The sequence below is a fragment of the Medicago sativa genome, chromosome 3 (assembly GCF_051527215.1).
Source record: "Medicago sativa cultivar Bolivia chromosome 3, Bolivia_mono, whole genome shotgun sequence".
In the NCBI taxonomy this organism is placed as follows: domain Eukaryota; kingdom Viridiplantae; phylum Streptophyta; class Magnoliopsida; order Fabales; family Fabaceae; genus Medicago; species Medicago sativa.
Window position 1 is genome coordinate 101949005 of NC_140751.1, and position 71653 is coordinate 102020657.

The 71653-nt window shown below is 33.5% G+C and overlaps 6 protein-coding genes and 1 pseudogene across 16 annotated transcripts; 5 read left to right on the forward strand and 2 right to left on the reverse strand.

Moving 5' to 3' along the window:
- The first annotated feature begins 5381 nt into the window (after positions 1–5381).
- Positions 5382–11030, forward strand: LOC146943062 (uncharacterized). The gene is made up of 2 exons (XM_085757148.1): positions 5382–5626; positions 10276–11030. The coding sequence occupies exons 1-2, from the start codon at positions 5508–5510 to the stop codon at positions 10481–10483; spliced, it is 327 nt and encodes a 108-aa protein (XP_085613274.1). The 5' UTR covers positions 5382–5507; the 3' UTR covers positions 10484–11030.
- A 72-nt stretch (positions 11031–11102) lies between these two features.
- LOC146943063 (lysine histidine transporter-like 8) lies at positions 11103–21117 on the reverse strand. The gene is made up of 5 exons (XM_085757147.1): positions 19267–21117; positions 18925–19058; positions 12243–12673; positions 12024–12155; positions 11103–11725 (listed from the first exon to the last, which is right to left on the reverse strand). The coding sequence occupies exons 1-5, from the start codon at positions 19614–19616 to the stop codon at positions 11240–11242; spliced, it is 1533 nt and encodes a 510-aa protein (XP_085613273.1). The 5' UTR covers positions 19617–21117; the 3' UTR covers positions 11103–11239.
- Positions 14382–17259, forward strand: LOC146943064 (DNA mismatch repair protein MLH1-like). 6 transcript variants are annotated; one of them, XM_085757142.1, is made up of 5 exons: positions 14382–14682; positions 15040–15396; positions 16231–16365; positions 16495–16705; positions 16953–17259. In XM_085757142.1, the coding sequence occupies exons 3-5, from the start codon at positions 16252–16254 to the stop codon at positions 17006–17008; spliced, it is 381 nt and encodes a 126-aa protein (XP_085613268.1). In that variant the 5' UTR covers positions 14382–14682; positions 15040–15396; positions 16231–16251; the 3' UTR covers positions 17009–17259. The 6 variants fall into 6 exon arrangements, 4 of the variants coding, with proteins under 4 accessions (XP_085613268.1, XP_085613269.1, XP_085613271.1 ...); XM_085757143.1 differs by having other exon boundaries at positions 14388–14547; XR_015032951.1 differs by having other exon boundaries at positions 14420–14682; positions 16495–16847.
- A 3933-nt stretch (positions 21118–25050) lies between the features above and the next one.
- LOC146943065 (uncharacterized) lies at positions 25051–30498 on the forward strand. Of its 6 annotated transcripts, none has more exons than XM_085757154.1 (5): positions 25051–25363; positions 25560–25661; positions 27291–27588; positions 28527–28623; positions 30067–30498. In XM_085757154.1, the coding sequence occupies exons 3-5, from the start codon at positions 27409–27411 to the stop codon at positions 30321–30323; spliced, it is 534 nt and encodes a 177-aa protein (XP_085613280.1). In that variant the 5' UTR covers positions 25051–25363; positions 25560–25661; positions 27291–27408; the 3' UTR covers positions 30324–30498. The 6 variants fall into 6 exon arrangements, with proteins under 6 accessions (XP_085613280.1, XP_085613282.1, XP_085613281.1 ...); XM_085757156.1 differs by having other exon boundaries at positions 27354–27588; XM_085757155.1 differs by having other exon boundaries at positions 25564–25661.
- Positions 30499–32696: 2198 nt separating this feature from the next.
- On the forward strand, positions 32697–38353 carry LOC146943066 (ATP-dependent zinc metalloprotease FTSH, chloroplastic). Its single transcript, XM_085757150.1, has 5 exons — positions 32697–34056; positions 34858–35104; positions 36596–36779; positions 37462–37633; positions 38023–38353. The coding sequence occupies exons 1-5, from the start codon at positions 32758–32760 to the stop codon at positions 38242–38244; spliced, it is 2124 nt and encodes a 707-aa protein (XP_085613276.1). The 5' UTR covers positions 32697–32757; the 3' UTR covers positions 38245–38353.
- Positions 38354–39486: 1133 nt separating this feature from the next.
- Positions 39487–43007, reverse strand: LOC146943067 (girdin (DUF630 and DUF632)). Its single transcript, XM_085757151.1, has 4 exons — positions 41883–43007; positions 41607–41794; positions 40727–40950; positions 39487–40283 (listed from the first exon to the last, which is right to left on the reverse strand). Exons 1-4 carry the CDS (start codon positions 42811–42813, stop codon positions 39557–39559), a joined length of 2070 nt encoding a protein of 689 aa, XP_085613277.1. The 5' UTR covers positions 42814–43007; the 3' UTR covers positions 39487–39556.
- Positions 43008–67610: 24603 nt separating this feature from the next.
- On the forward strand, positions 67611–68929 carry LOC146943068 (uncharacterized; annotated as a pseudogene).
- The last annotated feature ends 2724 nt before the right edge of the window (positions 68930–71653 follow it).

Consider the following 71653-nt stretch of genomic DNA (forward strand, 5'->3'; position numbering starts at 1 on the left):
ACTTCTGTCTTAGACAATCTTGCTCTCCACTACTCAGGTGAATTACCCATAGACAAAACTTCAGAAAAGGCCTCTGAAACAACTCCAGAAGCAGCTGCTTCTGAAAATGTTGTTTCAAAAAACCCCCATCAACAAACACCTGAACCACAAAAACCCACAACACCCCCACAATCACCAATAGCCATCATTGACCACCAACTCAACAATCAAACAACAACTTCACTACAACAACCACCAACTGAAACTGAATTTCAACCTTTACCTGAACACTCTCCAGAACCAACTCCCATGGATGTTGACATCTCTCAAGTCAATGTTCAAGACTCAACCTCCACCACACACATTGATTCTGACCAGCCTTCGTCTTCAAACACACAAACACACCTTACCTTTCCAATTCCTAACCCCATTCAAGATTTAGAAATCAGTGATTCTGATCTTGAAACCCTTGATCATCCACCCACAAACATCCTGGAATCTGGATATATTAATTCTGAGCTTCTCACAATCTTGAGTCAGATGCATAATCTGGTGGATCAAAGAAGGACAATTGATCTCACAGGTGCATATGAAGACTCCTGGGCATCTCTTCAAAACCGGGCAGCTGGGGTTATTGAAGAAATCAAGGCCAAATGCATCAGAGTCAAGCAAGCTTCAGTCAGAAGGCTAATGGAGCAAGTGAATCAGAGTCTTAGAGTAAGAAGTTCTACACTGCTCCTGGCAAACCAGCCTTTCTTCTTTGAAACGGATTACTTGACCAGAGAAGCAAGGCTGTGTAAGCTTCTGAAGAAACAGATGGCACAGCAGCAGCAAGAAGCTAGAGAAAGGGAACAAGCTCTTCTTCAGAGGCAACAACAACTTGAAGAACTGTTGAAGAAGAAGATTGAAGAAATGGAAGAGATGAAGAAACAACAACAAACCAACCCTTAGTTGCACACCCTTGTGTTTTTCTTTGTTTGTTGTCTGTTTTAAAATTTCTTAGTCCTTGCTTCTGAAACCATCTTGTCTTATTTCTCTTGCTTCTGAATGCTTACTGATTTTGACTGTTTAGCTGCTTCTGACAATTGATATACATGTTCATATATTTTGCTCTGACTTATTTAGTTCACTTTCTTTTATACTCTCTCCTGTTTGAGTTTTTCTCATATCTTTTTGTCTTTTATGCTTAAATTTATTTTAATTTTTTTTTTGATAATGACAAAAGGGGGAGTATATGTGACAAGTATTTAAAGGCTCTGAGCCCCATTAATGACATTTGAAATTTTTGAAAACCTTCTATCATTTTTTTTACATTATTGGTATAAGCTATGAACGAACGAAGGAGTATCAAAATTCAAGTAAAATTAATTGAACCATTCTTCTTATCTATAAGTTAATTCTTTCAATGATTCAATTTTGTTTTTAAGCTCTGATAATATTATTGCGCGAAAAATGAATTTAATTAACCTGGATAGAACTTAGGGGGAGCTTACAAACCTCACCTTAAGACTATCAGACTCAGGGGGAGTTTGAGCTTACAAACCTCAGATTCTGAGCTTACAAACCTCAGAACCCCAAAGTCAACTTGTTAATTAGATTAACAACAATTGATCAATTTTAAATACTTTTGTTTGTCATCATCAAAAAGGGGGAGATTGTTGGAACAAAATGTGTTTAACAATGAACCTTAAAGGGTTTTGATGATAACAAGGTATTAAAAATTGTAAATTGGACTAGCTAATATTTGTTCAAGTGTACAGGACCATAATTATAAAGTTACATCATCATTGGTTCTGAATGAGCAAATAAAGAGCTATGGAAACAACAAAAATTTGAAGCTTGGACGCTCCTGAAGGCAACTTGCTACTGAAGAGAAAAAGCGCTCCTGAAGTCAAGCTGCTCCTGAAGAAATAGCGCTCCTGAAGTAAGCTGCTCCTGAAGAATAGTGCTTCTGAAGACAAGAGGTCCAGAAGCCACATCATCAGAAGCTGCGTCATCAGAAGCTGCAGAAGTCATATCATCAGAAGCTGCATCATCAGAAGCTGCCTCATCAGAAGCCATTTCACCAGAAGCTGAATATCAACTGGATTTGCAAAGAATCAAGAATTGAAGAATTATCAATGCAAAAGCTGTCTATTGGATTCGAAAACACAAACAAAGGATTAGTGGAGTTTGCAACGGTCATTTCAAAGGTGTTTGAAGGCGTGTGTTTGCAATTTGGACGAAAGCGTTGACATTGTACTTTGTACGAATTGTACAACCACGTTCTCCACTACTCTGTTTTGTGTCCGCGCTACAGGACAAGAAAACAGCTCCAGAATACGGTTTCGCCTGCATAGATGTTCCTTTGGATAAGGAATGGATTTCAAATTTGTTCTTCATAGGACAACAGCCAAATCAGGCAAAAGATTATTGGTGAAAGATCAAGCTTCAACAACGACTCTTTGGTGTGCTGGCAATTTCACAACGTCTCTCTCACACCTCTATATAAAGGAGTGAAGACCTAGAGAATTGGTAATGCAAGAACGCTGAACGAAAGACTCACAAGATTTTCACAAGTACCAAACCTCTGCTGAAATTGTTCTGCATTCACTTAGAATTTCTGTGTCTCAAAGTCATATCTTAGAAATTCTTAAGTCCATTGAGTCTGTGTCTGATTTGTATTGTGAGCACCTCTGATTGTATATCAAGTGTTCAACCTTAAACAATTTTCTGTGTAATTTTGTTTAGTTAGGAAGTCTCTTGCAGTTGTGCTTGAGCAGGAAGTCTCTTGATTGTGTTCTTGAGCAAAGGAAGTCTCTTGCTTGTGTGCTTGAGCATTGGAAGTCTCTTGCTTGTGTGCTTGAGCATTTGTAATCAGATATTACTCATAGTGAAATCTCCTTGGAAGTGCAAGGGGGACTGGACTACTTCCGGATTGTGGAAGGAACCAGTATAATTGCTTTGTGTCGTTCTTCTTCTCTCTCTCTCTGTTTTATTCCGCTGCATTTAGATTCTGATTATCACTTCAGAAGCTGTCTCGCTTAGCTTCTGATCAGTGTGTTCAGTTTTTAGGAGAAACGAAGAATTTTTCTAAAACACAATTCAACCCCCCTTCTTGTGTTTTTCTCACCTTCAGATAATTCATGGATGGTTAGAGAGACAGACAAGTGGCTAAGTCGTTTTAATTTAGCGACGAAAACTCTTAGTGCTAGGAGAAAGATTCAATCCCCTCGTGAAAAGTAATCGAATGTAGTAAATTTTACCTCTTAATTCTCCAAAACCTTGTGATTTTGGGGTGATGAGATGTAGAACCAACAAGTAACTTGATTAGGCGATTTTTGGGTTTTATTTTTGTATCACAGTCATTCCAACAAATAGGGTCAATCTTCACTCTGTTGCAGTCAAATAGGAGGTAAAGCTTACTACCTTCGTTACATTTCGTTTATGCTAATTTATTTTCTTTATCATTGTAACATCAGAGAGTTATCTCCATAACCATCTTGGAGATATCAACCGGACATATTGTTTAGGGTTAAAAAAGGGATTTTAGAGGACATAAGAGATGTTGATGGAGTCTAAAAAAAATTATCCAGTATTTTTCGACACGTGGGATTTGAAAAATAAACCTGGGTCCAAATTGTAATACCAAAAACAAACAGGGGTGAGTCCTAAATCATTTTTTGTATTTTCTTTTGAGGAGACCAATTATCTCTTGTTTATTTTATACACTTATGTGGATGATTTTTTTTTAATAAATAATAATATTATAATAAAAATGACGAATTGTTCAAGATGGTTCAAGTTTAAATCTTAACGATAACAATCATGAGACGTGTTAGAAACACTCTGTTTCTAATATCACTCCAACACTCACTCTTTACTTCACGGCTGAACTCTGAATTATGAGACTCTCTTTTCCTATAAACAAAAAGGTTAAAAAAAGAAAACAATCTATATCTCTAAATAGGTGTTGAATTCATATTATTTAATAAAATTTTCCATAAAAATTCAAAATATTATAAGAATCACTCCAAAAAAAATTCAAAATTTTTTAACAAAACATTAATTTAATATAAATTTTTATATTTTTTACGGTTAAAAATTCATATTTAATTTGTGTTTTGTTAAAAAATTCTAATTTTTTTTAGGAATTTTTTTTAGAATATTTTACATATTTCTGCACAATTTCATTAAAAAATACAAAAATTAAATAAAAATAAGGACCAGAAGTAGTGATTGAAAATTTTACAGAGACTAAAAGTTGAAGGAAAATTTTAGAGGGACTAAAACGAAAATTTGACATATTTATAGAGAACAAAAACATATTTAACCCAAAATAAATATACTAATTAAACTCTGGCAAATTATAGTTTGGACCACCAAATACATTGCTCTAACTTACACCACCTCAATATAAGCCATTAATATATTATAAATTTATTCTAACGGTTTGGATCTTATGATGAAAAAGCTGTTACAAGGTGTTGTTTTAGTGGTGTAAGTTGGGGCATTCTATTTGGTGGTGTAAACTAAATGACACCTTAAACTCTTTTTGAAGAAACTAATTAAACTCTTTTGAAATTATATGATGATTTTTAAAAACTACGGGGTTGAGGAAATTTTACCATATACCCCTACGCATATACTTTCACCCCTACAAATTTTTGAAAATTCCAATTTTATCCTTTTAGTCACTTAACCTTTTACACATTAATTTTTCACCCTTCTTTAAGCATTTCTCAAAGTATGAGTTCACCCCACATTTTATAATTTAAACAATTCTGATTTGTATTTGTTTTCTTCCAGTTTTCGAATTCAACAAATTGATGTAACACTCATGTTTGCGTTTCCGGTAACAGAAAATTCAATCGCAAAAGTTCAATCGGCAAAAAAAAATAGTAGAATCAATAGCAGCCCAAAGATTGGGATGTATGGAAGCAATCACCTGGAATTCTTTGCATTCATTTTCCGAAAATTATAATTTTCTATAATTGAGCGGTTCTAATTTTCCAAATCCGAGTAGTTGTAAACCTTTTCCGGGAAACTAAGTAACCCATAACGATGCAGAGGAACAAAATCTAGAAAGATCAGTGTCAAATCCCTAAATCCTCAATCAATGATTCACGGAACAAAATCAATCGATTATGATAAAAGGAAAACAAAATCGAAAGGTTTAACGGCATAAAGGATTTCCAGCAATGCATTTGTTTTGTTGAGAACTTGTGAAAGTGACCGCTGAGTTTTTTCTTATATAAAAGGGTAATTTAGGTAGTTTGGATTAAATGTTGGGGTCAAAGAATAAATGTAGGGGTGTGGGGTAAAACTTCCCGGGGTTAAAGATTGTTTGGGTCATTGAATATCACAAGTTTTTTTGGGCTTAATATGGAGCAAAACACATTGATCGAACGCTGATTGGTTGATCTTTCTAACTAACCACATTCGTTTCTAGGTTTGAAAAAGTCGCCATAGTCGTCGTTTTGATTTTAGAGAGAGAAAATCATCAAAGAGTTCGTGCTTATAGAGAGAGAGGACCCAGGAGCAATACCATGATAACGCGATCGAATCTTGCAGAACAGCTGCAAGATTATCAGATTCGATCCAAACATGACTGGGCCTCTGTCTCCTTCTTCTCTTCTACTTCTTCCAATATCACCAACACTTCCAAGTATGCCAATTCAAACTCTATTCATTTTAATTTTAATCACCCAATTATGAATATTTCTCTTGTTTATTATGCCAAATCAAAATCTAACCCATGTATATATTTCTCTTGTTTATTATGCCAAATCAAAATCTAACCTATGTATTTTATTTTTTTATTTCCATTTTTCATTAACCTATCTGAATCACAAATTTGACATGGACTGAATTTGATTTTGATTTTGATCGCAAAGTTTTATTCTTCCTCTGAAATAATTCTTATGATGGAAATTGTCGTTAATACAATTGTTATGTAGAAAGTATTTCATAGAATAAATTTGTAGGCAGCTTGGTTGTTTGGATTGGTATTTCAACATGGGTTTTGACTTTTGATTCATGTTATTTCATATTTATCTCCTTTTGTTAGAATGTTAGTCATAATCTTGGATGTGAAAATTGGCTTCAATTATAAGATTAATTGGTTACAAAAACAACAAAGTTTTTTAGCACAATTGTTTAGAATGTTTGAATGAGAGGTATTTGTTACAAACCAAAAGTTTCCTTGGTATCACTAAATATTTTTGTTTAAGGAGGGGCCTCTATAAAAATATCTCAGACTTCATACCCGTGACTCTTTTCTATTCAATTGACAACATGTGTATTTGTTAGTATTGTTTTATTAGGCCTCTGAATCATCTTATAATCATCAATTGATAATTTTTTTTTGGTTGAACTCATATGGGGTAAGGAGGGTGAAGGATTGTTAACTGCTCACCTTATTAAGCTTTTTCTTGTCGATGTTGGATGTTTTAACTGATTTCAGTTTTGTCAATTGAGTTATTTGTCGGTGACGGTACAATTGTAGAAACTTAGGGCAAATTACACTCACCTCCACGAGGTATTCTTAAATGACACTAACACTCCCTCTATTTGCATTATGATTTATGTGACAACAACTTTGACTCTATGGCTCAGGGAGAAAATAAAGAAACTCTCCAATATTCTCAAAGAAAGTTGTTATTATAGAATGCTTTTATGCTTGACTATCCCAAAACACTAGGTGGTGAGCCTTATTTATACTACTCTAGGAAGGCTCTCCATTACAAACTCGAAATATCTAGAAACAAAGAAAAGTCTATGGCTACTCTAGTACATAAGACTAGAAGGATCTAGAAAAGTTAAGACTTCCCTAGTGCTTATTTAGTAATGTCTAGTAACTTCCTTATTATTCCCTAGTATCCTAGAGACTTCTATATTATACTTTGGTGTTATAGAGACTTCCACATTATTCTTTATTATTCTAGAGACTTCCATATTATTCTTCATCATTCTCTATCATTCTCCCCGGGTTGGAAGAGACTCGTCCTCGAGTCAAGATTTTCTTGTTCATCCTCGAGTCAAGATTTCAGAATACTTCTGCTGCAGAGTCCAAAGTATTCCAAGCCCCAAGGACAAAATCAGTTCCAACATTTTCCCGAGGTGGCTTAGGAATTGGACGAAGAAGACATAACTTTGTTTTATCCTTGAATGGTTCCTTTGCGAGTGAAAGTCCAAGTAGATTGAATTCCGCTTTTCCATCATTGAGTGGTAGAAGTGCCAACTTGATTTTAATCACATCCTTCACGAAAGTGTAGGTTTTGGCGTAACCCTCGAATAATGCATGACGATCATATTGCCAAGGCCTCCCAAGATGAATGTGACAAGTATCCATTGGAATAACATCACACCATACATTTTCTTACATCACACCATACATTTTCTTTATAATTCTTGTCAATGAAAAATGAGATAATTGAGTGTTGAGATACTTTTACCTCATTATCCTTATCGAGCCATTGTAGACTACATGGATGCGGGTGCTCCTTTGTCGGCAACTTTAATTTTTCTACCATATAGTTTGATACAACATTTTCAACACTTCTGTTATCGACGATGACATTACAAACCATGTCTCTGGCGATTGTTGTTTGCAAGCTTCTTTCAACCTCCAAAGATTCACCATATTCACCAGGAAGATAGTCTTCGTCATATATTGGTTCTTCATTCTCATCTTTTTCAATCACTTCATGAATGTTAGCGGAACCGTATTCATCATCATCACTTCACAAATGTCAGCACCAACATATTCTTCATCGTAAATTGGTTCTCCCATCGACTCTCCTTCAAATGATTCATGAATTTCTTCTTTTTCTTCGTCAAAAATATTGTTTATCTCCCCATTGACGATGGTGAATACTATACGATTCACACAATCTAAGGCTATGTGTCCATACCCTTGACACATGAAACGTTTAGGTATATGGGCATTTCTCTCTTTGATTGTGTTACGTTGGGGTCTAAATGAGGAAATAGGTTGATGGATTAGGGGTTTTTGAGAATCGGTATGATTTTTGGTGGGGGAAAGAAGTTGGTATGAAGAGTTTTTAGGAAATTGTTTTTGAGTAAAATTGGCTTGATAATAATGAGGAGGTAAATTCTTACGGGTTAGTTTTTGACACATTTTCTCCCACGTCTTGATCTTGCTTTTTCCTTCACACTTGCTTTTCATTTTAAGATTTTCAAACCAAATTGAAGCATGTTTCTTCAGCTTGGCAGCAACAATCTTTACTTTTTTTCCCTTATGGAACCTCCTTATACTCAAATACATGTTCAACAGTTTGTAACCAATCCAGAAAATCATCTGGTTGTAGATTCCCTTCAAAATCTGGAATGTCTACTTTAATATCATTCATATGAAGTTGGCGTCGTTGTGAGCGACTGCTTCTAGATGATGAAGAGTCCCTACCGGAGACATCATCTTCGAATCTCCTTTGTTGTGCTTCCAAAAGGGCTTGTTGGGCATTGACGATCTCTTGTAGTTGCTGAATTTGTCGCCTCATTTCTTCCATCTCTTGCAAACTTCTTTCATTTTGTCTTCGAGGTGGCATTTTGACAATGGTTGTCGATGATTTTTTTTTTGGGTGAAGATCGTGGCGGTGCGTGGTTGTTTTGTCGATGGTGTTAGCTTCGCGAACAAATGGCCGCAAAGTGAAGTTTTGAGAAAGCAACTACTTGCTCTCACTTGAAAACTGACTTTCCGTTGATTTCTTCGCTCAAACTCAAACAAAATGGAGGTGTTAGTTTCGCGAACAAAATGGCCGCAAAGTGAAGTTTCACAAAGGCAACTCCTTGCTCACTTGAAAACTCACTTTCCGTTGATTTTTTCGCACAAACTAAACTCCGAGGTATCGTAACCAGCTCTTATGCCAAATCTGGCTCAGGGACAAAAGGTAAGGTAGAGAAAATAGAGAAACTCTCTAATATTCTCAAAGAAAGTTGTTATTATAGAATGCTTTTATGCTTGACTATCCCAAAACACTAGGTGGTGAGCCTTATTTATACTACTCTAGGAAGGCTCTCCATTACAAACTCGAAATATCTAGAAACAAAGAAAAGTCTATGGCTACTCTAGTACATAAGACTAGAAGGATCTAGAAAAGTTAAGACTTCCCTAGTGCTTATTTAGTAATGTCTAGTAGCTTCCTTATTATTCCCTAGTATTCTAGAGACTTCTATATTATACTTTGGTGTTATAGAGACTTCCACATTATTCTTTATTATTCTGGAGACTTCCATATTATTCTTCATCATTCTCTATCACTCTATTTCCTCTTCAATCTCTTCCCTCTCGAACATCAAAATCGTAACACTCCAAACCAATTCATTATCAGTTTGATTCCTTTTCCATAAATAACTACACTCAAATCCCTGGAATCTTTTCACATAATTCCCTATATGGATCTCTCCCAAACACCATGAATTCTCTCACAAACATTCCAGAGTTGATGAGTTTCAATAAGCTAATCGGACTCTACAAAAAACAATCTTTGTTGGCCATTGATTTGAAAGTTGTGTTCAATTTTCCTATATATCTCCCTTAACGTTGATATAATTTTGAAATTGCGTTTTTTTTCTTCTTCTTGCTTTTCCTGGAGTTTTGAGTTCCCTAGGTGTGGAATTTGGAAAGTGGAATAAATTCATTTTTTTTTGTTCGTTTTGCTGTTGAGGGTTTTGCAGAATTTTGGGTTGAGAAATATGAACTGTATCTCTTCACATTCGACAGAAAACTTTGATCGACAGAAAACTTTGATCAGGTGTAAACCAAATAAAGGACATAATTATCGGCCAGCAAATTATCACTTAATCAAAATAAAATTTCCACGAGTAAAGATTGCCCAGCAGTATGGATAAGAGAGAATGTGAGTGTGAGGATGAGTGAAATTGGAGGAGTTATTTCACAGAGACTAATAGTGTTAGATAGGAAGGGAGGTGTTTGTCTATTTAAATAACAAATAAGGGAGGTTAGTGTTTAGTTAAAAACTAGAGGGGGTGTTAGTGTCATTTAAGAATACCTCAAGGGAAGTGAGTGTAATTTACTTCTTGATAATGGTGTTTTCTTTGTTTAATGTGTTTATTTTTGCATAAAATAATGAAAAAGAAAGATGAAATGTGTTATTTGCTTGGATTGATTATTATTTTATGGTGTAGTTGTTTACGGCAATTGATTTCAGGCCTTGAGTTTCTTATAAAAACTTGTGGCGTGGAGTATTTCTTGATATCTTTTTATTAATGCTCTTTGGGTTGCATGATACGATGGATATTGATGTTTTTTATTTACTCTTTGTTGTGTTGCAGGGTGGATGTGGTGGTCTTTGTAATATGGGAACTTGTTATATTAGCTTTCTTGGTTTTTTCAGTTGTTTCTTTGTACTTTAAGCACATCCAGCTTGCTTTTATATTAGTCTGCATCACAGTGCTTTTGCTTTTATGCATGAAAATTACAAAGCAAGTAAGACTGGCAAGGAAGAAGAAACGAAGGATGCTTCTTCCATTGTCAATGTAAAGTGGTATCAACTATCAAAGTTTGATCTTGGGTCTATTTCCTTCTCTCTCACCGCCTTTTTTACTGGAATTGGATCGCGGCCATTCATGAGCATTTACATTGATCCAGCTTCTCATTCGTCATTGAAATCATGTAACTTCTGATTCTGCCTATCGCAAGTTGACTAGAGAATATAAAGGATGCTTTTACATCCAAACAAGCTTATCCGGTTGGAGGTGGTGTAACTTAGTTGTGCCAGGTTCTTGTCACATATATCTATATATTTTGCATTTCTTTTTTGTTTGTGTTGATGTATATGTAGTACAAGTACAACTGATGTAAGTTACTATGAAGTTTTTGACCCTTTACGAACTTATATGTGAAAGTTCGAATACTACCAGGCGAACTCTTGTGTAAAGACAGCATAGAAGCAAGTAGTTTTAGCTGTGATATTATGCAGAAGGTGCTTAATTTTTAGCACATTCCACATATTAACTTTGTTGTATTTCTACACATTTGACATGAAGTTGTCTTATGATTCATCAATGATATGGGAAATTAAACAATAGTTGTGGTGGCTATAAGTGAAACATTGTATCAATTTCGTCTCACGAGTCATATGTGCTGCTTTGCATTGTTGTTTGTAAAACCCTAGCAAATGCTGGCAAATCAATGTCTGCGGTACTGATTTTTGTTGTTGTTACAAGATGGTGAAAAATATAACTTACACTACAGGGTAGTGTAGTTATTGAGAATAGTATAATCTGAATCTTACTACTATGGATTGAAGAAGTGGATCTGAATGCCCAGTGCTACAATGCCCCAAATTGCTCCTGTTATAATCAGTACACTTAGAATCATCCCAACTGCTCCTAGCGACCAGTTTAGATACCAAGTTGTGCTATGCTTTTTTGGTTTCTTAATCAGTATCCACATGAAACAGGGATAAGCTAATGTTATTGGTAGAGCAACTCCTCCAATGAGGCCTGCCAAACTTGGCAAGAATGGTAACGCTACAGAAATGAAAAAGGTCAGGCAGCCGAAGAGACTTCTGAAGGCTATTCGAAGCCACCTTGGACAAGGTCTGTTCCATTTGCTGGTGTATCTGAATTCCAAATTGTCAAATATTGGCATTGCATAGATTTGGAAAGAGCTGAGGCTGTTGATGACAACCAGAAAACTAGTCAAAGCGATGATGAACTTTGATGTATCATGTTCATGGTACTTTTTCAAAGCACTTAACATTCCTCCATTGGAAGGCATCTGTCATCAAATAGAACCAAGGGTCACCTGTTAATGATGTTAATGAAGCTAATGTTTGAAATGAAGTAACTTTATCCGCCCCATGATTCTAAAAACTTGCACATAATTTTTAGAAGTACACATTGAGATGGGATAAAACTGCAATTTTGTCCAAAAATAAACATTCAAACGACACAAAAACTGTTTTCTTCTTCTTCTTCTTCTTCTTCAGATGTACACATCTGAAGAGACCTTGGTGGGTGGTGAAAGAAGTTACTCCCTAGTTGAAAAAGCACTCTATTAAGTACAATACACTTACTAGATTTCCATAGGCCCAATATCCTCCAATGGCTAGAGGAAACAAACAAGAGGCGATGACTAGATAAGCAAACATAACCCCTTTCCACATTGCTAAGCGTGATGGATTCTTAGAATCTGAACGTATGGTTCCCTTCAATAAAAACACAAATGCTTATAATTGTTAAAAGAAAAATCAAAATGTTTGACAATGAACATGGTCATATTTTTTTGTCGCTACCTGTATTTCCGGTACAAGATTGTGACCTCTAAAAGCAAAGGCAATGATGCCAAGTGAATTCCACACACTGAAAATCCTAGTAGCTTGTGATTGTCTCCTTGGTGGCTCATAGGACACATTATCAAGTCTACCTTGGTAAACAGACACAATCCATATAAGAGAACAATAACCTACGGCTGTGATAGCACCTATCAGAGAAACCCCTGCAATTGAATTAAGGTTTGGAAGCTGAGCAAGCAAAACGGCAGCCACAGTAAATACCAAGTACCACTCTATGGTTTTGAGTTGGTATAAGCTGCATGATGAGTCTTCACATACCATCTGAAATAATATCTTCATTGTGCCACCTCCAATCATAATCAGTGTCACACATGTTCCACCAGATAAATACTGGACGGGGAAGAGTACCAATATCTTTCCTAGCTTTTCTCCTGCAATTTCGTTTATCTTTTGTCTTGTCAATTGACTCAGATGATAAACACTGGTTGATCTTGATTAAGCCAATCATAAGGATAAATAAATGGCAAATTTTAAATTAAATTTTCTTCTATTTTTCTTTGTTCATGTTATCGAAGTTATATATGTGGACCAACCTTGCAAAACATGTATAAGTAAAATATACTATAAAATGGAAGTTCAGTAAAATATAATGGAATCAGACTTTACTAGTAAGGTAAATTGAAAAATAAACCTATTCAAAGTCAAAAACAAATGTTAGATTAGAGGGAGACAAATTTTAGTAAATACAACTCCTATTTTATTATTAAAAAAAAGTTCAGAGTCACATTTAATGCAAGTGATTAGACAGCATATTGTAACTTTTTTGAAATAAATCCACCTTAAAATATAAGTGATTGCAAATAAAAAGTTTCATTGATTGAATGTCATTATTCAACTTTAATTGTTGTCTCTGGTTAGGAACATATATATGCACGCATAGTGTAATGTTGACTTGTTTGTTTGAACTACATAAACACTGGTCTTTTTTCCAGAACACATACCCTTTTTACTTCAAAAGCTAACTTCTTTTTTAGCGAACCTCCAAAAACAAACTTAAGCTTATAAAACGTATAGACCCACCCACCCACCCACAAATAGATCGTGTCAGTATAATACTATGGATTATTAAATTTAAGATGCGAAAAATAGTACTTATTTAACAAGATTATACTATTTTTATGTGCGAATAAAACAACACTATACTACCGAAAATAACACATAGTCTTTGTTTTAAATATAACACGATAATCATTTTTAAGAAAAAAAGGAGATACATATATAATATGATAAATCAGTAATATAACTTTTTTGGGTACTCATTAGATTATTGAGTTCTTGAACACGAATTATCCAGTTTGGGTACACATTAGATTATTAAGTTCTTGGGTACACATTAGATTATTAAGTTCTTGAACGTGAATTATCCAGTTTGCAAGTGGTATATATTGTTTTATAATATAAATCAATCATTTCACCTCAAGGTGGAGTTTAACATGGGAAAGTTTAATCTTTTCCCACCATGGGTCAAATGGGTTTTTACCATTTGATCAAAAGAAGACCATAATATTATTGTGCTCTCTCAGCATTATATTTTTTTCACATCATCTTCCCCAACCATTCTCTCTCCTCTCTCTCACCCACCATTGCAGCAACTCAATCCACCACCAACCTCATTATCACAATAACACTTAGTCACTCACTTACCAATGGCTTCTAATTGAAAACCAAAAAATGAAGGTAAACATAATCATCATCGAACTCAAATATCAAGTCATAAAGCTTATAACAACACTACAAAAAATAAGCTTGATTGCGGAGGTTTTATTGGGGAGGTTTTTAAAAAACCCCGCAAATTGGCTTATAAAATGACGCGTGCACTTGATTATGTAACAAATACACCCTCCGGTCACTATTATAAGCAAAAATCTACTTTTTAAGTTCATTCAATAAATGATGTATGTAGTTCATTAAATAGTCCATATACATCATTTATTGAATGAACCTAAAAAATGAAATTTTGCTTATAATAGTGACCGGAGGGGTACTTATTATTCTACGGCGGTTCAAAAACCCCCACAAAATTGAAGTAATTTTTCCCATTTTTCCATTATCCCGCTTGTTTTTCCCTATGCGCTCTTTGTTTTCACAAAAATAAAAAAATAAAAAAGGTTATGGGTAAAGAAACTCATATTTCAGAAACAAAGAACCCATCTCACTCTCTCTCTCTCTCAACGTGAAAACCTCTGTCTCTCCAAACGCATGGTTCTAACAGTCTCACTCTCCGTCGCCGCGCCGCCACAAAATCGTATGTCAATCGATTTGTTTACATTCCAATTTGTGTTTCTTTACGATCTTTTTTTAGTTCCGAGAATAGCTCGCTCAGTCATCAATCTACTTTAGCTTACTCAATCATCCTTCTCACTCGAAATCCATCCAGAAAGTAAGTGAATAACAAAACTCATCTCTGTATATTGATTTGTTTACGGCTAGGTTGTGATTTGGGATTTTAGGGTTTCTGATTTGGGGTTTTAGAGTTCTAATTTGGAGTTTTTGATTCACGTGCTCCTTCAGGTTGTGATTTAGGATTTTTGGGTTTCTGATTTGGGGTCTCTGATTCATGCTTTCCTTCAAAATTGGGTTTTAGGGTTTCAGATTTGGGGTTTTTTTAGTTGGTTTTAGTGTTTATGATCTGGGTTTTTACTATATTTATTTATTTATTTGTTGCTACATTGTGATTTTGTGTTTTTGTGGTTTTTGTTACTGATCTTTTTTTGTGGTTTCTATTTCATGAATTCAGTCATGGATGCTGTAAATTTGAATGTATGACTCTATTGTTGGGAGTCTTGATTTGGAAATAAAAGAAATCAGAAGCATTGCTATCAAGCAGACTTTCATGCACATTAAGTCACTTTGATACTTGGTATAAGATATTGAGTTCCAACAAGTTACACTAGTCTAATGTCCTTATTGTTATACTGACAGAATAGTCTAATAGTCTAATGTGTGAGCGGCATACGACTTCGAAGTTGTCTGCGTTTAAGGATTTGCATAGGATTACGTCTATGGGGTTTAGAGGTGAAGCGCTTGCTAGTATGACTTATGTGGCGCATGTTACTGTTACTACTATTACTAAAGGCCAATTGCATGGTTACAGGTTAGGTTTCTTTCTCTCTTTCAATTCAATTTCTGTAGCATCGACACCTCTGATGAAATGTGTGTCCGGTGTCTGACATAGACACCGAGACATTTGATTAAGTTTGAATAATCTATTTTCTCAAATTATTACCCGTACGTACAAACGCCTATCATGATAAGCGATTATGTATAAGCTATTTCTATAGAAAAAGATAAAATAAATTTAAATTATTTTCTTATAAGTTGTTTTTATAATCTATCTTGAAGAACTTATGAAAATAAGCTGAAAACAGCTTATGAACAATGTCATAAGCTGTTTTCATATGTTCTCCCAAACAGTTTTGCAAAACTTATGTTAGTAGATAAACTCAAATAGGTCAATCCAAACTGGCCTAAACTAAAATTAGTGAAATGTCATAAGTTGATTTTAATTAATTGTCTAGTTAATGAAGACAAATTGAAGGTTATTATTAGGATGTTCTATTTCGATTATAGAAATGCTAGTACTCTTTTTGGAACTATGTTGTGATTAAATGTTTATGCTCTTCTAAATAAACAATTGAAATCGGAACATTAATTCAGTCTCTGAAATTGTAGATGACATGCAATTTGGTTCTTGAAATTAACAAATCTCAATATTACTAGTCTTTTTAGATTTGTCAATTTGGTTCCTGATAATGTGATTGTGAAATTTTTAATTTTGAGGATCATTTTGAAATTACGTTAATTTCAGAGACTAAATTGCTTGACTCTTACAATTTCAAGGACTAGATTAGTGATTCACTCAATTGGAATTGAATGTTTACATGTAACCGATTGAGATTCTTGTGCCTGCATGTGCATGTGCTGTCAGGTTGAGAATCTATTCTATAATATGGCTGCAAGGAAGAAGACGCTACAGAATTCCTCGGATGATTACTCAAAGATAGTAGACGTTGTCAGCCGGTTTGCAATACATCATACCAATGTCAGTTTCTCTTGCAGAAAGGTTGGTTTTTGTAACTTGAACAATAAAACTAAGCTTATTTACCACTACATTCTTATAGCGGTATGCGTTGTGAGTTATGTATGTTAATTAATTTCCACTGATCATTTGGGACTCTACTATTACTATTAGCACGGAGCTGTTAAAGCAGATGTTCATACAGTAGCCACATCTTCAAGGCTTGATGCCATCAGAACAGTTTATGGGGTCTCAGCTGCTCACAATCTGATTGAAATTGAAGCTTCAGACAATGATCCATCTTCTTCAATTTTTGAGATGCATGGTTATGTGTCTAATGCTAACTATCCTGCCAAGAAAATCACTATGGTGCTTTTCATCAATGGTATACATTATATTAGCTATGTAAACATAAACTATGATGCGTTTTGAAATGTTTAGAGGTGTTTATAGTTATTAGATGAAGTCTCTGCCAGTGTTTGTTTATTCTGTCAGATAATATGTTTTGCCACATAGAAACTCATAAGGTTCGTAATTGTGTTTGTTTACTGCTGTAATTTTGTTTTGTTTTTTACGAAGTTTCGTCAATGTATTTTAACTAATGAAGTGTTTTTTTTTTTTTTAAATTTCAGTCGAGCTTAATTCATCTTTGAACACAAGAGGATCGTGTGGTGGAGGCAACATCTGATGTTTTTAGAGTATATTTAAGATTATATGTTAGTTTTATGTTTTATATCAAACATCAAACCACAGTTGGTTAGATGTTCAAGTTGAACAAGAGTAATATTAGTTGTATATTTAAGTTGAACAAGAGTAATATTAGTTGTATGTTTAGTTCTGATGATATCCCTTTTAGAGGAAGACATATTTTATTCTATTATGTATTATGTGTTGTATTGTTACATTTGATATTTGATTATATATGATTTTTTTTAACTACATATATGCTATAATGGTTAGATATTTATTTTGGAATTTTGAGTGTAATGATATAATTTATTAGATATTTACCATTCCAATAAATTAGAAGAAAAAAGTAAAAAAAAATAAAGATCCACAAAAGTATAAAAATGCATAATTTATTTTTTAAAAAAATATTATTGTATTTGAGGAGGTTAATAACCCCCACAAAATGGTTGACATACTGCGGGGGTTTTTTGGAAGCAATACCAGCGGTTGGCCAAAACTCCCGCAAATAATTTGTGGGATTAGAATAAGCGGGGGTTTTGAAAACTGCCACAAAATATGTTGTGGAGGTTAAAAACCGCCGCAAAATAGTGAAAAAACCGCCGCAATTCATGCGCGTTTTTTGTAGTGCAACTACATTTCACTCAAAGATCCGAATCTATTATACAAGTGTTGTTCTAGATCTGACAAGCTGAAATGTTGTTTCCTCAACAGAAAAAAAAAGCAAGTTGATCGAAAATTGATTTTGCAAATTTCTTAAAACTAAATTAAATGGTGTTGTTAGTTAACGGCATGAAATTTTATGTCAATATCATGCCAAGATTTCAATGAATAAACATATTAATAAATCACAATTAATTTTTTTGAATCTTCAATATTTATTTGAATTTATATTCTGAGTTACCTTGATTTTTTATCTATCTTCAATTGATTTTCTGGGTTATGTTACTGTGAGAGGAGTGGAGTTGGTGGTAGTGGAATGATGGTGTGAGGATGTATATGGTAAAAACGTGAAGGAGGGATGATGGTTGGGAAAGAAGAAACTGTGAAAAAATATAGTGTTGAGGGAACATGATAATATTATGGTCTTCTTTTGATCAAATGGTAAAAACTCAATTGACCCATGGTGGGAAAGGATTAACCTTTCCCATGTTAAACTCCACCTCATTTCAAAGGTTAACATAATATTAACTTAATATCTAACAGGGTGCATGCAATATTTTAAACAACAGATATACTGTGTGTGTGGGTATATGCATTGGAACACACGAAATGCGAGTCGTTGTTATTTTTTTTAGAGAAAATTAAAATAAGTTACCTTTATTAGACATATAAAAAAAGCTGGCATTTATTAAATACAAGTATAAAATACTAGTAACACTCTCTAATATACACATCTCGATCCACTATCGTATATTAGTTGAAGTTTAATTGAATGTCCATATTATATACAAGAAGCATTAAGAACATGTCAAAATTATGTACATTAAAGACCAAAAACCAAACGAAAAGTTATGGAGTTGATAACATTCTATTTTATTTTTTATGGATTAAAACCAAAATTCACTATGTTTTTTGGGACAGAAAACTTATTTAATACTAAGATATATATTTAATGTGATATTGTGTATTTTAAAATGAATTTATCTGTTTTAAAATAAATCTAAATTTGTATATGTAAATTGTTCTTTTATATATGAAGTCACCTTCACTTGTTAAATTAAAAACTAAAAAGAGAGACTCTGCATGTGAAAATGTTCTTACATCTTACGTTTAGATTTCATTATAAGGTTTTTGTTTATTTTAAAACCTGTACAAAAAAAAAAAATTACAAATTTATACTTGTCCTGTTGCTGATTATTTTTTGTCTTCTATTTTTCAAATTTTAGGCATACGCAAAAAACTAACAGAACTTACCAAATGCTGCCATAGCAAGTTTGAGATATCTGCTATGACGTATCCCTGTGTCCGATTCGTGTAGCTGAATCAGTAACCACAAGGTGTATAATTGCCATGTGAAAGCCACACATAGACATAATATTCCCCAAGTCCTGCATCAATATTACCAACTTAATAACAAGTGTTTGTAATAAAAATTCAATTAATTACAAGGATTGATTTTGCTATCTAAAGAGTTTAACAGCGCAATTTGTTGTTTGTTGCGTGTAAATATAATTTTACGTATATATAGTTGCTAAATATGTGTAACCATGTCAGAGTGACATGCAGGTTATTTATTGAATTCAATAGTAGTCTCACCAGCCAAGAGTAGTGAAGGCCAAAGGAAGAACAAGTGCTTGAAATCCAATTCCGGAACAAAGCAAATGAAAAGCAGCATAGTAAGCGTTTCCTTTCCTACAAGCAGTGATTGGAAGCCAATCATCTTGTTGGTCAAACTTGGTGAAGTGACCAACTTCTTCAAGAATGTTTTCAATGACTTTCTTCAATGGAGTAGCTAAGGGAGTGTTCATAAAACGAGAATTATAAGGGCTTTTTGGAAAGCTTATTGAATTAGGAGAATGTATTTGATGATTAACTTCAACTTGAACTTGAGGAGTTGAGATTGCAAGAGAACTCTGTTTTTTCACTATTTCCGCCACTTCCTCCATAATGTTAATTTGCCAAAGTTTTGGCTTTGTGTCTCAATCTTCTTTTTTGAAGTTAAAATTCAGGAGTTGTAGTTTATGTTAGCACTTCGCATATTTGGTTATATATATAACATAAAGACGTGAGTGTGATCATATGACATGTGCCTTTCTATTCCATTAATTCATCTAATCTTAATTAATCATGTGGATTATATTATTCTTGGTTGTTGTTGCTTGTATAGTAATGTATCTTTGACCACACCCCACTTGGATTGGACTAGGCTGCTGTCTTTTAAGAGAAAAAAGTATAGTAAACCTAGTCACAAGCATAGTTACAACTTACTACTCCCTCCGTTTTTTATTTTTGGTGTTTTAATTTTTGGCACAAGCCTTAACAAGTCCTAAGGAGTAATTAAAGTATATAAATATTTGAAGTTGGACTAAAATGTTCTTATTTATGATTAAATTCACATGTTGGACTAAAATGTTCTTATTTATGATTAAATTCACATGTGATAAGACAAATGTCACAACTCCTTTAATAATTTTATGTTGTGTTTTTCAACAAAGGATAAACTTGGGAAAATATATTAAAGATATTAAAACATCAAATATTTTAGAATATGAAATTGCTTTATGCCGCAAGAGATTTCCTCCCGAGACTTTCACGAACTAATTACTCAACAATATATCACATAAAACACGAAAAATGCTTGTTTTCCCGAATTGGAACCTCGGGACAATTTCCCGAGCGCTTATTTCAGCAAAATCAGTCAATTTCTGCCTTAAATTACACCCATGCCCCCCCTTGTTTTGTGGCCATGAAGCAATTGTATTGGTTAATTCATCTATCGGGATGTGCTCGGGATAAAACCCCTCGGGAAAAATAGCATGGCTGCATAAAACACATATCCCCTGCCACCTTGTTTTCCGGGCCAGCTACACAAAATATCTCAAACTACATCAATTCACCCTTGTTTTCAGGGAAGAAGCACATTTCTTTAATGATATTCTGGGACAACTTCGGGAAAAATATCTGTCGTTGTGAATAGCATTACTCTTTAGAATATAGTCGAAGTTCTAAAACATCAAACGAAAATAAAAATGAAGGGAGTAAGTTTTATGATTTTTTTTCTTTTGAGAATTGGATGTGCATTACAATTGAGAGATTAAAACGAAAAGTTGAAATATTTATATAGATAAGAAACATATAAGAAGATAAAAAAAAACATGAGAAATTCTTTTTAACATTCACTTTTTTATTTGATGAAATCAATGAGGGTCTCACCGGTTTATGTAGGATCAAGTTTTAGAGTGTGAGACTCATACGAGTTTCATCCAACAAAAGAGTGAATCTTTTAGATAATCTTTGAAAAAGAGTGTCCATAACACTCCTCAAAACATATTTAACCCTAAAAAAGGAAAAAAGAGAATAAAAACTACTTGGACAATCACTCATTTCCAATTGTGGATGAGGGTGACCATTTTTTCTAGTAGAACGACAAAGGAAAAAAAATAGAAAAAAAAACTATAAATAGACTCAACTTGAGATATTAAGCCTCAATACCGTGTCCAATTTTGATGGGGACCATACCAGACGATCACACTTAACTTTAAAGAACGTTCGATATCGACCAAAAAATCTACGCAACAGTTTTTGTGTCTAATTATATGATGGAAGTAAATGTTAGGAATATGCTCATTTAAACCAAAAAATTTCACCAACAAAGAAGCGCATATATACATGCATATCTAAGTGCTCTGGATGTTGAAGAAGACAGAGGACTTCTAAAGAATCTATCTCATAAATAACCTGCTGAATAGAGTTGTTGATTACCAACCTCAAACCATGGTAAACCCCAAACGACCCAGCAAAAAGCGCATTTCCCTACCACTTATTAAAAGAGAAGTTTGCTATCCAATCTCCCTTGCTGTCACAAAGTAAACTGCCAAGATCAATATCACCGGGACCGTTTACTTGCTACACATATCATATTTTTATTATATTATTCATCGTGTTTTTCAATAATAGATTAAGAAACACCCTATTAAAAAGAAAAAGAAGAAAAACTCATTCCACGATCCACACTTAAAAAGAAAAAGAAGAAAAACTCATTCCACGATCCACACCCTCAAATAAGTAGGTGTATATGATAAAAAGGTATATGAACACTGAATGAGAGTCATTTATCTTCCAACTTCAATTATAAAATGTTAAGAATTTGTTTTTTTGAGGGATATAGAATGTTAAGAATTATTTGTCTTATTATTAGCAACCAAAAAAAAAAAAATTATTTGTCTTACTTCCTCACATAAATTCACATAAATCACGGCTGGTCTGACCCAAGGTCTGAGCAGTCTAAGTTAAGATTTTTAGGTCTTTTTTTTCGACTTTAAAAGACAATTTCATTAATGAAATTCTGGCAATAAATCAAATGCCAAGACTGCAGAAATACAAGGCGGAGTTTCTTCGACCCATATGCAATCTAAATTCTTAAGAGCATATTTAGCTAAATAATGAGCAGCTTGGTTGGCTTCACGCCTAACATGCAAAAAATTTAAACTACGAAAACTACCCTTAAAACTAATACAATCTCGAATAATAGAGCCAACATAGTTGGGAGATTGTTGGTGAGCATTCAACGCTAAAACCACATTAGAAGCATCTGATTCTGCTATAAAATTCAGAAAAGACATGTCTTTTGCAAATTCCAAACCCTTCCGCATATCTAAAGCTTCTGCAACCTCTGAATCTGGTAATGAAAAGACTTGCTAGGAACTAGCACCAACGACAACACCTTCACTATCTCTAACCATAACACCAATACCCCACTTATCACCCTCTATCGGACCTGCTGCATCAACATTAAGCTTATAGAAACCATTAAAAGGAGGTGTCCAATGAACATCAGATATTGACAAAATTAGACCTCCACTTAGCACTCTTGAAGTTAAGATTTTTAGGTCATTATGGATGTGTTTGATTTATTTTATTTTTTATTAGTCTTGTGATAATTTTATTTTAAAAGTCCTCGTTATAAATAAGTGTTAAATATATTTTTGATCCTTATAAATATATCAACTTTTCGTTTTAGTTCCTCTAAAAAATTTCTTCAACTTTTAATCCCCAAAAGTTTTTTATTTTCACTTTTGGTCCCTCCGTTAAAGTAAACACATATGTAGAATTCATATTTTTGAATAAAATTTTGCAGAAAAATTTATAATAATATAAGAATCTCTCCAAAAAAAAATTAAATTTTTTAACTTAACATGAATTAAATATGAATTTTTATATTTTTTATGGTTAAAAATTCATATTTTGTTAAAAAATCATAATTTTTTTGGAAAGATTTTTACAATTTTCTATACATTTCTGCAAAATTTCATTAAAAAATACAAAAATTAACTTAAAAATAGGGACCAAAAGTAGTGATTGAATTTTTTTTTGTCAGGTAGCCTAGTGGCTATTCACCTTTTTCAAGGTGAATAAATGTGGTATTCGGGGTTCAAACCCCTGCTCCTGCATATAAAATGTATGTCCCTGACATCTGAACTGGACGGACCAAAAATATATTTAAAAATGTTTCACACTTTCACCAGTTCCGTTCACATTATGAACTTTCACGAATCACGAGTCACATGCTTTAAATTTATTTAAAAAATATATAAAACTCTAATATAATCTTTTTACATTTTATGAAGTCTAAAAGATAGCAGATGATGGCAGCAAAATAAGATTATTTGCGTCATTTTTATTCTCATAAAATAGCTTGTTCCTAGATGTTTCTCCTCCATCAATCTCTATCCCAGTTCTTTGTTTGAATTTTTTTGGGGGGTCGTTTGCTTTCCGTTCATAAAACATGTTGAATTTGGTTTTTATGGTTACTTGACAATCAACGAAGGATCGAGGAACCCACACAAATAAAACTTTAGGGCCTGAACTTTGAAAACAAGCGCACCAGCAATTTTCAATGTCCTTCCACCAATTTGTAACCCCTTTAGAACACAAGTAATTGAGTCTTTTAGTCGTATGCATGGCTAAGGTGGCACCATCTTTTGCGAAAGTTGCTTTGGAGCATTCTTTAATTTTCTTGATAAGACTTTCTTTTCAATGTAGGCTTTTGTTCCCTACTTGTCTTTTTTTAACAATGTCATATGTGGGAAGTATTCATCAATTTCGTTTATCGATTACTAATCTTTGTTGAAGAAATTAATATAATATAGTTGACTTGAAGTGAGATTCCATTTTCAACCATGTTATTTTCATCTACAATGATCAAATGTAAGATATTTTTTAAGAGATTGAAGTCTAATTCACTCAGATCGACGTAATATTGGCAGTATCATACTCGTCTTTACCTTAATATAAAAAATTATTTTTCCTGATAAAAGAAGTATGTAATTTTTATTTGATGTTTAATATTATTTTTTATCGAGTTAAACTTTATGTAGATTTGACTGATACATAATATATTCAAACTTTTCAAATTGTGAATGAGAATTTGAGAATCAAAGATAATAATCTATTAATTGTGTCGTAGGAGGAGAGCCGTGTTGGAGGATCGACGAAGTTCATAAAGAATTGCCACAAATTAGTGTGCTGCATAGTCAATTGGCATTGCAACCCAGTGGCAAAAACCTATACAATGAAAGATCTGATGCAACATAGATGCATCGTTCTCTTCATTATATAGTCTTGTAGACATCATTAGAGTGTATTTTCGATATGATGATGGCTAATGAAGGAGAAGCGGGTGGTTTGCTTGAAAAGTATTGTGCTCTTCACCTAGTCTCTCAGATAATGGAGGTGAAACACGTGGTTTGTCGCTAAATTAGTTGAATGAATACGTTGATATTGGAGTTGCAATTCAAAATACCAGTGGTTGATTTTTTTTACAAGTAGTTAAACCATCTTTGCTCTTTTGTATTTAGCATTTCCTCGCTCTAAATTCAACTCTTCCACCATAATCAATACAAAATTTTAAGCATCCTCAACATTATAAAGATCATTGCTCTTGTGTTGTTTTTGGGTCTGAAGACTAACTCGTACAAGTTTGGATCAAGAACGTGGAAATTTTTTTTTGGTTACACATAGAAGTGTTAAGTTAATTGCACTAAGTAATGATTAGAGGGTTAAGAGTAATTTTTTTTTTTTGTTAAGTAGCCTAGTGGTTAGAGCTCACCATTTTAAATGTGGAGAAGTAGAGTGTCCGGGGTTCAAACCTCGACCCCTATATATAATATGCAATATCCTATCAACTTAGCTAAATTCACGGGGATGAGGCTAAAGAGTAAGTTACTTGTGAATTAGTAATTACTAGAGTAAGTGAAAGACTAATAATTTGGTAGTTTAATGAGGGGCATGGAAGTAAATAAGAACAAGGGCAAGGAGGGTATATTTTTCAAGATGTTTGGGTAACATGATAATATTCATTCCTCTGGCCTTCAAATACACAAGGTAAAAGTACTCTTTTATTCTCTTCCTCTCTCACGTGTTAGCTTGCATTGCATGCATGTGAATTACTAGGTTGTTTATGCCTCAAAATTTGATTAGAAACCAGAAAATTCAAACATTCCTCTTCACCTTTCTCTCTTCCCATTTTCCAATTTGTGACCCTCGAACTCTACATGAAGTGCTAAATTTAGATCTTCAGCTCACTATATGGTTAAAGAAGCTTGATTTGGAGAAGAATTGGAGCTAGGGTTTCAAGAGATTAAAGAAAAGGGGCAAATCATCAATTCTTCATTCTCCTCTTCAATTGTCTAAGGTGGGTTCCCTAATCATGTTATGATTTTAGTATAGGATCTAGTATAGAAGCTTTTATTGATTTTATGAGAATGAGAATAATGGTTTCTACATATTGCGAGTATAATGATTGATGCATAGTTAATTGATGCTAAATATTTTAGACTGTAAAATAGTGTAGAATGTTGAATTGAACTGTTGTTGCTGCATATTATTAGACAGGTGTTGTTGTTTGGGCTGTTTAGCGTGGATTGGAATGGTGGTAGTTGAGTGTTATAGAGACTAGTTGAAACTTTGTTGGACAAGTCTGTAGTAATCAGGTCATATCTTTTTCTCTATAACTCTGAATTAGAGTCTGGTTGGAGTTTTGAAAACTAGACTCTTTTCCATTTAATTTGAATACGTATTTTATAGGGTTTCGATTAGAGGCATACGGTGTAAGGGGCGTCCAGCCCTGTTGTTTTAACTTTTTGTGAAGTTTTGGGAGTGCTTAAGGATTATTAGTATCGGTGGAATAAACATTAGATGTTAGAGGTTAGGAAATTATTTACTTCCCTTGAATGCATTTAAGTTAAAGTATTTGTATTCTTTTGGGCACCGAAACATTGATAGTGGGCGTGGTGAATTTCAAAATCCAATCAGTTTCTCATTCTTTTCATTGGAATTTGTTATATGCTTTTTATTGGGATCGTGATTGCTGCTACGCTGTGATCCTTTATATTGTTAAAAAATGCGGGTAAAGGTGGTCGATTCAGTTAATGCTGTTGTGGAGACATCTAAAACCTTCATAGTGCGACCGCAATTGCACTTGTAGACTGCAATTTAGAACTATGTGTTGGAAATTCTGTCCGTCTCTAGATGCCTAATTGCAACATTTGGGTTGCCTTCATATTGCCTAGAGAGTAGAGATACTGTCTACGTAGTTATTAACCTCACCTTACAAGCCAGTTTTGTAAGGTCGTGTTAGGCCTAATCCAAATTCTAACACTACGCCATCAACCATTGATCTGACTCTTTTACAGTGAACAGTTCATTTGAGTGAGTATATAAACCATTTAAACCTGTGATTTTATAACTACACTAACTACTCACTTTATCGGAGTCAAATCCAACTAGGGGCCTGTTTGGGTTTAGTTATTTGAGCTTATCTAGTATCTAGTGACATAAGCTTTGTGAGACTTTGAGAGAACTTATGGAAACAGCTTATGACACTTTTCATAAGCTTTTTTCAGCTTAATTTCATAAGTTCTCCAGGATAGCTTAAGAAAACAACTTATAGCATATACAAAAACATTTTAACTTTCTTTCATCTTTTCCTATAGAAATAGCTTATGTAAGCTTACACATAAGTTGTTTATCCAGACAGGGCCTTAATGTGACGCCTCTACTTGTAGAGATTTGAACCATTGTTCAACACGTTGTGTGTAGGGATTTGAACCATTGTTCTGGTTCAACACTTTGTGAAATGTGAAAGCCAACCATCATCAGTACTGATGTTTGAGTTCTTAACCTTGTGTTGGAATGTAGATCATTATTATGAACAATTTTATTTCAAATGACGATACTAATTTGATAAAAGTAAATATCTGTTGATCCTGACATGCCAGTTTCTTATTGTATTGCTAACTACCAATATAACTGCGTAGTTTGGAATTGCATTCTGTAGTATAGCTTGTCTTGGTTTGATTTTGGAGGATATTTAAATCTAATTAGTAATAGTGTTTATGCACGAAATGGCTTGCATATCTCTGTGATCAAACTGTGCCTATTTTTCTAAATGCCTGAGTGCAAATGCATGATTCATAGTTTTTTATGTTTGATTTATGAGCCTAATTGGCCCATTGGGCTGCCAAGCCCACAGAAAAATGGCAACCCATTTTCCCTCTCCGACTTTAGGTAACAACAGCCTTTTGTTGACTGGTTCTTTCTGCTTGTGATGCTTTGTTCAGTGATGAAATCGATTCTCCTGATTGCTGATTGTTGTTTTTAATATCAACACACTTTTGACTTAGGAATATCTTGGAGAATCATCAAATCGAGTTGAAATCGAGTGGTGTGCTTAATTAAATGGGGGACGAGGACGGAAGTGACAAATCAAGGAGAGTTGTTTTTTTGACTGTAGGGACGACTTGTTTTGATGCTCTTGTGAGGGCTGTGGATTCTGAAAATGTTAAGAAAGAGTTGCTTGCAAAAGGGTATACTCATCTTCTCGTCCAAATGGGCCGTGGATCCTATGCTCCTACCAAGGTAGTTTCAAACATTATTCCTTGCTTTCCCTCTCCCTTGTTTTTTTAGTTCTGTCATCTTTGTTTTAGAAATAATTATAGCGGCATGTCAACTTTGTATCTATTTTCTTAGTATGCATTAAAACATTTGATAGTCTCACCTATTTACTGATGAGAGACACAGACACAAATTTTCCATGATGCAATCTGTGCATGTGAGAGTTTAGAGCTAGTGAATTCATCCTCATTTCTAACGTGGTAGTGTATTTTCATTTCTGTGCTGGTATGGGCTATGAAAGTTCATGTGTGCAGAATTGTCACTTTAAACATTTTCTGAATTAACTGTATTGCCCTAACTTGACATCATAGCTGGTAGTTAGGACTGGTGTGGGTGGAGAAAGAATTAGTTTTATTTTAACTTTGAAGAATCTTGTAGATAATTGGGTGATGCAGCGTCGATAGAAGTCGAAGTTTTGGAAGCTTGCTTGATTATTAGTATGTGGGCTAACACATGCTAAATTTATGCAATGCTTTCAATGGCGGAAAGCCAAAAATATGCAATAAAATCACAGCATTGCGGCCCATGGTGGGCATCCGTTCACAAATTGGCTATGGTGTGTTAGGATCCAATATGAGGTGTTTTAAGTAATTAGTAGGTGGTTAATTAGGTTTAAGTAGAACATTCTATTATTTAACTCTAATACGCCTCTTATTATTTAACCCTAGTGGGCTACTTAGTAATAATCTACTTAAACCTAATTAACCACCTACTAATTAATTAAAACACCCTCTCATATGGATCCTAACATGGTGGTTGTAAAAAAAATCTGCCATTTAACAACACTGATTGCAAGGAAAGGAAGATAAACACGGAGAAATTTGTAGATAAACTTGCCATGTTATGTAGCAGATACTTCTCTTTTTGCCGAGGAAATTCTTCTGAATAACTTTTTATTGCAGTATGAAGGAGAAGGTTCATTGGCTGTAGACTACTTCACTTTTTCTTCCAGTATTGCAGATCATCTCAGATCTGCCTCTCTTGTCATTAGCCATGCAGGTATGCTTTTTACAAATTTTCTTTCCATCTTTCTTTTCACTAACTATTTTGCAATTATAGACACATTATCATGTGGTTTTCTGTATACTACTTCATTTGAATGCCTAGTCACTCCCAAAGGTTTCATTCAAATCCCAGAATATTCCCTGCCACCCCCACTAACCGCTAATATAATCCCGAAAAATAGAATCCTCTCACGCTTCCCACTCATTACCAACTCAGTAGTCTGTTACAATCTTACATGTAGGTTGATATTGCATTTTTTTGTCTCTTATCTAAGATTCTCTATTACTTTGGTTATCCTTGTGGATTGATCAACCCATGTAGCACCAATTCTTCAATTTGAAGGCGTGTCCGGTCTCTGACACTGACACATGCGGTTGCATTCAATTATTCTTTTTTCTCAAATTATTATTAATGCCGTGTCCAGTACTCCAGTGTCTGTGTCATTGTTTTATAGCTATCAACTGTTTACCTCTCTCAAGACATGCCTTTTTCACATCGTGGAAGGAAACTGATCCTGTTATGTAGACGAGTTCTCTTAGAACTTTCAAAATACTGCAGATTTTCCCGATTCATAAGAACTTTTTCTTGATTGGCATTAGCTTGTACTGCAATTTGTAAGGACTAGAGCAATGCACCATAAGTTCCCAGTCATGTGTCAAGAATAAAAGCAAGGGTTGACTTGTAACCTCAGCAAATATAGAGACAGAAACATGGAAAACTAGACGCACCTTGCTGCTCTAGGATAATTTTAGTTTATAAACAAGCAATTTGACTGATTTTCTCACAATATCAAAGTTCCATAAAATCTAGAACTCAACTTCATCCCCAAATCAAATGATCCCTCAATTAATCCAACATGTTATTTCTTTCAACCATCAACCTGTTAACCGCTACTGCTGATTGAGTTGCCTCTCTAATTAACAGGTCGGGTCTCCCTCAAATAAGGCCTTAAAGAGGTCCATATTTGCAGCATAGTTATAGTTAGCATAACTCTAAAGCTCTGCCAATTGAGCCACTTCAGTGCTTGGTCATGTAAGACATCTAAGACAAAACTCCAAACATCTGTTAACAACCTTGGTTTGCCCATTTGATTGGGGATGATATGAAGAACTGAGTTTCAGTTTGGTTTCATACAATTTAAATAATTCAGTCCAAAAGGTATTGATCAAACCCGATCCATGTCATAAACAATCCAAGAGGGAAATCAATAAGGTGTAACTATTTCGTTGTTTAAAATTTCAGCAATGCCTCTCATAGTGAAAGGATGAAACTTTGTTCTTGTTCATGCTTTATAGCCTCTCATCATGAGTTAGAAACGATGTTATCTCACCGGTTACAAGCTTTAAAGCATGTGACAAGCTTTAAATAGGATTTTGTGAGATGAGTAGGAAGGGATGGTCCTCGTGAAGTAACTGTAGCTAGTGTGATTTTGTGCAGGGTCAGGTAGCATATTTGAGACATTGCGGCTACGCAAACCTTTAATTGTGGTTGTAAATGAAGATTTAATGGATAATCATCAAAGTGAACTTGCAGAAGAACTTGCCAACACAAAACATTTGTATTGTGCTAGTCCACAAACACTCCGTCAAACTGTAGCAGATATGGATTTAAATTCTCTACTTCCTTATACTCCAGGTGATGCAACACCAGTGGCCAAGCATATAAACAGATTCCTTGGATTTCCTGATGATTGATCTGAAGGCTTTCATTGTTTTTTCCTGGTTAAAAGTTGTGGTGAGGGGGTAATAATATATATTTTGGTTAACGTGTGCGCTTAATTTTTTTGACAAAAAGTACGTGCTTAATGATTGATAAAAAAAAAGTATGTGCTTGATGTTAAGGTATAGTGAAAAAATTATTTTTTCTATAAATCAGACATCATGTTTAAATATGTTATTTTAGCTCCCTTTTTTGGTCCAGACTCTTGTTATAGTTCAAGTGTGCGCCCATATAAGGGGTTAAAGTTTGAAAACAACAATGGCCACTCCCACATTAAAAAAGTCAAATACTTTATTTTTCAATGCATTGAATACACATATTTTCATAAAAGCTTACCACTTATCGTTCTTAAAGAGTGGCATGGGGCACCTTTTAGTATTTTCCTTATTGTATTCCAATTCAAGAAAGGTTATGTTGTGAGCAAATACTGCGAAAAGAAGAAGGATATATATAGGGAAATGGATTTGTTGTTGTAAAATACAACACAATTCTTATCTCAACCATTTGATGGTTTGACAAAGTTATAATAGTACCATCTAGTAAAGATCCAATGGCCATGATTGTAAATTGTGTGAAATGTGTTGTTTCACTACGACAGCAAATCCTGGTCCATATATATCGACACATAAATAAAATTTATAACGCAACTATTAGTTTAAATGTTGGGAACGGAGGGATTGCCAATGACTTCCATGGCTTAAATATTACTCCTATCGAATCATATATTCAAACAAAGTTTAAATATTACTCCTGTAGATGGACCAGAACAACTATCATTACACGTAAATGAATTCATAAACTCAAAGTTCATGGCTCCTATGGTCTCCTCCATGTTTCCGAATGAGATCCATGACTCCTTCATGAGATATACTGCAAGGGAGACAACTACGAGGGAACCAGCGATCGTAGGGATATTTTTCACGTAACCATTTGAACACACGTTGTGTTTATGTTCCTACGAGGAGAATGTATGACCATAACACTTGTACCAATCTTCAAATCCTTTCTGATAGTCGGGATCTAAGACCTTGTATTCACAATGATTAGGCATATAACACATGTAAACATTAAAATGCAAATGGGATCAAGTGCAGAAATTGAACACAAGCTATGTTATTTGCTTGGGGATTGGTTTCTCTAATCACCTGTATAAGAAGCTTAATGTTGTTGTCGTTATGGGACCGCGCAGCTCGCTGGATACGCGACATTGATTCAAATATAACAATAAAATTGTTATAGTTAAATGTTAAACTTGTTAAGTTATGTTGTATTATGCGATGATCGATATATGTTGATGCAAGCTTAAATATTTCAACACTTTAGGGTGATGGACCTAGGGATATTCGGGATGGTTAGAAGGAGGATCAATACTTGCGTGCTATGATATTGGTTCCAATAAAGGGTCTATTTGTCACAAATCCTTACAGGGTGCTCCTGGATCGGTTCATAACTATGGATTGTACCTTCTATCCATACGCCCAACACCGTGAAACACACTCGTTCAAGCAGATCAACATCTATTCAGGATGGTTCATATATAGATCTCACATGGTTTGTTATCTGTCGTAGTATGTGTTGCACCAATTTGACAAAGCCCAAACCATTTCAAGACATCCACGTATGTCTGCTTCTCCCACGACGACCCGACAACAATTATCTCGATTCTATTGAGTTTCTTGACCATCGGCTGTCAGCTGAGAGCTTGGTAGCGTTTGCCTGATATGGTATCGAGACGGCATTTGAATACATGAGATGATATATCACCATTTTACATCCGTACCTGCTCAAAGCCTAAGGGAGATACTTCGAGACCACTAAGTATGAGACCCTTTGATGAGACACCTTTCAGAATATATTATTCGAACTTGTATTATTTTTGTTCGGATTAATTTTTTGAACCATTAGACCAAAGAATTACATCAATGTGTGTACTTGGAACATGTATTATGAAGTTTTTTTTTTTTTTTGACAAAATCACATGTATTATGAAGTTAGTTAATGAGATGTTTTAGATTATATAATCCAAAATATTAAAAAAAAATAAAAAAATCAAACCCATCAAAAATGAAAAATTCGAAGGGCGCTAGCAGTATACAAGAAGCTGAAGCAGCCACGACCCAAATAATATCATTTCATCCTTTTTACAGCATTGTCGTTGGATAAACAAACGGATGCAGCCCAGGCCACGTATACTCGTATACGAGAGATAAGCACCACCCAAATCTATGGCATGGAATCAAGCACTTTGTCTCTTTACCATTGAATCTAAACACGTAATCTCAATTTCACACTAACTAAACGCAATTTAACCACCATATTTATACAACACAAAATCATTCTTTCCCCTTAGATTTCTCTCACGATCTTTTTATCCACACTTCTGGTTTCTCAATAGATAGAAACCAAACCATGGCCTTCTCCACCTCTTCTTTACTTTCTACAAACTTCTTAGGAGCAAGAAACATTCCAACCCCCAAAACAACCAAACCTTCTATTTCACTACCATTATTCTTCAAAACTAAATTCTTCAACTCTCAAAATGACAACAACAACAATAATTCTGAACCTATTAAATCAGCTGCTGTATCAGCTCTTATCTTATCATCTATGTTTACTCCGGCGGCACTCGCCGCCGACAACCTCCCACCACCACCACCACCTGTACTCGAAGCTCAACCAAACCAACTAAACCCCGCAAATTCAACTTCACCTTTCTCTCAAAACATTTCACTCACAGCACCAAAACCACAAGCACAATCCTCCACTGATCTTCCCGATGGTAGCCAGTGGCGTTACAGTGAGTTTTTAAACGCAGTAAAAAAGGGTAAAGTTGAACGAGTTAGGTTCAGTAAAGACGGTTCTGTCCTTCAACTAACCGCCGTTGATGGCCGGAGAGCCAACGTTATCGTTCCCAACGACCCTGACCTTATCGATATTCTAGCAATGAACGGCGTTGATATTTCCGTTTCCGAAGGTGAACAAGGTAACGGTTTGTTCAGTTTCGTTGGTAGTTTATTGTTACCGTTCCTTGCATTTGCGGGTTTGTTCTTGATTTTCCGTAGAGGTCAAGGAGGACCCGGTGGGCCTGGTGGGCTTGGTGGGCCTATGGATTTCGGTAGATCGAAATCGAAATTCCAGGAAGTACCGGAGACTGGAGTAACTTTTGCTGATGTGGCCGGTGCTGATCAAGCGAAATTGGAGCTACAAGAAGTTGTTGATTTCTTGAAGAATCCTGATAAGTACACTGCTTTAGGTGCTAAGATTCCTAAAGGGTGTCTTTTAGTGGGGCCACCTGGAACTGGAAAGACATTGTTGGCAAGGGCGGTGGCCGGTGAAGCCGGTACACCGTTCTTTTCGTGTGCGGCTTCGGAGTTTGTGGAACTGTTTGTGGGAGTTGGTGCTTCTAGGGTTAGAGATTTGTTTGAGAAGGCGAAGTCGAAGGCGCCTTGCATTGTGTTTATTGATGAGATTGATGCTGTTGGGAGACAGAGAGGAGCTGGTCTTGGTGGTGGGAATGATGAGAGGGAACAGACTATTAATCAGCTTTTGACTGAGATGGATGGATTTTCGGGTAATTCTGGTGTTATTGTTTTGGCTGCTACTAATAGACCTGATGTTCTTGATTCTGCTTTGCTTAGACCTGGAAGGTTTGATAGACAAGTTACTGTTGATAGACCTGATGTTGCTGGTAGAGTTAAAATCCTTCAGGTGAATGAGTCCGAAACTTTTAACTATCTCACAGTCAGTTTATTTTATGAGGAATTTTTTTGAAGTAAATAAAGATCCTAGTGTGTGTGTCTTGTTTTGTTGTCAGCAACAAGGTTTTAAATTGCATTTGTGCCACAATTCTTAAAATTGCATAGAATCTAAAATGCAGCTGATGCAATCTCAAATGTGGTTGCGGATATATCAAAAATAATGATGTTCAACCCAAGTTACATTTGCAAACCTTTTTTTAGAACCCCTATTGACACGCCTCAATGATTGTTTCATCGGTGGTGGCTAGTAGTTTAGGTTTTTAGAGGTTAAAGTTGAGGAATGCATGTATGCATTAGTACTTAGTACTCATGTAGACTACAAGGTTTTAAATTGCACTAGCATTGCATGAAATCGTAGTTAAATGCAGCTGGTGCAACCTCAAATGTGTTTGCATACATATATAACCACAAAGTCACAGTCCATATTGACACACCTCAATGCTTGTTTCATTGGGGGTTAGTAGTTTTAGTTTTCCCGGTTTAAGGTCGACGAATGTGTGCACACTGCATACAGTTAGTACTCCGGTAGATTTGAGTCTCACATTACTCAATGCTCTTTTTGCAATAGTGTATGTTTAATTGTGTAGGTGGAATTGAAAATTTCTGAATGTTCTTTTTGTCTAATTTTTGAAATATTATGGTAATGATAACCTTGATTGCATACAGGTTTGTTTGGAGGTGTTTGAATTAGTTATGCTGTGTGCCACTCTGTTTCTAAATTATTCTGATTCTTCTTCTTCTTCTCTATCAGGTGCATTCTAGAGGAAAAGCACTTGCAAAGGATGTTGACTTTGACAAAATTGCCAGGAGAACCCCAGGGTTCACAGGAGCTGATCTGCAGAATCTGATGAACGAAGCAGCTATTCTTGCTGCCAGGCGTGACCTCAAAGAAATAAGTAAAGATGAGATAGCTGATGCGCTTGAAAGGATCATTGCTGGACCAGAAAAGAAAAATGCCGTTGTCTCAGAAGAGAAGAAGAAATTAGTAGCCTATCATGGTATTTATTATTAGGGTAAATACAGACTTTGGTCCCTTAACTTATTTTTGCGTTTCATTTTGGTCCCTTAACTTTAAACTGTCTCAATTTGGTCCCTTAAGTATCTCCCCGTTTACCAAAGTGGTCCCTTCCGTTAGTTTCCGTTAGGTTTAATAAAAAAATTTAAATGTGGTACACGTGTCATTTTCTCATTTGTTGAGAACTTTTTTTTTTTTTGCCTTCTTTCTCTTTCTTCTTTATAAAACAGAGAGAAGGTTCTCTGTTCTCCTCCTTTCATAAGCAATTGTCCGGCGCGGTGGTTGGCCGGCCGGAGAGGCGGCGCCACCGTGTCGGACCTCAAAAGTGTATTTTTTCCTTTTTTTTGTTCTTCCCTGTCGGTTTCTTCTCCTCTATTTGTTTCTATCCTTTAAATTTTCAATAAAAGCTCCTAGACGCCTAGATCTACACGACAAGTAAAAAAAATAAAAACACTTGCCCCTTTTGTTCCTCTTTGAATCGGTTAGATTGTTGTCCTGAGAAGAATTGTTGATGTTGTTGTATATTGTTTGCGACGGCGTCGGTTTGATTGTTTGCTGGGTAAATTGTGTTGTGCGATTGAGGTTGCAACTTGATTGCTGGTTTTTTTTTTTGGTGAATTTCTGTTTGAATGTCGATGCAGGTTTTGTGTTGGAAAATGGTCTGGAATTTGTGTTGTGGACTATGGTCGTGAAAGAACCATATTCAGATGGAATGGTTCCTCTGCAGTAACTTCTAGCTAGGTTGAGAATCTTAAGATTTTCCAATTCTGAAAATTCAGCAGTTAATTGACCCGAAAAGCTGTTGCTAAAGGCATCAAGTACAGCCAATATTTTTAGTTTAGGAATTCCTTTTGGGAATTGACCTGAAAAATTATTTCTGCTTATATCTAAGCTTTTCAAGCTTGTGAAATTGAAAGTTTCTGGTGGAAGTTTCCCTGAGAAGAAATTATAGCTCAGGTTGAAATCAATAACCTTTGTGAATACACTGAATTGGTTACCTGATATTACACCACCTAGTTTCTTCACGGAAAGGTCTATGGAAGTTACTATTGAGTCATTGTCACACTTGATGCCAGACCAAGAACATGCATAGGACCTTCCACTTTCAGTTAAGTTCGCTCCAGAGGGTACAACCCAGTCATGCAAGCTATTATTATCATCTATGACAAAAAAAAAAAAAAAGTTCTCAACAAATGAGAAAATGACACGTGTACCACATTTAAATTTTTTTATTAAACATAACGGAAAACTAACGGAAGGGACCACTTTGGTAAACGGAGAGATACTTAAGGGACCAAATTGAGACAGTTTAAAGTTAAGGGACCAAAATGAAACGCAAAAATAAGTTAAGGGACCAAAGTCTGTATTTACCCTTATTATTATTATTGTTTTTTATGTCTAGTATCCAAGCTTGGCATTTGTTTGTTCATTTTTGGATTCCTAATCACCATGTGTATTCCTTGTTGATTTTCAGAGGCTGGCCATGCTTTAGTGGGTGCTTTGATGCCTGAATATGACCCTGTAGCCAAGATATCTATTATACCTCGTGGCCAAGCTGGTGGTCTCACCTTTTTTGCTCCTAGCGAAGAGAGGCTTGAGTCTGGATTGTACAGTAGAAGCTACTTGGAGAATCAGATGGCGGTTGCACTTGGAGGAAGGTCAGTGTACCATGCATTACACAGAAATTTGCACACTGTATTACCTTATTGAATTTAGATCTCAACTTTTGCAACTTGCAAGTTACTCTTGCATCACAATTACATACCACCTGTCAGTTGGCTGCTTGGCTTATAGCCTAGGGGATACATAAGGACAGTTTTTTTTACTAGCAAATCAACATTCCGGTCCTCAAAAGTGTAATGGTCGGGCAATTTAGTCTCCAAATTTATGAAATAGGAAATTAGTCCTTTAAATTAAAGAGCATCAAAATCAATTCGGCCCCTCGATTAAAATATCTCTTTAGTTAACATCCATCAAAATCAATGAAAGATCTTCAAATTGATCTGACTTGAATAGTCTCTTGTTGCATCAAGAGATAAACATAAAAACTCTAAAATTGTAGTGTTAGATTTAGAAAAAAAGGACTAAGCTGACTGATATTATTCAATTTAAGGGACTACATTACTTTTTTTCGTTAATTTGAACTGACCGACCTTACAATATCAAGGACGAAAATACTGATCTACTTGTTGTTTTTCTACTGGCTATTTTCTTGTTGTATACTTTTAATGGGAATAGTGATAGTCATATTATGGAAGTGAGATGCAGGATCTTATCTTTTAGCTTTGAGCCTGTATATATTATGTCATAAATTCCTTATCTTTGTATATGTCAAAACAGGGTTGCCGAAGAGGTTATTTTTGGCCAGGATAATGTCACCACTGGGGCGTCAAATGACTTCATGCAAGTTTCACGAGTGGCGAGACAGATGGTTGAGAGATTTGGGTTTAGCAAAAAAATTGGACAGGTTGCCATCGGCGGGGGTGGTGGAAATCCATTCTTGGGACAACAGGTAGGCCCTAACCTAACATAGGTTGATGAGGAATTGTTCCTCATTTTTTTAATTTCCTTTTACTATAGTTATGAGAATATTAGTATATTCTCTATATTAGTATATGATATTTACTAAAACACCTCATAGTTTTAGTAATCATGTAACATGTGCAACATTGCACATGTTAAAACAACTAATAATAGTAACTTTTTTTTTGGAAAACAACAATAATTTATTCAATAGTTTTATATTTTATATAAATGTACAAGTTCCAATACAAATTTTTTATTTTGAACTTCTTAACATGTGCAAATTTGCACATGATAGAAAAACCCTTGTTTTATTTTACTTGGTAAATTGAACCTCCCAAAATAAATTCCTCACCATTCTCAAAATTGTGATTGCAGATGTCTTCACAAAAGGATTATTCCATGGCAACTGCTGATATAGTGGATAAGGAAGTTAGAGAACTGGTAGACAAAGCATATGAGAGGGCAACACAAATTATCAACACTCACATTGACATCCTTCACAAGCTTGCTCAACTTCTCATAGAGAAAGAAACAGTTGATGGTGAAGAGTTCATGAGTCTATTCATTGATGGAAAAGCTGAATTGTATGTTTCATAAATGTTAGAAGTAAGACACAGAATCATCATGTTTGTACTATAACATATACACTTAAAACATTTACACTGTAAGAATCAATTAAATATTCTTATCAAATTAAGATAAAAAATTTGCACATAAGCTCTTATGCAAAAGGTTCTTCAACTCAATATGATTCATCTTTAAATGAAATCAACTATGCTAAAACTGCAAAAGGTTTTTCCACACTCGCTCAACATATCAAAAACATCCTTCAACAACAACCAAGCCTTATCCCACCAATTGGGGTCGGCTAATCAAAAACATCCTTATTCATGTTTAAATCGGAAAGAGCTTCCACTTGCATGTAAACTGTTGTGGACAATCTGGGTAAACACAATGAGGTTGCATAGCATCTCCGAGAGCTGCATAAGAGTTAATCTCGAAAGAGATAGCAAAGACCAATCTGTGCATACACAGTTGGTCACAAATGAACTGCGTACAGAAATTGAATCAGTATGATACGAGCAAATACAGTAAAAAAAAACATGCCCTCCTTTTCTCCTACCTTTGAATTTTCAACCATACATTATATATGTCTCTTGTTCTGTCAAAAAAAAAAAAAAGTCTATTGTGTTTAGTAAAATTGAGGAGAGGAGGGAGATTATTTTACATTGTAGTTGTTTAAGAACGAGACTATAGTAGACAGGATTAGTGCAGAACTGAAATCTATGACCTCTAGGTCGAATGTTAATAATCCAACATTCCCCTTCCTGTTTGAGCATTTTCCTAATTAGCACAATTCTATTTCCAAATCTGTGATGGAAATGCTCCTTCTCACGATCAAGTTTAACCGTAGACAAAGATATAATGCAAGAATAATCACAGATTTTCAAATAGAACAAAGCCCCATCTCATGGCCTAACTAGTACTTTTAATTTGTTTTTAAATGAATATTAATGTAAACCAATTTTAAAGTTGGTTTGGATAGAGATCCTTCTTAGGTTTTGGGAGTAATTATATCTGTCAATAGTTTTTTTAAAATACAACCGTAACTTTTCTCCAAACCAAATGAAGGAAAGAAGTGTTGCTTTCTCACTCATTATTACTCTCTTCTTTTGCTTTCTCTACTTACATTACATGCACTAGTGCGCATTAGGCCCACAAATCATTCACCTCTTTAATGACAATCTATTGTAGGTTAAATCGGCAATTATGCAGAATAGGTAGTGGGGCTCGTCTAGAAACAGTTGTGTACAATTTATCATAATCACAACAATATAGTTTTGCCTTAAAATACTTCACACCATTCATTATTTCCAAAAAAATAAGTAATATTTACATCGCTGTAAAACTAGTGATTTTTGTTGGATTCTCCTAAAACATGATCTTGCTTAATTTGTTGAGAAAGTTCTTCATATAAACTAGCAGTAGTGGCACTGAACTTCTCCATGGCAACAAAGATCTGTTTCAGACCAGACTGTAAGCTAATAGAATCAACTACATCATCATTATTATGAACAGCATCCCCTACTTCTCCCAGTTCTTTTGCAATTGGAACCATCTTTCTCTCTCTAGCCTTCACCATTTTGTCCAACTTTTGCTCCTGCCTGTCCAAAATTTTCACTTTTTTCTCTATTTCCTTGTCCAATGTTGAATTCTTCTGAAGCTCTAAAATATTATTTTTCAATAGTTCATTTACTCTGAGTATAAACCCATTTACAGCTTCAATTACATTCTTCTCTGAAATATTATCCATTGTTTTTGACCATTTGTGTAGGAGCACAAACACAGGTGGTGCACCAAAGGGAGTCGAATCATTCTGTAGTTCTTCAGATTCATACATTAGACATCTTACTAGCCAATCATTCAGGGCTTTCACATGGAACTTTTGAGCTTGAATCCAATCTAAGAAGCTTAAGTTCCATTTCTGTAACTCGGATTTGAGCTTTATTGTTGCATCAATATTAGCATTGCAAGGCTTTCTGTTGAATGAGGAGACATCTAAAGCTTTGGTTTCAACAATTTCCTGATACTGGCGTTTGTAACATTCTTGCATATCTTTCCACATTCCGAGAAACCTTTCATCAGTAAGTAGACGGGAAAAAGAAACCAAAAGAATACAACAGTCTGTTAGATTTAAGAAAATATAGGTGCATTAATGTTCAAAACAAACTTCAAAAGAAACATAAATAAATGAACTTTGATATAAAGAAATAGTCTCATAGGCTGTCCATTTTCAATCATTTTTTGGTTTGCACGGCAGAAAATCATATTCGAGACATGGTCGGATACTAAATATTGACACTTCTTCCAGCTAGAATTCAAATAGTTGTAAGAAACTAGCCATTTCTACTAGATTCAACTTCAATTAATCATTTTTCAATCATTTCATAATAAGTGGTGAATAATTGCAAAACATTAATGATTTAAGATCATTACTATACCTACCAAGTACCAACTAACTACATAGGTTCAAATAATTAAACATGGATTTACTTACAAGAAACAAGTTATGACTTACATGAGAATAAACCTATTAATCTGCGGCCAAAGCTCTTCTTCCGTCAATTTACTAATAGAGTTGGATATCTTGTCAACTACTTGGATAGAAACTTTCATTTTTGTAACTAAAATACTGATGAAAGCTTTTACGGAATTAATTTTTTGTGCATCATCATCCTTTTTATTTATACGTCTCAACTGCTTACACTTCTTCTCATGAAGTGTGCGCAATTTTTCCTCAGCCTGAAAAAAAAATGAACATTTAGTGTCTTCAACCATAAAAGGCATATAATATAATTTTACTTATGCTAAATTTTCAAAAGCAAACTAGCGACTTATACATGCATGATCAAAATTATGACAAAAACAATTCCAGAAAAGAACAAAGACTCTGATGAAATTTGATTGAATTTTTTTGCTACCGCTAAAATAAAGTTAATATTAATATTAAGCTTTTTAGATTTTCTTTTGTTCTTACAAAGTTTCCCCAAACAAAACCTAGATATCTAGATGTGAGGCTCTCAATTTAGGTGCAAGTGGTGCTCTCCCTAAACTACATTGCATAATGCATATACTGCCTAATGAAACCGTTTGACTGAAGCTGGCGTACCACCACAGCGTCGGTAGAACTATTGGGTTTATTTATTTTTCATGTGACTGTTATATGGATATTTTGTACCATCATTCTCTTGGAAATGTTTTCATAAATTAAGACACTTTATTCTAAGGGTTAAATAAGTTTTTCGTCCCTATAAATATATCAAATTTTGATTTTAGTCCCTACTCTTCTGCATATCAGTTTTTACATGCACAATCAATATCTCTTAAACTAAGTTATTTAACTCTGTATTAGAAGGAAGCAAGCAAAACAAATAACAAAGAATGAGTACAATTTATACCTTGACTTCATGATACAGCTTCTTCTCCCACATACATAGTTTACTCAAAGTAGAGCATAGATTTTCATAGCTGATCCCCTTGTCTTTGTAAACTCCTTGACAATCCGCTTTGCGTCCACATGGTGATTCCACACATTTAACCATCAGGGGATTCGACGAAGGAAACGCATGCATAATCTTGCACGAAACTAATTACCAAAAATCTCAATTAATTCTTTTGATTACTATAATTGAAAACACTAAACAATGACTAATTAAATTGTACAACTTGCTTACCTGGATTGAGTTCAATTTTTGAATGGTAACGAAGTTTTCCAACGTCTAGCATTTCCAAAATCACATTCCCGGAATCCGATGCTCTTTCAAACAGAACCTGAATTTCTTTCACTGTTTCAGAAAAACCTTTCCCAGATTCTACTTTTTTGCTACATTCTTCTAACTCCGGTAACTTTTTCTTCAAAATTGAACTGTCTTCTTTCAAATCAGCTTCCTTATTATTCCCTTCTTCATTTTCTGTCACACTCACGTTAACACCGTTAGATTTAACACACTCACTTTTCTGAGTCACGTGACCGTTATCCTTTTCCTTTTCTTTTTCATCCGTTACGTTGGTGTCAGTGTAACCGTCCCCACCGTGACTGTAACGTACTTTGAATTTCTCGTACGGTTCAAAGAAGTCCAAAAATTCCCAAGCAGAATTGCTCGGAGGAGGCGGTGACGGCGGATTTAACTCGGAAAAGTTTCCGGTCGTGTTCGACGGAGGCGGAGGAGAGTAGGAATCGTAAATAGGTTTGATGTAGGTCATAAAAGTCACATTATCAGGAACTGAGGATAAAACGGTGTCGTGGTGGAGATAATCATAACGTCTATAACTATGAGTGCATAATTGAGATTCTTTTTCTGTATCCTCTGGTTCTGATTCAGAATGCAGAGGGACGTGTTCAGCATCTGAATCAGAACTAGAAGATGATTTTGAGCGTGGAGGTGATGGTTTTGAGAGTGAGGGTTTGGTTTCGGCGGAAGAATCTTCAAATTGTTGGAAGAAATGAAGGAGAGTGGGGCCAAGTGTTCTGAGGGATTCCATGTGTGCCACGTGTGCATCGGCGAGGGAGTAGCTTTGACGGAGTGATTCGTCGATGAATTTGCAACGGTCACGGCACAATGACACGGCCGGAAGCCGGTCAAGTCTTGAGGCGTTGCAACCCATCGTTATGTTTAGATGGGAAAATGGAAAAAAGATAACAGTTTAAAATTATAACGAATTTGTTTGTATGTTTTCAAATGAATTGAAAAGGAGGAATTTTCATTGGGAAGGGTTGTGGTATGAAGTGGTGTTTATTGGTCAATTTTATCATAGGGGGACTAGGAGTGGACCTCAAGTGTAGGAGTAACTGTGAAGATAGGAGTAGTAAAGTGGCGGGTAGTGATATAACCAACGTCTCTTTCTTTGTTTTTGAAGATTTTGGGCAAAAGTTGTTTCTCATTTTACCATTTAGTGCGTGCTTTAACTACAGTGCTCGCCGTTAACTCCATGTAAAAATCACTCGAATATTTGCACTTGCTGCCAATAGAGATAATAAAAGGGAAAAAGGGACAAAAATTCATTTGAATAAAAACACTATAGTCATAGTCAGTTGGGTGCCACTTGTAGAACACATTGCTTCTTTTCTATACTCCTCTTTTATAACAATGGTCACATTTACAGCTAAAAAATTTGTCCTTCTTGCTTGAATGAATCAATTGAAAATGGGGAATTAGTCATTTTAGTCTCTGAATAGGAAATGAATCATCACTTTAGTCTATGAATGCAAGTAAATTATAAAATAGTCCTTGAATGTAGACTCTCTTAGTCAATTTAGTCCATGAATGCAGACTTCGTTAGTCAATTTAGTTCCTGAATGTAGACTCCTTTAGTCACTTTAGTCCCTGAAATTGACTAACAGAGTCTACATTCAGGGACTGTTTTGCAATTTCTGTGCATTCAGAGACTAAAATGACTACTCATTTCCCATTCAGAGACTAAAATGACTAATTCCCCAATTGAAAATCCTAGAGAAATTAACACTCTAAACTCTTTTTCTGATAGAGTAATTTCTGAACTCTTTCTTTGATAGAGTAATTGGATTTTTCAATCTTAAATTTTGTTGAGATATTTTTATAAAGTTTGAAATTTTTTGGGTAAAATTATAAATATATTATAAAAAGTGATTCAAAATGATAATTTTAAAATATTTGGATCGAATTTAAAATTTAAAAATGGAAAATTTTGAAAAAATGCTGGGTGCAATTTTTAAAATTTAAAAAATAAATAGGGATTGATTTGTAAAAATTTGAAACATGTAACAACCAATTTGCATTATCTGAAAGGATTATAAAAACTAATTTGATATTCACATCCTGTATCGAATAAAGAAAGAATTTCCAATTCTTGGTTTTTAGGTTTTTTTTACAATGTTTTTGTTTTTTTTTTTACAGAATTCTTAGTTTTAAGGAGGTATTTGAAATGCCCCATACATGAACTTAACTCGGTTGAAAGGACAATGCATTATATATGCAAGATCTGTGGTTCGAACCCCGGACATGACAAAAAAAAAACTACCTCATAAATTAAAATCACTTCTTTTTAAAAGTTCTTCAATTTTTTTTTTTTTTTGAAGAAAAAAGTTCTTCAAAATTGTAAAGCAAACAATAAAATTCATATAGAAGAAATTGAATTGTGAAAAATGCTGTTTGGTACGACAATTAATTCGCGGGAATCACACGAAACTAGTCAAATAACGATGATTCACACTAAACAAGCCTGTGACTACTTTTTATTTATTTATTTATTTTTTATGGAGTAGCCTTTGATTACTTTAACTATTCTGAACTATATTTTGGCATTGAGAAATATCAATAAGTTTAGTGTTAACTATTTTTCTAATCCCTATAAAATTAAGAGTTTTCAACTTTAGTTTCTATAAAATTTTAATGGTAATTTTAATCCTCCATAATATTGAAGTTTATAAGAATAGTCCTTATTTTAAAAAATTTTGACAAAAAAATGATACTTTTAGTCCTCTAAAATAGTCTCTATATGATGTAAAGAGAGACTAAAAGTGAATAATTTTTTATAGAGACTAAACTTAAAAGTTTATAATTTTATAAGGACTAATAATGTCAATCATAGTTGTTTTTATGGTTTAAGAATTGTAATTGGAGTTTGGTTCTACTTTAAATATGCAGTCAAGCAAGAGATAAGATGCAACAAGCGTGAAAAATATTTTTGACGGTTTTGAATATAATTTTTTAATCAAGAATGTTTTAGCACATAAGTGTCCATTTAATTACACGGTCGTGCCTTTTACACGAAAAATCATTCGCACCACCTAGCACTACTCTTGAATTATACTCTAAAATTACATTACTTTAAAAATTATGCCATCCAAACACACTCTAAAAAGTGTGTAGCTTTTAATTTTTAACATAATTTTAATTACTATTTTCAATTATATAATCGAATTAATATCATCTCCATCACTCCCAAATTGTTTTCATTTTTCATATATTATAATAAGAATTCTTATTTGGTTTGATTTTTCAAATGAAACAAAATATCAACCAATAAAATTTGTTGATTTGGTTTGATTCAATTTTTGTAATATTTTTCTATGAAATGTGAACCATAGGTACCGGATTAAAAACAAATTAAGCTAAAATTGACATTTTTTCGAGTACATAAGCTAAAGTGAGAAAAATAATATAAATAGTTAACAAATACATATATAATATATTTTTTTAACAAAACACTCCCAATATAATGGTGAAATAAAGGCTCGAAAATCTTGAAGTGCCCTGTCACAAGTTTGATTCTCTTTGTTGCCAATTTCAGTAGGGTGATTTAGTTTTTTTAGAAAAACCTAATGTCAAATAAAAGAAATTATAATAAAATGTAACTGTTTATTTAGGTGATCGATTTTGAATCATGTGAAACTAATACTCAATCAATAAAGGCCGAGTCTGATTGATTTGGAAAAAAAAATCAAATCAATTTAAGTGGTTTGGTTGGTAACAATGGAATGCGCATATTGTAATAGAATAGTAGTACCGTTTGCTCAAAAAAAAAAAAAAAAGAGTAGCAGTAGTTCCGTTAAATTTGTGCAATTTCAACTTAACCATTAACACTAATGATTGCCAGCCAAAAGTGAAGGCAAATAATCCTAGCTTTTTGATCGATCATGAGGATTGAGGAAGATGAATGAAAGAATACAAATGTTATCATTTCGATTATTATTAAGTTCAAAGTGATTTATGATGAGGCATAACGAATTTTCTAGGGTTGGTACAAAGCAACTATATATTTAGAAAAGTTTGAAGTGAACGTCTTTTACCCCTCATGACAAAATCATTAATCTATCTTTACATCAAAAGATGGTTTTTGGGTGGAATTCCAACTCACAAGAGTTGTCTGTTATATGTTAATGCACGCCTTCCCTCTTTATATGTAGTTCCATCTTTTTCTAGTGGCTATGTTCTTTTCATGAGGTGGAATAAAATAGAAAAAGTTCTTGCTATATACTGCAATATCCTAATTTACGAGAAGTCTTCATCCATTTTGATTCCGTAATAAGCATATAGACGCAGAGTTATGCCATCAATTTGTAGATAACCTATAATACCAAACACCACTGCCCTACAAAAACATGACAAGTATGTGACTTGAATCTTGATGGCTTTCACTCATACGTACCCATGATAAAAAGGCAGAGAATTTGGACACTAATTTTTTTAGACCCATGGCTGTTCGCCTTTTGGTGGTCCATTAGTCTAGATTAAGTTTTTTATATATAAAAAAAAAGTCTAGATCAAGTCATCTTATTTTCACTCAAACTAAGTTAACTTGTTTCATTGCAAATAATATTATGATACAATCATGAGCACAATAAAAATCACATATAGGAGTATAAGAGGTGGACACATTTGTGAAAATATGAGCATTACCATTAGCTTGTCGCCTAATAAAAACATGAAAGTTGTTATAGTTAGCTAATGTCTCTACATTGATCTATGATGGACACATAGTCCGTTCAATTAGATTAACATTGATCATACCATCAAGTATCAACTATACTTGCTTACAATCTACTTCATAGACAATATTTTGAAACCCAAAGCTGTAATCCATTGAATTGAAGCAAAACCACAAACCTTGCACTCAACCGTTTGAAGTTTCACTCAACACCAGTCAAATCTCGCTATCTCAAAGATACTTGAGACTCTCGCACACACATACTTATACTATAGCAAAATTGTTCTGGAAAGATTGCACCATTACATCAGTGGTGTATTTAGAATTTTTTTGGTAGGGGTTAAAAAAATTACAAATAATATTTTTTTAAAGATGATGCTTGATTTATTTTACTTATTAAATTAATTGAGTATCTAATATTTTTAAGAGAAATAGAAGATAACCGTATAATTGATTAAAGTAAAAATTAGAACCTTTAAATATTGGTTGTGATGTTATGGAATGCACTCGTAGACAAAAATTAGTTGATGTTGAAGTAAAACTCTAAAATTTATGTTATAAAAAAAGGGCGCTTCTACGGTAAAATTTAAATATTAGGTGATGTTGAAGTAATACTCATTAGTTGCATCATTTAAGAATTTCTACTAGCTGCACATATTGGACATACTATGCCTTTGGTGATTGTTGGTGAATGTCTTTGTTGTGTCAAGTAATTCGTGATAATTGTGGCTGATTTCTCAATGCTTGGCATACAATTTTTTTATACAAGTGATGAATTTCTTTTAGGGGTTGAGGGACATTGATGAAGGTGCACGATGCACCTTCCCAAAGCTTAGTGTTACAACTTTTCCATAAACTCCAAAAAATCATAGAAGCCGTAGATTGTTGTTGTACGGATAATCTGTCAAAAAGATCAAACAAAAGAAAAGGTGTACAAGAGTCTTGGCCATAACATCACATGATACACAAGAATCCTATGGATACCCTTTTGGATCAAACTCGTACGTGTGGGGAGGCATGAGTGAGCCATGCACCAAAGTAAGGAGCGAACTTTGGGGGTATTTGTTGTTTCCAAATTACATTCCAGTCGCAAGTTGAATGCTTAGGGGGAGCTGTTTCAGCCTCTAGGCTCATGCAAAACCTATATGCTGATTTTACTGTATAACCACCATCAACACACGAGTATCATGCAAGGAGTGAGTACGTTCTAAGAGTTGCCGCTGCATAAGATATTTAGATTATGCTGTTAACAATATTAAAATTATAATTCCATTAAGTCAAATATGGGTTCATCAAATCCAGGACCATCAAGAAGGAACTACTACTAGAGGAGTTGAATTTCCAAAACAATCTTTTATTAAATGAGATTTTATTATACAACCCTTTTCATGCAATTATTAGATGACCAAATCCGTGGTTCAATATTACTAATATATATGTTGGAGCCTCATGATTTTTCATGAATACCCGTATGTAGGGGTGGACAAAAAAACCAAAAACTGAACTAAACTATTGAACTGAACTGAACCAAAAAAAGGTTCCGTTTTCATCCCGAGCTGAACCATGTCCACCCCTACCCGTATGCATTCAATACCCTAATAAAAAAGGTTAACAAATAAAAAAAAATACTCCAATAACTTGTAGTATTATTATTTTTGCTACGTGGGGGGTTTAAAAAAGATTGAGAAAAATTGAGCCAATTTTGTTACCGTCCCTCGTTAGTCAAGTAGATTCAATTTTTTTTAAAGGTTTTAGTTCATGCAATCCAAATTTTAAAATTAAAAAGAGGGTAACATGAAAAAAAGGACGGTTAATTGTCCTTAAAGGTCTCAATTTATATCGACTTCTCAAATACCTCTAGCACGGAAAATAACAGAAGATCTCATTACATCTAAAACGGCACATATTAGTGTTACATGTTTTTATCAGACACATATTCAAAAGTATTGATGTAATAATACTACCGTTAATTGAACAGAGAATATGATGATCATTCTATTGCTATATTTGTAGACAGTCTAGACAATAATTTTCAACAAGCCATGACATCTTGTTGACTATGTGGTTACATTTTTGGATCGTTGGGTTGATGTATAAGAGTCCATTGTCGAAGCTTGTCGTGGTGTCTGTTTGGAGTGGTACACAAACTTTGTTGCCACCATCCCCTTGTTATATAATTTTAATGCCGAACACGACCAGAAGTTGAATTCTGGCCTTCAGTTTTAGATTATTACCATGCTTTCACAAAGTTCTGTCCCAACATCGTAATGGGCACGATTGTGAAGTGTATGCAATCAAGTTGGTCCAACACTTTGGTTATAGATGATCATGTCTTACGTATACATCATATTACCAATTTGGGTGAATGATGGATTTGGTTAAAAACAGAAGAAGGAGCATAAGTATGGAATTTAAACAAGAACTTAGAGAGCTGCATAGTGTTACAAATCAAATGGTTTTAGGGATGAGCAAACAAATAGTACTTACGGACAAGTACCCCCCCTTTGTTTCATCGTTGTCTTTTGCAGATTGAAATTTTGCAAAGCAAACGAGTTTATGAAGCATATAAAATGGAATCTAAGAAAATGTGGAAAAGAGAAAACTATCAAACTTAAGATATATAAGTGAAAAAAATAAAAAAAGAATGGATTGAATAATATGTATTTTTGAGCAGCTATCAAACCTTTTCCTTTCTTTAGCTGCTCTAGAGGCTTTCCTTGGTGCGAAGATTTTTTTACCATAAGGATTTAATTAGTAATTAAAAAAAACAAAATAAAAACTCGGATCTTAATCACACTCAAGGAGATAACATTTAGAAAACTAAAAGATTGTTATATATTTTTTAAAATAAAATGCCAAAGAAGAAATTATTATTAATAACGGGGACAATTGTTACTAGTTGTTCCTTCTTCTTCTTCTCCTTTTGTTTTTCTTATCTTTGCAAGGATACCAAACAACAATAATTCTAGTGGTTGGTGACCTTAACAACAATAATTCCCTCCTTTTATAAAAATAAAACAATAATTCCCTCCTCTTTTTTTTTTTTTTTTAATCAGCAAAAATTTATTAAACTTCGATCCCTGCACAGTGACCTTAACAACAATAATTCCCTCCTTTTATAAAAATAAAACAATAATTCCCTCCTCTTTTTTTTTTAATCAGCAAAAATTTATTAAACTTCGATCCCTGCACAAGACGAACAGAGACCGGTGAAGTACAAACAAAAGGCGTCGTATATAGGCGGAACACCTGAAAACAAAAACCCCAACAAATACACCCCTGCAATCAACACCCATTAGCACAACACCCACCAAAATAAACATCCCCACCTAAAAATGACACCTAGACCACCGACCACTGAAAAACGGCATCCATAACACACATCGTCACTACTCACCCCCAAAAGAACACCCTTCTAAAAGAGAAAAACCAGTCCGCACCACCCAAACTGAGCCACATCCACCTTTTCTAAAGATCAATCAGCCTTCACCACCGCACAATCTCCGGTCCACCGAAAGAACACCTAAAAAAGCCCAATACCAAACTTGAACCAAAGAACTGACTCCCGAACTCGAATCAAAAGCGATCGGCCCACCAGACTTCAAGACCAAATCAGAAGGCCACCTCACCCCCGACACACCAGAGAAACACCAAAGCCAGTCAAAACAATATTGCAGGAAGGCACCAGCTCCCGATCTCGAAGCAAAATAACCGGCCCACCAGCATCCAACACACAAAAAGTAAAACAAACGACATGATTTGCGGTTGTGCAAAGCGTCAAACAAATCAAAAAAAGGAAGTTTCTCAGCTCGGAGGAACACCCATCTTCAAAACACCCAAACATAAACAAGAGTAAGCGACAACAGATAAGGACCCGAATAACAAATGCAGCCAGCACAAGGAATCACCCACAACAACCACCACAAAAACACCCACCTCCTAACCACCCCCTGAGAAAGCTCCCGTCTGCAAAGCGTTTCGACACCAGATCCGCGACCACACCAAGACATCCGCGACCACACCAAGACAGCCCCCACGTACACCCACGCAAACCTAAACATCACCACGACCACCCATCGCTACCGCCTCCTCCACCAACTCCAACGAACCACCACCACTCCTCCCCATCACCACCACCAAAACTATCCCGCCAAACCGGCTCACCAAGAAACAGACAACCACACAAACACATAACTAGAGGAAGACGAAAACCAACAACAAAACACGGGCAGAGACGCCGGCTTGAAGTGGAAACGCAACCCATATGATATAAAGGTGGCCGCCGGTAACAAGGAAAAGGTACCACCATCACACACCACCACCACCACATCACCGCGTATCACCACCACTACGCACCACCACCTCACCACGGAAAAAACAGCGCTGAACCTGTAAAGCAGAAGCGCCTAAAGACAACAGGACGGAGTGGAAAGGTGTCACCGGGCAGAGAAAACGCAAGAGGGAGCCATCACCACCAAAACACCAAAACCGTGGTCAAACTCACCACCACCACCAACATCCCGATCGTGACAGAAACCGGGATAAAACGCAGAAAAAAGGACAGGACGGCGCGACACAACACCAGCCAAGACCAGCGGCGGCGCCGCCTACCTACAGCACCCAAAACCCTCCCGCGAGGAGGAAGCACCGCTGCCTAGCCCACTCCGACCGCAGCAACACAAAATCACTGACGCAGATCTGGACACGGAGCCGCCGGACGGGAAAAAGTGACACCGGTGGTGCAGAGGTTGAACCTCGTCGCACCACCACTAGCTATGGCTACATGGTAGAAGTTTGTTTTGGATTAGCAGGGGAGATGGTGGTAAAACGGTGGGTTGGGTAAAGTTAGAGAGAAGGAGGAGAAAAGTTATCTAGAGAGAGAAAGTTAACCGAGTACACATTAGTCCCCTCCTCTCTATTCTTTCTCAATGCTTTCCTCCCTCATGCGCAAGTGACATCAACGTTTTCACTTCTTCATTTGATTATTTACGGTGGACATGTATAACAACTAATATTTCAAGACATGCATGATTAACAACTAGCTTCCTCATTAAAAACATCTCTATCTCTATATACATGTATTCTAAGCTACACTTTGCTTACATGTCACCTCACAAATGCCCCTTTTCTAATTTACTTTCTATAAGCATTCACCATGTGGCTCTCTCTTTTATTTTTTTTCCCTTTTTTCATCTATTTACTAAATATTACATGTATTCATTCTTATATTTGTTATGTAACTGAAAATTGAGCTTTGTAACCCTTTCCACTGCCCATTCTTAAATTTCATTCTACTACAAGTGACTCTTAATGTCCATATAATAAATAGCTTAACAAATAAATAAAGTTATTCTATCACTTTAAAAGAAAATTTAGTGTGCCTCTTAGAAAAATGTATTGTGTAGAGTTTTTTTTTTGTTACGCAGCGTGCCACTTCAAACCAAAAATTAGTGTGCCTCTCAAAAAAAAATTGTGTGTAGAGTTTTTTTTGTTACGTATTGTGCCACTTCAAAAGAAAAATTAGTGTGCCTCTCAAAAAAAATAAATTGTGTAAAGTTGAAAACCAATAGGTATTTAATTTAACGGTTACAATATAGTGTATGCATAATGAATATATTATCAGTCAACATGAAAAGTTTGGGGAAAAAACCCAAAAAGTCAGTCCTAGACCTAAACGTTAAAAATGTTATGCTACCCTAATAAATTCTACTCACACTAATGAAAACTAAATTGAACGTTTTATTTTTTTTCTAATAAAATTCTTGCCACTTAATATATATGAATGGTTCTCCTCCTTCTTCTTCCTTTTGGTTTATCATATGAGATGATGATTCTCTCTCTCTTTTTGCTAATTTGAGATGGTTCTCCTTCTTCCTTCCTTTCATTTTATTTTTTTGTTTATATTAGATTTGCATTTACGGTTCATAATCTAGGTTGATATATTTCCTAAAAATGGTTGATATATGCGGCTTATATAGTGTGGAAGATCATATCTACGCATTGCATTATTTTATTGATTATTGATGTTGTTTTTCAGTGACCCCCTTTAATTTTGACCCAGTCAAAGCCCATGTGGCCCTTAGATGGACGCCTTATTTAAATAAAATTTAAAAAAAATCCAACTAATTATTTACATAATTAAATAAATAAAAAAAGAAATAAAAAATAGAAAAGGAATATCTTTAATTAAAAAAAATAAAATGGAAAAAGAAGGAACACATGATTCATCACCAACACCATTCATCATCTTCCATCCAAACCCAGCAGCTTCATCAACATCAAGTCATCAACCATTCATCAAAATAGTATCATTGGAAGATGAAGTTAATTTAGCTAAGTGATGAACAATACATTTGCATAATATTTATTGCAACAACAAAACAAACCGATGAATAAAAATAGCCACATCCGAGCACAAGCAAAGTGTTCAAGAGTGGGAGAAAAACAAGCACAAACACAGATGTCCAAGAAACAAATGCAACTCAAATCACCAACACAAGATTCACAAAACTCAAAATATAACCTTAAAATTATAGCCTTCACAAGCTCACAAGATAACCAACAACAGTTCCAACAATTTCAACAAATCTACAAAAAATCAACAAACCTAAAACAATTCAAACATAGGAAAACCCATTTCAATCTCAACTTAAGGTATTCCAACTATTCCTTTGCAGGCTTCTGAGGTCCATACACTTGTTTCGCCGGCGCCGGTATGTTGACGATCACCAGAGATAGTACTGTTGTCGTCACTGAAACCCACCTCGACACCATAGTCTCACCTTCATAAAATTTGGGTTCGATTGTTCATCACAAACTACCATTACCGAATCTGGGTTTGATTGTTTTGAGTAGTGTTACACGCTTTCCAGATCTGGTTTGCATGATGTTGATCTCGTGTGGTGGTTTGAACGTGATGATTTGGGGTTAGATATAGTGTGTGGTGGTCAAAATTTGGAATCAGAGATAGAAAGTTGTGGTGGGTTTTGGGTTTGTGGGGAGGGAGGTGGTCGTTGTTGAAAAGAGACAGAGGGAGGAGGTAGAGAGATTATGAGAGATATCTTGAAGCTCAATTTTTGTCTGGGTTTGATGAGAAGGAAGAGAGAAGGGTTGAAGATCACGTGCCCCTTCCTCTTTCCTTTTATTTTTTTAATTCACAAAATACCCACATGGCTTTATCCTCTATTTTAAATTTAAAAATTGCATACGTGGCGTCCAACTCACTTAAGTGAGGCGACACGTAGGCTTTGACTGAGTCAAAATCAAGGGGGTCATTGAGTTGCAAAAGGGGGTGAAGTTGGGGGGCTGAAAAGTTGTTTTTTTTAATAGGGGGTCAAAATTGCTACGGAACCAATCATAGGGGGCCAAAAGCGCATTTTAGCCAATCAAAAGTATTGTTTGGTTCTGGTTATTAGGAAAGGGGTAAAGACTCTTGATATGCTTTTCTAATTGGTGAAATAACCATTCATTTTGTTAGACATGTAAAACTAGGTTTCCAAGGGTTTGGATATCTCTTATGCTCCATGTAATTCATTTTGATAGATAGATATACGATAGATGGTATTTTTTTCATGAGAATGTTTTCAAGAGAAACACAGGAATTGTATTTTTTTAAGCCTCTCCATTGCATTAGGAAAAATGTTTGGGTAGTGATAATCATGGTTTACCGTGAAAAAACAAATAAAAAATAGTTTAAATGATTATGCATTTTTGTTTGTCTAAGAGAGAGTAAGTTTGGGGCTGGCAACTAAATTTAATTTCTAGATGGAACAATTCTTGACCAAACTTTTCTTATCACCGGTTCAACTTCAGATTATTATGTCTCCTTCCCCTAGAAATTAGAGTTAAATTTTTTTTAACAGAATGAGATGTACCCAAAAAATGATAGAATGACGAGAACAAAAATATTTAAATAAGTGATAAATTGTATATGTTTTAGTGTTCAATGAACTACTATGTGTAATTAATGACGAAAACCTGTATTTGTATTACAAAAATATATCTATGCTTTTTTTAATAATTAAAAAAAATCTCTATGTTATTCTCTGTTAAAAAACAAATATTTTGGTAAACAAAAAAGAGTTTATGGTTTTCTTTCAAAAAAAAAAGTATATGGTTCATTAGTTGAAAAAATAGTGTTTGTAAACAAGAGATGCAAAAAATATTAAATCATAAAAAAAGTATATGGTTCATTAGTGGTGGAAAATAGATGATTATATGTTATTTAGGGTTTATAAGGGATGAGGAAGTTCTAAACATTTTTTAATTTTTTTAATTATGATTTAAACACACTGTATGTCAGTGACAGGTTTTATTCATTATAAATATAATTTTTTTACAGCTGGTATCCATTTGACACACTAACAAATTTAATTAAAATAAATATATTATATGCTTTAAATGTTTAATATTTTTTTTCTTAACGTTTAGAATAAATAGGTTAGTATTTCCTTTTTAAACCAAAATTGAGTGTAATTAAATAACTATTTATAATATTATGGATTTTATAGAGGTTAAATTTTTAATAAATCAATTGTATAAATGTGGTTAAATTTTTTACTATTGAAGTCAAATCTATATAATTATTTAAGTATGATGTGTCGCTCTATATTTTACTTTTAAGAAATTCTCCAAGTTCATAAATAAAATAATATTAAGAATTTGTCATAGTCATCAAATTCAATAAAATTAAATAATAAATATATTATACCAAAAATTAAATTATATAAGAGCATCCTAATAAAACCCGTGCAACTCACGGGTTATATACCTAGTTACTTGAAAAATACTACGGAAAAAAACTGGATAAACCACAGCGAGGAGAAAAAAAGCGCATAGCAAGAAATTTAAGCACCTAAATAAAACATCTACAACTGAAAAAAATGAAAATATTATTATTGATTATAAATGTAACAAAAAGCAGAAACCATGCATATAGCATTAATTTATGACCTTAACAATTCACTTAGTCCTCTATAGCATATGGCTCATTCAAATCAAATAAACATATTCCTTTCTTGTGCTGCTCATCACTACTGTTTCTGTCACCACCAAGCTCATTCTTGCCATTCCCATTTGATGATGACTCACCAACACAAAAGTATTTATCTGAACGAAGGAGCAAAAGATTTTCAGCCGCTTCAACACTACCAATACACTTTCTACCTCTTCTATCTTTCTTTTGCCATTTTGGCATGAAAATACAATTAAAAAAATTCATATTTTCACAAATTTGTATTTCATGTATACAACATACTCAAATATTCCATAGAACTTTGTTTTCCATGTTCTTTGTTTTTCAAACTACGTTGTATAATTAACATGAAAAAACTAACAAGAGATGGACGATCCCAACGACGGTGAGGAATGATAGATTAGGTGTGACTGGTGTCTAGTGTTTTTTTTAGTAGAAACGAAATAGAGTGTGAGTGATAAGATGATGGGAGAAAGTGAATGAATTAAGAAGTATTTTATGTTGGACTTAAATTATGAGCTTAATCATAAGTGAGTGTGTGTGTGCGCGCGCGCGTGTGCGCGAGTGCGTGCGTGTGTGTGTGTGAGGAATGATAATATTACTAAAATGGGGAGTGAGATTAGCATTGGTTCGGTTTATCGGTTCTTTGAATCTCAAAATTAAAATATGAGAACCGAACCAAACTATATCAGTTTAGGTTGGTATGGTTCGATTTTGAACCAAACCAAACAAAGTCAAATACTTTTTTGGTTTGGATTTTCGGTTTCATCGGTTTTGTTCAAATTACTTACACTCAGACATGGGCTAAGATTATCTTAAGAGACGTTGTTCTTGAACTTAATTGCATAAACATATTCAATGAGTGTCATGTTAGTTATGCTGAAGGTAAAATGTGTTCCTTCTTACTTTAGGTTTAGCAAATGGTGAAAATTATTGGTATGAAGAAATTAGTTGGTTTCCAATATTGATACATGCCAAATGACATTTTTCCTTTATTATTTTGATAAATCGATCACCACTCACTAGTTGAATTGAATCAGTTGTTTCCTAGGAAAAACTTGAGAGGAGGTTGAGAATAAACGTCCATTTTGTTGGGGCAATATGATCCTGTGCTATCCTTTCTATTTAATTTAAAAAATGTACGGTATATATGCTTACTTTTAATTTTATTTAACTTATATCCTAGTTTTCTTTCACAGCACTAACAAGTAAATGTTAGTGTCAAATTGCATTTCTTGCTATCTAGAGTTTTTAACCATAAGGATTTAATTAGTAATTTTTAAAAAAAAATCTCAGTAAATTTCAAAAAATTAGATCTCAATCATACTCAACAAGACAAAACATTTAGAAAATTGAAAGATTGTTGTATAATTTTTATAATAAAGTGTCAGAGGAGAAATTATCATTAACAACGGTGACAATTAGTACTAGTTGTTCCTTCTCCTTCTTCTTCTCCTTTCCCGTTTTTATTATTTCTGCAAGGATATGAAACAACAATAATTCTTGTGGCGACCTTAAAAACAACAATTCCCTCCTCTCTATTCTTTCTCAATGCTTTCCTCCCTCATGCGCAAGTGACATTAACGTTTTAAGTTCTTCCTTTGGTAATTTATGGTGGACTTGCGGAGGTAAAAGTGCCGAGCAAGAAAACAAAACTAATAAAGACTAAACTAATAAGGAAATTAAATCAACGAAACATATAACCAAGACCAAGCATAATCCTGTTAAAAGTCTGGATGAAAAATAGTTACTCTATTTCTAAAGAAATCGCCTAGGATAAAATCTAGTACAAGGTTCCAACAAACAAACCCTTGATATAAGGTTCCAAAAGTAGAAGCTTAGCATACACCAAAGATATATAAATTTAAGCACCTAAAGAAAGCATCTACAACTGGAAAAATGTAAAAATTAATATTGATTTTAAATGTAACAAAAAGCAGAAACCATGCATATAGCATTATGACCTTAACAATTCGCTTAGTCCTCAATAGCATATGGCTCATTCAAATCAAATAAACATTTTCCTTTCTTTAGCTGATCATCAGTACTGTTTCTATCACCACCAAGCTCATTCTTGCCATTCCAATTTGATGATGACTCACCAACACAAAAGTACTTATCTGAACGAAGGAGCAAAAGATTTTCAGCCGCTTCAACACTACCAATACACTTTCTACCTCTTCTATCTTTCTTTTGCCATTTTGGTAAAGAGAAATTACCATAAGCTTGATCTTCTTTATGATGTTCAGTAGGAGATTTATAATTGCAAGACGAAGAAGACTTACGAATAACATGATTTGCTGGATGATTAAGTTTCTTCTTAATAGAGTGAGATCTCCGGTGACCACCCAATGCTTTTCCATTTTTAAAAGTTTTTCTGCAAATATTGCACTGGTGCTGAGAAACCTCATGCTTGACATCATCTTCGTCACTTGATAGCGAAAATGAAGACTTTTTCATCCTCTTTTCCGACTCTTCATAAGTATTCGGTGAGATCTCCGGTGAGGAAGGGGTTTCTAACTTTATCTTCTTAAGAGGGTGAGATCTCTTGTGACCACCAAGTGCTTGTCCGCTGCTAAATTCTTTTTCACAAATATTGCACTTGTGCGTAGATCCTGTAATAATAACCTCATGCTTTGCATCATCTCCGTCACTTGATAGTGAACAAGAAGACTTTTTAATCCTCTTGTCAGACTCTTCATAGGTTTTCTCATAATCATGCTTAGGAACTTTAGCCATCGATCTGAGAAAAAATAAAAATAAATAATTAGAAGAACAAACAAAAAGAACGATGACAGAAAGAGCTAATTTGGCTACAACTTACAGTGATGAAAAAAATAAAGTTTTTTTTTGTTTTGCTTTTCGAGGATATGAAGAAACAAAGTAGAAAGCCAACAAACTGAAACTAACTGATAAACAAAGACTTATTAGCTAGGGTTTTTATCTGTAAAAGAAACTAGGGTTTTTATGGGTATGAAAGTGACAAGATTGGAAGAACGATTCAAAACCTGAAACACGGGAAAGGTGTAATTTTGGGAAGAATCTTTTTTTTTTTTGGTTACAATTTTGGGAAGAATCTGAAGAGGAACGATATGTATATTCTCTCCCAAAATGATTTGCAATTAATTCTATTCAATTTTTCAAAAGTTATTTTTATTATTACAGATTTTAATACCAATTAATTTGTTTTTCTCAAAAAAAAAAAAAAAAAAATACTAGTTAAATCTTTCCTTTTTTGTCATGAACCATTCGTGGTTTATATTTTCGGGTGAATCCCGTCGTTGTTTATATGAAAATTATATAGCCTCTCAAAAAGAATGAAAATTATATAGCTTTCTTCCTTAAAAAAAAAAATACACTACACTACACTCTGTGTTCGTCTGTCCACTCTTTATATTGCCTGACACATATAAATTATAAACAATATATTTTTTTTATAAAATTTTTATTAAAATTATAAGTATAGATAATATATATTTTACACTTTCATATTTTAATAAATTATCCCTTCGAAAAAATATTTTAATAAATTATATTTATTTTTTCGACAATATCAATAATATAACAAATATAATATAATTTTTTAATGTCACCGACAAAATAGCATTCATATATTCAAATTTATTTAAGGGTATAATTAGAAGTGAGAACGCTAACCCAAAATCATGTATTCTCTTTATATATACTAGCGGAAAGACGGGTACTACCGGCATTTCTGTTCAACTATTACGTTTGTTTGTTTGTTTGTTTAATTTTGATTACAATTTTTAAATATTAATGGAAAGTTTTCGTACACATCGATTTATCTACAAATTATTGTCAAAACATATAACAAAGTTATTTATCAACTCGACACTTTTTTTGTTATTGCATATATTATACAATGTCCCTACAAATTTAGCTAAGTTCACGAGGACAGCTCAACATATTTTACTTTGCATGTATATAAAATAAAAATAAAATAACAATAATTTTTTACTTTGCATGTATATAAAATAAAAATAAAATAACAATAATTTATTGAGAAGAAAAAAAACATATTGAATTACCTTGATGTGTTTAGAGGTGGAGGGTTGTTTCTAACAAGAGAATCTCGAGATCCATAAGCATAGTGGTTATTAGGCAGAAACCAATCAGAAGCTACATTAGAACAAGCTCCTCCACCACCACTTATGTTTCCAAAGAACGGATTAAAACAAGAGCCACCAACAACATTAGTACTATAATTGTTGTTGTTATCATTGATCATCACCAGTGGAGGAAATTGGAATGACCCGTTTGAGGATAATGAATGATACCTCAAAAGATCATTGTTTCCGTTACCATATTGCCCATGAAGAAATTGTTGATGTTGTTGATGATAGTGATGATGGTCAGGGTGAACTCCAAAAAGATAAACCATGTTGGTGTTGTTATTCTTCACAACTTTGTGGAAATATGGTTGTATATGTTTGCTTGACAATGAAGACTATTTGTTATATGTTTTTTAGGTCAAGTGAAAGATTAGTTATATATAGTTAAAGGACATGAAATTATTTTGAACTAAATCTTTTGAATATATATAAACGCATAATATCATATTGACATATATAATTCAATAGTATAATGATATACAAATCTTTCTCACTGATTTATAAACAAAATATTTCTTGTTTGATAATTATAGATAGAATATTTCTAAACTACAAACAATTACTTTTTTTTTCAATAATATAATGACATACTATTTCTTTTTTTTAAACAATCTCTATTATATATATTTGCCTTATTTTTTTTGAAAAGTACACTTGGCACTCTTTCTTGCTTCATCTCATTAATTGCTTGATCAAAGATTCAAATCACCATATATTTACTCACATTCTATTTATGTCATTTGCATCATTCACACAAATTTAATTTATTTCAATTAATTTATTAAAAAGCAAAATGAAAATTATAAACATTTTAATAGCCTTATCATGAATATGTTTTGTATTATCAACCAATAAAAATTGACCATGATTCATGATTTAAATTATCAGCCAATCATGATTCATGATTAAAATTACCAACCAATCAAATTTAAGCATACATGTCATCCTTTTAACTTTTACTTAGGTTTTTTCCCCCTCTATATAGTCAATATGTCTGTCATCATTTTCATCTTCATCGTAGCACACATCCTTTCTCTCTATCTTCATTGTGACACACACCTTCTCTCTCTCTCTCTCTCTCTCTCTCTCTCTCTCTCTCTCTCATATGTTTATAATTTTATTTGTTTTCGTTTCCTTTATTTTTTCGTTTTTTTATTACAACAATTCTTTTTAAATACGAAGAGACAACTCTCTAAATTTTTGTAACGCCTTCCATAGTTTATGCAGCATGAAAGGAATGATATGGTACATAATATGTTTATACACATTTTTAGTTTTTTTTGTTACACATTAAAATTAAATAAAAATATATTTGGTCAAAAAATAGTGTGCGTACGTAGATGTCAAATATATGGTTACCAATAAAATAAAATTGTCAAAAAAAAAGTTATCAATAAAATATAATCATTTGGTTTGAATTACTACGATTTTGTTTCTAAGATCAAATGCACCAATTGATGAATATTAATGTACAATTTTTTTTCCGTTACGGTATGCATGAATCAAGCACTTGATTATTTTGGTTACTTTATGTCTTTGGCTATAAATATCCGTTTTGACTCTCACATTTTTCACACCACTCTCTATTCACAATTCATATTATTGAAAGTCTTCTATGAACCTCTATTTTCTCTCTTTGTTACAATGTCAATTTTTTTTACATATTTCTCTTATTAATGTACATGACCCATGTATTGTAACAACTTATTTGATTTCTTTGATATATGTAAGAGAAACACGAGTTTCGGTAATTCATATTATTGAAAGTCTTTTCTGATTATGTTTTTCTTTTTTTAATAAGTACAATGTAGTTTTTCTTCTTTGGTATAAAGTTGTGTTGTTGAATATTTTATAACTTTTTTGTTTGTTTTGACTTTTTAACTTGCAGAAATTATTCATGAATAGACAATATTCATGAAGATTGAATTATGGAAAGAAAAAAAAAGTATAGTTGAGATCCAAAGAGAACAAAAGACAAACGTGCTTCTTTATTCTTTTAATTGGAACTTTTTATTTGGCATTGAAAAAGATAATTATGATAGTAGCTATACTACCATTTCAGTTGTAAGATAGATGTCAATTATAATTATAATAGGTGATGACGTTATAAATTGAATCAATATGTCTTAAGGATGTATCTAGCAAGGGCAGGAACAAGACGATAGAAGACAATACTACTATTGTAATTGATTACACATTAATATGACAATTGATTCTTGCACTTAAATTCATGATCAGAATAAAACATATTTACTACGTTGACTACCCTGCCTTAACTATATTAGAGTAAATAATTGTAATTACTGTTTATTAGGGTATTAAATTATTTTGATATTGACTGATTTACATTTATTAATGTATATCTTTTCATTATTGTGCACTATTTTTTTTAGAGAAGGAAATTTGTATTAATGATGTAATTGTATTATTATCTTTTTTTTAAGCAAAGAAAATATATTAAATAAAAGCAAGTATAAAAGCTGAGAGTATATAAACCTGACCCAGCAACCACGAAATCAACCTTAAAAGTATATTAAAACATATGATAAACAACAAATTGTATTGCTATCAATATTGATTAAACTCATAAAAATAAGTAATGTAGAATAAATTGATTTTGATATATCAGGAACTAAATTAAAAACTAATTATTAACATGATCGTAACATAAATCAAAATTAATCAATTTAAGAGTAGTACTCATCACTTTAAAAAAATGTAGCACAATTGTCAAAAACAAATGTAACACTCATCTGACATTTTGGAGTATCCTCTTTGATGGATAATTTTCAAGTATTTGTATAAACGCTCTTTGAATCATGAGACATGTTATGATCCCGGTGAGCAATTGAGAATCAAACTCATCTACATTTTTTATCTTAAAAGAAAATGTATTGTTTAAATTTAAAAATTTAAATTTCAATATTGGTCATTGAAAAGCCTCAATTTTTTTTTATCCAAAATGAAAGGCTTAATTTTGATATTCTAAAAGAAAAAAGATTACTCAAGAACATAGAAAAGTCATATGATTATAGAAATGTAATAACAACAAGAGTATAAGGAAGAGTTGAATGATACCCAAAATTAAATTTAAGCAATAAAACCATTAATTTTTCAAATTCCAATTTTAGTTTTTTTTTCCTAAAAAATTGTCTTAAAAAAAAAATCAAAGTACATCGTGTCTTTTAGTAGGATTTGAATTCTCTACATTGAAAATTCTCTCAAATTTTCTCCAGTGTAATCTCAACAATTAAACACGAGAGAGAAGTTGAGAATTAAATTATAAAAAAAAAATGGTTTTTGTATTTTAATCGTGTAGATTGGAAATGGATAAAAGTTGAGAAAATTTTCAATGGAGATAATCCAATTCCCTTTTAGTAGCATAGTGCACATAAAAGTCTTTTATAATACAAAAAAATAATAATAAATTTATGGTTAATTTTATAAAAAAAAATATAAATGGAATAACACCTTAATGATCTTTGCGCCATAATGATTTTTGAGGTTTAACATTTAATGTCGTTATTTAAATAAAATTAAAAACCACAATGAATTTATTTCTACCAAAACCATACAAGACATTAGTTATATTGGTCTCCTCACTTATATGTTGCTCAAAATATACTTTTGAATTTAATGTTGAACTTTAACTCATACTTGATGACACGTCAACATCTTTCCCTTCAGTGTGAGACTCTTTATGTTTGTGCTATAAAGATATAAACAAATAAGATCAGACAGAGACACAACATGCTAAAAAAGATGGGTTAGTTGTGTTTTCATGCAAGAAGATTTTCGTTCCTTTCTTTCATGAGAAGAGGGAAATAAACTTAGAAAATATAACAAAATGACAAATGAATTTACACCTAAGAAAAATGATAAATGAAAAAAAAGAAGTGTGTGATATGTTCTTAAGGGTATAGAAAATAGCGTGAGTTGCTGGTAATTTTATGAGTTTGTCAAATAAGCTGGAGATTTACGAGTAATTATTTTAACAAAAAAATTAGACTCATTTAGAAAATGCGACATCATTTTGAAATATCTAATGAGCATGTATTTCGTCAAATCAACATCATATATATGCCTCTTTCCATTTTCACATTCACCAAAGACAAAATGTGAAAGAATTTGAACTAATGGAGGTTAAATAGAAAAAATAGCATAAAAATGAATGACATTGAAAGACTTGATTTTTTTTTTTTTGGTTGCATTGAAAGACTTGATTTTAAGATAAATGAATTAAACAAATGATATACAATCTCACTAAGAAGTCATAATGTTGGGGCTTCATGGGGAGTCTCGATCATCATATTAGGCTAAGAGCAATCACACAAGTGAGATTAATACCACATTTCACCTAAAATGTCTTATAAACATGTATTTGTGAATTTAGCACAACACAACTACATTTTGCCATTGTCAGATCCCACTACATATTAATAGTGAAGAAATTTGAAATAATATAGGTTGAATAAAAAAAATAGCATCAAAATCAATGACATTCAAAAGCTAAAATTAAGGCGATCAAATGGAGCATGTTCAAAAGGTGGTCTGGTGGTGGTTTGAAGGAGGGAGGTTTATGTTCATTCTTTTCAAATTAAATGAAAATAAACAGATATGAAAAAATAATTTAAACATGAGAGAAGATAAGAGAAATAAAATAAGTATTGTGTGTTTTGTTTGTAAGAGTATAGGGAATAATGTGAGTTGCCAATAATCTTATAGGTCTGTCGAAGGAGTACGAGATTTTTAGGTAATTATTTTACCAAAAAATTAGATCTAATTAAAAAAACCTCACATTATTTTTAATGTCTAATAAGCATATATTTTGTCAACTCAGCATAACACGTCTGCAATTTTCCACTCTCATTTGCCACCAAAGACAAAAATTGAATGAATTTGAAATAATAGAGGTTGAATAAAAAAATCACATGAAAGAGGAAGACATCAAAAAACTAAATTAAAAAATAAAATAAACAAATGACATCCAAAAATAAAAAATAAAATACAGTTCATCGTAATGCTGAGACTTTCAAGGGATGCTACATTGAATTTGATCATTACATTAGACTAAGAAAACCCACTTAAGTGAGTTTGACACCATATCTTCATCCTAAACCTTAAGACATTAGGTATATAGATCACATCACTTATGTGTCGCTCAACATACACTCTTACCTCCAATATGAAACTTTAACTCAAACTTGACACATTAACTTCTATCCCTCAAGTATGAGACTATCCACTTCAGGGATCTACCACTAGGAACCTTATGGGGTAGTCAACAGTGGTGTGCATTTATCCATTGAACAAAGATCAACCACACAAATGAAAATGATACTAGACTATGCTTGGCGCAGGTGTTCATACTAAAGAATAAACATTTAACTTACCAAAAATTGAGGCTCGATTAAAAAAAAACACAACATTTAAAAGTGTCTAATAAACACGTATTTTGTTAACTCAACAAATCACATAAGAGTTTATCCATGATTAAATCCATCAAAAACCAAAAGTGAAGGGATTTAAATTACTAGAGATTAATTTAAAAATATTGCATGAAAGTGAACAACATCTTAAACCTTAAATTTAATATAAAACTTAAACATCTACTCTTATATTGGTCATCTTTCTTTTTTTAGCAGAAAGAGGTAGCAGGATGACTGCTAACCTCTAAACTTCATTAACAAAAGAGAAAAAAATACAAAAAGAGACTTGATGCATCAATTATGAAACTTTATTGGTCATCTCACTTATATGTTTGTCAACATCTACTCTTGCATCAACTATGGAACTTTAAGTCAAAATTGACACATTAACATATTTCCCTTATGTGTGAGACTTGATGCATTTGTGATTTGGTGACATAGGCACAACATGATAAAAAAGGTGGATTGATGGTGGTTTATGTAGGTTTATGTTCCCATATTTAATGAAAAGAGAGAAAGGAAATTAGAAAAGGAAAGGATATGAAAAAGCAATTTGAACATGAGAGAAATGATAAGGAAAAAAAAAGTTTGTATTTTGTCTGTGGAGGTATTAGGAATAGAGTGAGTTATTGGTAATTTTATGGGTTAGTTGAAGAAATTGGAGATTTATGAGTAGTTTTTACCAAAAAAATAGATTCAATTAAAAAAGTCCCACATCATTTTAAAATGTCTCTTTGTCAACTCAACATAAAACATTTGTATTTTTCATTGTTAGATTCCACGAAAGACTAAAAGTGAAGGTGCAATAACAACCAACAACAACCAAGTCTTATCCTCACTAAGTGGAGTTGTCTATAGAGATTCAATTTTTTAATTTTTTTATGTTTGTTGTAGATGCTGACACAACCTTCTTTTATTTTATTTGGGATTGGGACCAAGGCTACCATAAACAAGATTAAAGTTCAAAAGTGGATGTATTTGAAAGAACATAGGTTGAATAAAAGCAATTGCATGAAAGTGAGCGTCATCCAAAAACTTTTATTTAATATAAAAAATTAAGCAAAGAACATCCAAAAACTAAGATAACAATTTATCATAATGTATGGAGTTCCGAGGGAGCCTGTAATGACTTGGATCATCACATTTGACTAAGAGAAACCCCATAAGTGAGATTGACACCACATCTTCATCCAAAACCTTAAGACATTAGGTATATTTGTCATTTAACTTATTTGTTGCTCAATATATACTCTTGCATCCAATGTAGAAGTTTTACTTACAAATGACACATTACCATCCCTCCCTTAAGTGTGAGATTCTTTGTGTCTATGATATGGTGAGATAGCAAAATAAGATAAGAGGAACAACATGGTAAAAAAATGTGAGTTGGTGGCTATTTCATAGATGGGTGTCTTTGTTCCTTTCTTTAATGTGGAGATAGAAAGTAAATTAGAAAAAGAAAGAAGAAAAAGGAATTTGATCAAGAGAGGAATGATAAGAAGTAAAACTAAAGAGAGTGTGTTTTATCTATGACAATATAATTAAGAGATTCAATTGTTGGTAATTTTATGAATTTATTTAAGGAATTGGAAATTACTGGGTAATTATGCTACTAAAATAATAGATTCATTAAAAATGCCGCATCAATTTAAAATGTCTAATAAATATGTAATTTGTCAACATAGCAGAACACATCTACATTTTTCCATTGTCAAATCATACCAAAGACCAAAAGTGAAGGAATTTAAAATAATAGAGGTTGAATAAAAAATTGCTTGAAAGCGAATGACATCCTAAAACTAAAATTTAAGATAAAAATTAAACAAATGACACCCAAAAACTAACAAAACAAATCATTATAATGTTACGACTTCCATTGGAACCTACATTGAGTTGTATCATCATATTAGTCAAAGAGCAACAACACAAGTGAGATCGACATCACTTCTTCACCCAAAGTCCTAAAGCATTAGGTATATGGATAATCTCCCTCATATGTTTCTCAACGTCTACTCTTGCATCCAATGTCAAATTTTAACTCATAATTGACAGATTAACATATCTCCATTAAGAGACTCTCTGTGTCTGTGATAGACCACCAAGAAGCACTCCATTCGCCGTCCACAATGTTGAACCGGGATATGATACCACCTCTGGGCTTTATAAGGGAGTCAACATTGATGTGATTCGACACATTACAGAAAGAGAAACCACACAAGTGAGAACAATACCACATCTTCATCGAAAAATTGAAGACTAAAATATGAGTTTTATTAATTTATTTGTTGCTCAACCTCCACTTTTTTATTCAATATTGAACTTTAACCGACACTTGATACATCAGAGCATTTTTCCCCTCAAATATGACGAAATTCTAGCCCGTTCTTGACACGGGTGTCTATTTGGGGCGTTTGACACTTGATAATGCATCGTTATTGTTTTGAGGCATTTGACCGAACCATGCGCGATATAATGTCTTATGATGGTGTCGATAATACAGACAAACCATTTGGGGGTCTTTCTGTGGTTTTGGACGGTGATTTCAGACAAATTTTGCCAGTGATAAGAAAAAGATGCATAAAAGACATACTTGCTTCATCCATTAACTCATCAAAGTTGTGGAGTCACTGTAAGGTTCTCACACTTACAACAAATATGCGTTTACGTGCTTCAACCGTTCGTGTCGAGGAAGATGAGATAAGAAAGTTTGTCGATTGGATGCTTTCAATTGGAGATTGAATAGGATCCACCAACAAGAGTGGATAAATTAACGTACCCATTCCTGATGAGTTGTTGATAAAAGATTCCTCTGATTTGTTGCGTTCTCTGGTTGATTTTGTATATCCGAATTTTTCGCAAAACATGAAGATCTCGGATTTTTTTCCAAGCACGAGGGATATTTGCTCCCACGCTGGACGCAGTTGATCATGTAAAAAAATTTCTTCTATCATTGGTTCCAGGAGACAAAAAGGAATATACCAGTTCTGATTCGGTTTGCAAATCAGACGAGAATAGTGAGGTACAAAGCGAATGGTTTACCACCAAATTCTTAAACAATATCAAGTTTTCCGGTATTCCAAACCACAAGTTGAGATTTAAAGTTGGATGTCGAGTTATGTTGATGAGGAACATTGACCAAGCAACTGAATTGTGCAATGTGACTAGGTTGATTGTAGACAATCTTGGGAAGAACTTTATCGGTGTAACTGTTATTACCAAAAAAATGATGGTGAAAAAGTAATTATTCCAATACTGAACTTAGTTCCAGGTGATCTTGAACTGCCTTTCAAATTTACTATGAGACAGTTCCTGTTGGCTGTGTGTTTTGCAATGACAATAAATAAAAGTCAGGGTTAGTCGTTGTCTCATGTTGAAATCTATCTTTCCAAACTGGTTTTTACTCATGGACAGATGTATGTCGCTGTGTCAAGAGTCACTTCCAAAAAGGGATTGAAAATGCTTATACTGGATGAAGAAAATCGCGTGTGTACTGAGACCACTAATGTTGTGTACCGTGATGTTTTTCGGAATGTTTAACCTGTCGTTCTTGATGACGCAGGTGGGTATGAGTTTTTTTTTTCTCTTTTAAACTTCGTTGTAATATATATTTTTTATTTGGATATGAATTGGTTGTTTCTACTTGCAACCATTCTAATAGTTGCGTAAAGAAAGAGTAATGGATTGGTCATGTAGATAAACTACAATTCTGGAACGAACAATTAAGATCACACTTCTTATTTCATTGTATAAAATCCAATGACATTTATTGTTGTGCAAAGAACAGGCCGAGTGATCAATTTGTTATATGGAGTAATATTTTTGATCCTTTTTGACAATATTTTGATCTCATGTACCTTCAGGTGCTGTCTGCTTTAGGTGAGGTGATATCATTCAGATGTACACAGGCTGACGTTAATGGAATTTCTATGGCATTGAAATATCATTGACCAATTGCAATAGGTGCAATGCCTTCTTTTCGACTCCAAAATTTGCCTGATACATTAAGGTGTTTATCTACTGAGATTTCGGTTTTTCTATTATCTGGTAGAGCAACTTCAATATTCTCATACTCAGTTTAATTTTATTTATAATGTCAGCATCCTTCTGATCATTCTCATTTTTTCTAATGTAAGCCGTACTCTTTCAGTGACCATATTATCAACTATATACTCTGCTTCATTTTTTATACAATCTGCTATATATCCGTCTTTTTTTTTTCTTTGTTCTTTGGAGCGCCTATGTCTATGTGCATGCACATGACAATTTTGTAGTCCTTTTTCAAGCCTTATCTGTTGTGTTTTTATAATATGCTTAGTTAAAAAATGCGATAGATAGTTGGTGTTTTTGTCGTTGTTTGTTATACTTATTTGTTACACGATTGAATAATTACAAATTCGTGTTGGATATTAAGATGAATCAAGTGTATGCACGATGTTAACTTTGTATATATAAGGGTATCCGCTATAGAAATCATGGAATTTGAAAGAAACTAATCTGATAGAGACGATTCGTTGGGTAGGGACAATTAATTGTATATGCAGCAGTAGGCCTCGAGACTCCAACACCCCCAGTTATATGCAGAACATAAAAAAAAAAAAAAAAAGACTCATGTCTCCGTAGTAAATTTTAGCCATCCATGTAAAATATTCCTGCATTAAATACTAATATTTCGACGTTGCATCCGTTAAATCATTCCTGTTTAACGATATGAAAATCCAAATAACTATATACGCATTGATATTTGTATATATAAGCAATCGAAAATACGATAACAATGCGTTCTATTTATATATTGTGTATAAAATAATGAATTTGCTATTTAATTAGATTTTATATATAAAAAATAGTCGTAATTCTAGCCCGTGCTTGACACGGGTTTCCAAGCTAGTAACATACTATTTCTAAACTACAAACAATTACCTTTTTTTTTCAATAATATAATGACATAAAAATCTTTTTCACTGATTTATAAACAAAATATTTCTAGTTTGATAATTATCAACAGAATATTTCTAAACTATAAATAATTACATTTTTTTTATGATAAATATTGGAAAGGTGTAATTTTGGGATGAATCAGACGAGGAACGATATGTATATTCTCTCCCAAAACGATTTGCAATTAATTCTATTCAATTTTTCAAAGGTTATTTTTATAACAGATTTTAATACCAATTAATTTGTTTTCTCAAAAAAAAGAATACTAATTAATTCATTCCTATTTTTCATTAATCATTTGTGGTTGATATATTTTTTGGGTGAATCCCGTGTGTGTGTGTCTATACATAAGAAAAATATATATAGTCTCTTTGTATAAAAATTATAAGGTATCATTAACTATATTATAAAATTATAGAAATTTATTTGTTCATAAAAAAAAATATTATGAAAATTAATATTTATATAAAAACATTCAAGGTATGTCCTCGTGAGTTTAACTAAGTTGGTAAGGACAATGCATAATATATGCAAGGTCCGGGGTTCAAACCTCGGCCACCACAAAAAAAAAATCAAGATATTTCTTTCATTCATTTAAGCCTTGAGGTGTCGAGCTAATGACGTTAAACAAGCGCTGCATGGGAGCCACCTTGTTTTAAATTATTGCATGAATTACATAATCGTTCCATTTCAAAATTTTCAAATTGTTTTAGTCTTAAAAAATTATTTTAGATCACAATTTAGGAATATCTGTTACGTTTATGTTTCAATTACATGTGAGAGAGGTAACTATCTGATCGTCTACGAGATAGGAATATCTGTTACGTTTATGTTTCAATTACATGTGAGAGAGGTAACTATCTGATCGTCTACGAGATTCTAGAGGAGTGACGACCCTTCATCAATATTCCAAGAATGACCTTTAAAATAATTTAGAATTAAAGAGCAACATAACATCTAAAGGGGTTAGATCTTACCGAATTAACCACTTGAATAAAAACCCTCAAACCACAACTGATAATTACTACTCCATACATTTGCTCTGACCATTAAACACAACTTAATATCTCTTATATATACTACTTCATTTACATTTATGAACACAACTTGATATCTCTTGAATATATGGTAATGTACACCCGCTAAATTTCTCGAAAGAGTAATTTAAAATTTGCACCTCTATTGTATTCTTAAATTTTAATTTGAAACTAACTTACTCCTACAACATTGATCTATTAGATTAGAGCTTTTTTTTTTGTTTTTTCGTTTTGTTTTTGAAAGAATCTATTAGATCAGAGTTGCCTCTTATAATAACTACTACCGAGATTATATCAATATATCCTATTTGAGACTCTCAGCTTAACCCTTGATCATTAGACGTTTGGAGCATGAACAATGATCGATAGTAAATCCAGCATATATTAGATAGCCTTAGAAGTTAGATACTTTACAATTCGTGTTGGACGGTTTTAAAAATGGCCTATACGGGTAGAGTTGTCTCCAACTTATAACTTTTTTTTTTGTTTAGTCAAAAAAATATAACTACTATTTTTCCCATATCTTCA

Bases quoted from the DNA above. Each gene is read 5' to 3' on its own strand.
- LOC146943062 (XM_085757148.1), top strand. From the start codon at position 5,508: ATGATAACGCGATCGAATCTTGCAGAACAGCTGCAAGATTATCAGATT. The intron at 5,627-10,275 runs GTATGCCAATTC...GTTGTGTTGCAG, and splicing joins AATATCACCAACACTTCCAA to GGTGGATGTGGTGGTCTTTG.
- LOC146943064 (XM_085757142.1), top strand. From the start codon at position 16,252: ATGGCTGCAAGGAAGAAGACGCTACAGAATTCCTCGGATGATTACTCA. The intron at 16,366-16,494 runs GTTGGTTTTTGT...TATTACTATTAG, and splicing joins TCAGTTTCTCTTGCAGAAAG to CACGGAGCTGTTAAAGCAGA. The intron at 16,706-16,952 runs GTATACATTATA...TTTAAATTTCAG, and splicing joins TATGGTGCTTTTCATCAATG to TCGAGCTTAATTCATCTTTG.
- LOC146943063 (XM_085757147.1), bottom strand. From the start codon at position 19,616: ATGGAGGAAGTGGCGGAAATAGTGAAAAAACAGAGTTCTCTTGCAATC. The intron at 12,674-18,924 runs GTAAGTTCTGTT...ACGAAATTGCAG, and splicing joins ACTTGCTATGGCAGCATTTG to GAGAAAAGCTAGGAAAGATA. The intron at 11,726-12,023 runs GTAAGTGTATTG...ATTTGATGACAG, and splicing joins ATTGGGCCTATGGAAATCTA to ATGCCTTCCAATGGAGGAAT.
- LOC146943065 (XM_085757154.1), top strand. From the start codon at position 27,409: ATGGGGGACGAGGACGGAAGTGACAAATCAAGGAGAGTTGTTTTTTTG. The intron at 27,589-28,526 runs GTAGTTTCAAAC...TTTTTATTGCAG, and splicing joins GATCCTATGCTCCTACCAAG to TATGAAGGAGAAGGTTCATT. The intron at 28,624-30,066 runs GTATGCTTTTTA...GATTTTGTGCAG, and splicing joins TCTTGTCATTAGCCATGCAG to GGTCAGGTAGCATATTTGAG.
- LOC146943066 (XM_085757150.1), top strand. From the start codon at position 32,758: ATGGCCTTCTCCACCTCTTCTTTACTTTCTACAAACTTCTTAGGAGCA. The intron at 35,105-36,595 runs GTATTTATTATT...GTTGATTTTCAG, and splicing joins GAAATTAGTAGCCTATCATG to AGGCTGGCCATGCTTTAGTG. The intron at 36,780-37,461 runs GTCAGTGTACCA...ATGTCAAAACAG, and splicing joins GCGGTTGCACTTGGAGGAAG to GGTTGCCGAAGAGGTTATTT.
- LOC146943067 (XM_085757151.1), bottom strand. From the start codon at position 42,813: ATGGGTTGCAACGCCTCAAGACTTGACCGGCTTCCGGCCGTGTCATTG. The intron at 40,951-41,606 runs GTATAAATTGTA...TTTTTTTTTCAG, and splicing joins AGCTGTATCATGAAGTCAAG to GCTGAGGAAAAATTGCGCAC. The intron at 40,284-40,726 runs GTAAGTCATAAC...TACTGATGAAAG, and splicing joins ATTAATAGGTTTATTCTCAT to GTTTCTCGGAATGTGGAAAG.